The sequence below is a fragment of the Coregonus clupeaformis genome, unplaced genomic scaffold (genome assembly GCF_020615455.1).
Source record: "Coregonus clupeaformis isolate EN_2021a unplaced genomic scaffold, ASM2061545v1 scaf0104, whole genome shotgun sequence".
NCBI lineage: Eukaryota > Metazoa > Chordata > Actinopteri > Salmoniformes > Salmonidae > Coregonus > Coregonus clupeaformis.
This window is the reverse complement of record NW_025533559.1, coordinates 110,551-182,639: the sequence shown is the minus strand read 5'-3', so window position 1 is coordinate 182,639 and position 72,089 is coordinate 110,551. Positions and strand designations below refer to the sequence as shown.

The window sequence follows — 72,089 nt, the reverse complement described above, 5'->3', positions numbered from 1 at the left end:
ACTATTTTTACCAGAAGGTGAATTCCAGACCTTTCTAGAACTATGCAGCATTACTAGTTATTGTTTATTGCCATCTCATGAAAATAAAATACTTTTGGGTATGTCTATTTAGGCGGAAATCTACATTTTGCCATAACGTTCAAGAGTTAAAGATGGCTTTCCCTCAAAGACTTATGAGGACACAAATGGGTCACTCTCACTAAAGTCCCTTTAAAATCGTGTTTGTGTGTGGTCTGTGGAGTGGTGTCCTGGTTCTTTCCGAGTCTTATAACAGCATGGTATACTTTCTTATCTGGGCCTCCTCAGCCACCCTGGGACTGATAGCCCACATCACATGGTCGCGTCGGACTACCGCCTAAATAGACACGCTTTTAATTGATCCGATTTGGTATTTTAATTAAGAGCACAAAGGGGCCGGATGTTGTGCACCGACACCATTTGGTCAGGGAGATCTAGCCCAAGGCTCTTGAGGACTTCACCCGCCCTGACCGGCCGGCCACAGATTGATTTATAATCCCTCCTCAAGGGTAGTCTGCCTCTCTTCTACTTGCTATCCGTCTCACTTTCTGTCTCTCTCTCTCTCTCTCTCTCTCTCGCTCTCTCTCTTTTTATGTTTCTCTCTTTCTCTCGCTCGCTCGCTATAACCACTTCTCTCTCTCCCCTCTTTCTCTTTAACTCCCTCTTTCTCTTCCTATCTATCACCTTCTTCCTCTCCTCTTCCTTTTCTCCCTGTCCCTTTTCTTCTCCCCCCACCTTGCCGCCGCATCCCTCTCAGAATTCAAACCAATGACTAAACAGATCATCCTACTTCTAATAGACAACAGATACATTGAATGTGTGGTGAGTTTGGACATTGATACTCACTGCACTGTTAATAAAATAGCACCCCTTTTTACTATCATATTGAACGAATGCCATGCTAATAAAGAAAGAAAGAGGTATACAGGCTCCACAACAACCCATATGAATGGGGCTGGGCTGGAGGATATTTTTAGAGCGGTCAAGTGGTTTTTTCTCCCTGGAAACCAGGCTGCTGCTGCTTCACTGATTGGGTACTTGACCTCAGTCAAGCCAAGCCGTGGACCAAGGCAAGGAGACCTAACTAACTAACTAACTCCTGGAAGGCTTATCTCTATGGAGGTTATTTTCCAGGCAGAGATGTTGTAATGTTGTAAGCACCCCCTCCATTTTAGAGTAACCTGAGTCGTGTGCATTCGGCACCAAACGGAAGAAAACAGACTTAAACACCTGGGCTTGTCCAATGAGAAATGCTTGTTTTTATTTTGTGTTGCAAAATGTTTTCCGTCGTGTGTCACAATGAAAAGGACCAATGGTGGGGATGTTCATGACAGTATGATCAACTCAGCATTATTCAAGTTCATGGGGATGATTCCCTCTCATGACTTGTTGTCTTTTACTTGTGCCTGATTGGTCAGCTTGGAAACACATTTCTTCCCCTACCCCTGTGCTCGAAGATCAGCGGTTGAGAGACACCCATATTCAGGACAGTGCATGTGTGCATGTGATGCTTTTGGCTCTCACAGAGGGATGGAACACCACACACACATTCAATCTGTATGGGTATTTCCATTTGAAAAAGGTTACTCATAAATTTGATCTGAGACCTCACTTGCTGCAGTTTCAGATGAAAAAAATCAAATACATTTAGAGTAGGCTACTGTATATTACATTTAATATCAGACAGACCCATTTTTAACATCGTAGTTGCTTTGCCCAGGGGAAGAGAGAGAGAAAAGGTGAATCAACATGGGTGTCTCTCTAATGAAAATGTGTTAAAATGTGTCACTATCAATCAATCAATCACATTTATTTATAAAGGCCTTTTTACACCAGCCTAAAACCCCAAACAGCAAGCAATGCAGATGTAGAAGCACGGTGGCTAGGAAAAACTCCCTAGAAAGGCAGGAACCTAGGAAGAAACCTAGAGAGGAACCAGGCTCTGAGGGAGTTTTTTAAGTTCTACTTGCTCTATGAGAGTTGGAGGTTGTGCTTTTGTGGGGGAGCTCATTCCTGCTCAGCCCTGTTAGCTATGTCTGGTTGCCAGTTCTTCATGGTATGAGGAATGGAGGAGGGAAGTGTTTGTGGCGGGAGCCCAGAAGGTCGGACGGAGTGTGATGTCTAAATCACCGTCTGAGTCCAAGCTACGTCACATGTGTGAGCCGCTGGACCCACACCACATCTCACTCACTTCACAATGGAGTGATGCTAGCGAGAGGAAAACGCAAACTTGCTAGGGGGAAAACTCAAAGGTGAGTCGACTCTGTTCACACAAATACAAATTCATAAAAAGTTAGATGTTCCTTCTACACTCACACATATACACACTCTCTATCTCCAGAGGCAATTGACTTGAATATTCCAGTCCAGTCGCACACACACCATAACATCTGTCACCGGCCATGGTGTCTGACACTTAATTGGGCACACATTTGAAAATGCACCATGTTCATTATACAAATGTCAGGGGATGGAGGGAGGGTGGAATGGAGGAGTGGGAGAGCTGAGTAGAGCTGGTGGACTGCTAATGAGATCTCATCCAGGCGAAAGGCTCCTTAGTCAGACCTCACATCCAGTGTGTGTGGGTGTGTGTAATGCTAGCCGCCTAGAGAGAACACACTCACCTCACATAAACCATTGTGTATATGGTATATCACAAATGTATGAGTGATGGACATATTATCCCCCCATTATATGTAAACAGTAGGGTTGTGAACAGTAAGGAGAAAACAGGGAAGTGAAATGGAGAGGTAATACCTGAGCTTGTCCTATAAGAACACAGATTTTCATATTCTGTTGAAAAAAGGTTCGCTACAGTTAACCCTACTGAACACGACCCGAGTTTTGATTTGGGACGATTTAACTAGATCTTGGTCATTAGGAGCCATCACTATCCACGCTGGTCCGATGAGCCACTACTCGCTCCAACATTTCCTATGGAAATCCGCCCGAAACCTACTTCCCAGCCAAACCTACGTCCCATGAAACATGTCTAGAACATCAATATTGTATATGCTGAGAACATGGTAACCACATTCTGGGTATGTTCTGTTTGACAATAAGGGAATGTTCTCCTAACTCTAACACCAAAACATGCTAAAAAGGTTCTCAGAAGGTTTTTGCTAACAGATAGAATGTTCCCCTAGCTAATGGAAAACTGGACACTCAAACATTAGGGGAACATTACGTGTAACATTACAAAAACGTTTTCACTTCCTAGAATTGTTAGCTGGGATCCTGTTTATAAGGGGATTGTAATTGTGATCCGTAGGCATGAACAGGAAGTGAGAGCTCTTGTCTGATTCCTGTGAGGGAGACAGGGGAGCCAATGTGTGTCTAAAAGCAATGCCTCCTGGGTATGTGATGTAGGCAAACCTAGCCCTATGCCATGACACAATGAGGGCACAATGTTATGCCAGGTGCTATGCCAGTCAGGTGTAGGAGCTGGGAGGGTCTGTTAGTGTTGATCTAATGCTGAGTCAGATATCTCTGATGGAAGAAACCAGTATCTCAATGGTCTACCTATCGTCATTGCAGCTACTGTAAATAAATGTTTACGGAGAATACTTGAATGAGTGTCACGACTTCCTCCGAAGCTGCCTCTCCTGGTTCGGGCAGGCTTCGGCGTTCGTCGTCACCGGTCTTTTGTTTTGTCTTGTTTATTACACACACCTGGTTCATATCCCCTCATCAGTACTAAGTAAGTGTTCCCTCTGTCCCCTTGTCCTTGTGTGTGGTTGTTAATTGTGAGGAGAGTGTAGCTCGGTTGAGCTCCATGTATTTTGTATTGCCTGGGTATTATTTCCCTGTGTGCCTGTTGGTTCCAGTGCGCCTGTTTTGCGCACTGGACTGTTTGACGCATTTCTGCGTAACTGTATTCCGGAATAAATTCTATATTCTGTGATTTACCCTCCTGCGCCTGACTCCTTCAAATCACCCATCACATGGAGTCCTCAGGAGAGGAGCGCATGCCTGGAGTCGTAGCATGGGTCCAGGAGCATTCGACGATGATAGCCAGCTTGGGAGAAGCGATGGATCGGGTTCTCCAGGTCGTCCAACACCCTCGTCTCCTGCCTCTCGGGTTAAGCCCTGGAGTGGGCCAACGCGGTCTGGAATAAAGGAGGAGCCACATTGGACAACTACAGGGAGTTTGCTCGCCTCTTTCGGGCTGTCTTCAATCACCCACATGATGGTCGAGAGGCGGGCGAGCGGCTGGTCCACCTGAGGCAGGGGACGAGAACCGCGCAGGACTTCGCCCTAGAGTTCCGGACTCTAGCAGCTGGGTCCGGGTGGAACAAGCGGGCCCTCATCGACCACTTCCGGTGCCATCTACGGGAGGATGTCCAAAGGGAGCTAGCCTGCCGGGACACCATGTTGTCCTTCACTCAACTGGTGGACATGGCCTTTATTGGCTTTGCCAACTACTATCAGAGGTTTATCCGGGGATTTGGCAAGGTCGCAGCTCCCATCACATCTCTGTTGAAGGGTGGGCCGTCCCGGCTCCGCTGGTCTGCTGAGGCTGACAGGGCCTTCAGTAACCTGAGGGGTCTGTTCACCTCAGCCCCGGTACTGGCGCACCCCGATCCATCACTACCTTTCGTAGTGGAGGTGGATACGTCCGAGGTAGTGATAGGCACGGTCCTATCTCAACGCTCGGGCATGCCACCCAAGCTCCGCCCCTGTGCCTTCTTCTCCAAGAAGCTCAGCCCGGCGGAGCAAAACTATGACGTTGGTGATCGGGAGCTGTTGGCTGTTGTCCGAGCCCTGACCGTGTGGAGGCACTGGCTCGAAGGGGCGAAACACCCTTTCCTTGTCTGGACGGACCACCGTAACCTGGAGTACATCTGGGCAGCGAGGAAGCTGAACCCTCGCCAGGCCAGGTGGGCCTTTTCTTCACCCGGTTTGATTTTACACTATCGTACATCCTGGGTACGAAGAACGTGAAGGCAGACGCACTGTCACGGCTGTACGACACAGAGGAGAGGCCCAGAGACAACACACCATACTCCTGGCCTCCTGCATTGTGGTGCCGGTAGTACCCGGGATGTATGATAGTGTAAAGTCAAACCGGGTGAAGAATAGGGCCCACCTGGCCTGGCGAGGGTTCTGCCTCCTCACTTCCTGGATGCAAACTGGAAACCACATATCCTGAGGCTGCATTTATTGTAGCCGGGGATTTTAACAAAGCAAATTTGAGGACTAGGCTGCCGAAGTCCTATCAACATATCGACTGTTGTACTTGCGCTGCTAATATCCTCGACCATTGCTATTCGAACTTCCGAGATGGTTATAAGGCCCTCCCCCGCCCTCCTTTCGGCAAATCTGACCACGACTCCATTTTGTTCCTCCCTTCCTATAGGCAGAAACTCAAACAGGAAATACCCGTGCTAAGAAATATTCAACGCTGGTCTGACCAATCGGAATCCACGCTTCAAGATTATTTTGATCACGTGGACTGGGATATGTTCCGGGTAGCTTCCGAAAATAATTTAGACGAATATACTGAAATGGTGACTGAGTTTATCAGGAAGTGTATAGGAATGTTGTGCCCACTGTGACTATTAAAACCTACCCTAACCAGAAACGGTGGATAGATGGCAGCATGCGCGCCAATCTGAAAGCGCGAACCATGCATTCAACCATGGCAATGTGACTGGGAATATGGCAGAATACAAAACAGTGTAGCTACTCACTCCGCAAGGCAATTAAACTGGCAAAACATCAGTATAGAGACAAAGTGGAGTCGCAATTCAACGGCTCAGACACGAGACGTATGTGGCAGTGTCTACAGACAATCACAGACTACAAAAGGAAAACCAGCCACATCGCCGACACCGACGTCTCGCTTCCAGACAAGCTAAACACCTTCTTCGCCCGCTTTGAGGATAACACAGTGCCACTGACGAGGCCCACTACCAAGGACTGTGGCCTCTCCTTCTCCGTGGCCGATGTGATTAAGACATTTAAGCATGTTAACTTCCGCAAGGCTGCCGGCCCAGACGGCATCCCTAGCCGTGTCCTCAGTGCATGCGCAGACCAGCTGGCTGGTGTGTTTATGGACACATTCAATCTCTCCCTTTCCCAGTCTGCAGTTCCCACATGCTTCAAGATGGCCACCATTGTTCATGTACCCAAGAAAGCAAAGGTAACTGAACTAAATGACTATCGCCCTGTAGCACTCACCTCTGTCATCGTGAAGTGCTTTGAGAGACTAGTCAAGGATCATATCACCTCTACCTTACCTGTCACCCTAGACCCACTTCAATTTGCTTACCGCCCCAATAGATCCACAGACGATGCAATCGCCATCACACTGCACACTGCCCTATCCCATCTGGACAATAGGAATACCTATGTAAGAATGCTGTTCATTGACTATAGCTCAGCATTCAACACCATAGTACCCTCCAAGCTCATCATCAAACTCGAGGCCCTGGGTCTGAACCCCTCCATGGGCAACTGGGTCCTGCACTTCCTGACGGGCCGCCCCCAGGTGGTGAAGGTAGGAAACAACATCTCCACTTCGCTGATCCTCAACACTGGGGCCCCACAAGGGTGCATGCTCAGCCCCCTCCTGTACTCCCTGTTCACCCATGACTGCGTGGCCAAGCACGCCTCCAACTCAATCATCAAGTTTGCAGATGACACAACATTTACATTACATTTACATTTACATTTTAGTCATTTAGCAGACGCTCTTATCCAGAGCGACTTACAGGAGCAATTAGGGTTAAGTGCCTTGCTCAAGGGCACATCGACAGATTTTTCACCTAGTCGGCTCTGGGATTAGAACCAGCGACCTTTCGGTTACTGGCACAACGCTCTTAACCACCAAGCTACCTGCCTCCCCGCAACAGTAGTAGGCTTGATTACCAACAATGACGAGACCGCTTACAGGGAGGAGGTGAGGGCTCTGGGAGTGTGGTGCCAGGAAAATAACCTCTCACTCAACGTCAACAAAACAAAGGGACCGCAGTGGAGAAGGTGGAAAGCTTCAAGTTCCTTGGTGTACATATCACCAACAAACTGAAATGGTCCACCCACGCAGACAGTGTGGTGAAGAAGGTGCAACAGAGCCTCTTCAACCTCAGGAGGCTGAAGAAATTCGGCTTGGCACCTAAAACCCTCACAGACTTCTACATATGCACAATTGAGAGCATCCTGTCGGGCTGTATAACCACCTGGTACAGCAACTGCACCGCCCGCAATCGCAGGGCTCTCCAGAGGGTTGTGCAGTCTGCTGAACGCATTATCAGGGGCAAACTACCCGCCCTCCAAGACACATACAGCACCCGATGTCACAGGAAGGCCAAAAAGATCATCAAGGACATCAACCACCCGAGCCACTGCCTGTTCACCCCGCTAACATCCAGAAGCTGAGGTCAGTACAGGTGTATCAAAGCTGGGACTGAGAGAATAAAAAACAGTTTCTATCTCAAGGCCATCAGACTGTTAAATAGCCATCACTAGCACATTAGAGGCTGCTGCTGCCTATTGAAATCACTGTCCACTTTAAGTAATGGAACACTAGTCACTTTAATTATTTTTTACAGTCACTTTAATAATTTTTACATATCTTGCACTACTCATCTCATATGTACATACTGCATTCTATTCTATAATATTCTACTGTATCTTAGTCCATGCCGCTCTGTCATTGCTTGTCCATATATGTATATTTTCTTAAATTCCATTCCTTACTAGTTTTGTGTGTATTAGGTATATGTTGTGAAATTGTTAGATATTACTTGTTAGATATTACTGCACTGTCGGAGCTAGAAGCACAAGCATTTCGCTACACCCGCTATAACATCTGCTAAACACGTGTATGTGACAAATAACATTTGACTTGATTTGATTTGATGGGCGATGGACGCAGATATAGAGCAGGCGTTACGCACATAGCCATCTCCACCTCAGTGTCCAGCTGGGCTGCAGTACATGCCTGCTCTTGTCCGTGACCGTCTGATCTACTGGGCACACACGTCCCCCTCCTCTGGTCACCCAGGTATCGGTTGTACAGTGCGCTGCCTGACCGGAAAGTACTGGTGGCCTACCTTGGCTAAGGATGTGAGGGTGTATGTCTCCTCCTGCTCGGTGTGCGCCCAGAGTAAGGCACCTAGGCACCTCCCAGCGGGTAAGTTACAGCCTTTACCAGTTCCACAACGGCCATGGTCCCACCTGAGTATTGATTTCCTTACTGATCTTCCCCTCTCTCAAGGGAACACCACCATCCTGGTCGTTGTGGACCACTTTTCCAAAGCCTGTCGCCTCTTTCCTCTGCCCGGTCTTCCACGGCCCTGCAGACTTCGGAGGCCCTGTTTACACACGTCTTCCGGCAATACTGGGTACCAGAGGACATAGTGTCTGACCGGGGTCCCCAGTTCACATCCAAGGTCTGGAAGGTGTTCATGGAACGTCTGGGGGTCTCGGTCAGCCTGACCTCTGGTTTCCACCCCAAGTCTAATGGGCAGTTGGAACGGGTGAATCAGGATGTGGTCCTCCTCCCAGAGTGCGAAGAGCCTTGGCGTGACCCTGGACAACACCCTGTCGTTCTCCGCTAACATCAAGGCGGTGACCCGATCCTGTAGGTTCATGCTCTACAACATTCGGAGAGTACGACCCTGCCTTACACAGGAAGCGGCACAGGTCCTAATCCAGGCACTTGTCATCTCCCGTCTGGATTACTGCAACTCGCTGTTGGCTGGGCTCCCTGCCTGTGCCATTAAACCCCTACAACTCATCCAGAATGCCGCAGCCCGTCTGGTGTTCAACCTTCCCAAGTTCTCTCACGTCACCCCGCTCCTCCGCACACTCCACTGGCTTCCAGTTGAAGCTCGCATCTGCTACAAGACCATGGTGCTTGCCTACGGAGCTGTGAGGGGAACGGCACCTCCGTACCTTCAGGCTCTGATCAGTCCCTACACCCAAACGAGGGCACTGCGTTCATCCACCTCTGGCCTGCTGGCTCCCCTACCTCTGCGGAAGCATAGTTCCCGCTCAGCCCAGTCAAAACTGTTCGCTGCTCTGGCACCCCAATGGTGGAACAAGCTCCCTCACGACGCCAGGACAGCGGAGTCACTCACCACCTTCCGGAGACATTTGAAACCCCACCTCTTTAAGGAACACCTGGGATAGGATAAAGTAATCCTTCTGGTGATCGGGTCTTGCTCTCGACCTGGAATCTGCCCCTCCGCCTGCCCTGCTGGAAGCTGAGCCCGCGGTTTGTGGGGCCGTTCAAAGTCCTGAGGAGGATAAACGAGGTTACCTATAGGTTATTACTCCCACCAGATTATCATATTAACCCCTTGTTCCATGTGTCTCTCTCTGTCCACTCCAGGAGTCTGAGGTGCGGGAAGTCCCTCCGCCTCCTCTGGACATCGAGGGGGCCCCGGCATACTCCGTCCGTTCCATCCTGGATTCGAGGCGTCGGGTGGGGGGCCTTCAGTACCTCGTGGAGTGGGAGGGGTACAGTCCGGAGGAGCGGTGCTGGGTCCCAGTGAGGAATATCCTCAATCCTTCCCTGTTGCGGGATTTCCACCGTCGCCATCCAGCTCGCCCTGCTCCGCGTCCTCCTGGCCGTCCCCAAGGCCGGTGTCGGCGTGCTGCTGGAGCTGCGCGTCAAGGGGGGGGTACTGTCACGACTTCCTCTGAAGCTGCCTCCTCTCCTGGTTCGGGCAGGCTTTGGCGTTCTTCGTCACCAGCCTTCTAGCCTCTGCCGCTCCTCATCTCATCATTCTATTTGTTTTGTCTTGTTTATTACACACACCTGGTTCATATCCCCTCATCAGTACTTGTATAAGTGTTCTCTCTGCCCCCTTGTCCTTGTGTGTGATTGTTTATTGTGAGGAGAGTGTAGCTCGGTTGAGCTCCGTGTATTTTGTATTGCCGGGGTATTTTTTCCCTGTGTGCCTGTTGGTTCCAGTGTGCCTGTTTTGCACACTGGACTGTTTGACGCATTTCTGCGTAACTCTGTATTCCGGAATAAATTCTGTATTCTTTGATTTACCCTCCTGCGCCTGACTCCTTCAAATCACCCATCACAATGAGCCTTTGGTACAGGGGTAAATGGTGACTTAAAACATTATTTTTGGAGAAAAAAAAAACATTGTAATCAAGTCAATAGTGTGATGTGTATAATAGGACAACGGTTTGAATTTTAGTATGTTTCATTGTTTTTATTGTTTCTATTTTCCCCTCAGTTTGGAGGAGAACCATCCTACTCATCCCTGGAGGAGCCGCCTCTGCTTTGGTATCCAATTAAAATACATTTGTACTCCAATGCTTGCTTGGGGGGTTTCATGTGCATGGAGTATGAGTAGGAGTATGAGGCTCCCCTAGGTCTGGCACTATGTTGGAGAATAGAAAGTGTCCCCTCTAGCCACAGAACCCTGCAGAATGTCACATGGACCAGCCAATGATGCAGGACACCCTGCCACGGATATCTGAAATGAAAGCAGATAGAGAAGAGGACAGGAGATCAGAAAAAGAAGTGATAGAAAGTGGGGGATGATATCAGAAACTTCTTTACTCTATGACTCATTCTGTTTGTAGGAGCTTTTTCACATCCCCAAAATGCTCTCTTTATTCTGAAATCTATAGGGACAAGCGTTCACAAAAAAAACATTGTTCTGTATATTTCAGAATAGTCCAGGTGCACAATGCTGTTTTGTGAAAAATATGTAATTTAGTCTGAATATGGCATTTCGGTAGGACAATCACAGTTAAAAAATGTGGTTGAATGTTTGTTCCAGGTCAGTAAACTTGCAATCTACAGTAGGTGACGCAATATCATTCACTACAGTATGAATGCTTTTCCTATGTGTGTATGCCAGATTGGAGTGTGTTGTTTGTTTTAAGAGCTGTCAGATGTTTTTGACAAGTGAGAATGGTTTGGGGAAGCCTGGGTCATGTTCATTGGCGCATTTGACGGAAAACATTTTGCAACAGAAAACAAAAATGAGTGTTTCATATTGAACAAGTCCGGGTAGTCCCTCCCTGTTTCAGTCAGTTTTCTTCCATTTGGTGCCTAATTAACACAACCCTGGTGCCCTGTTTGGGCTTCCTCCTCGAGTAAAAGCAGATGGTAGCTGGTCAGCTAGACAAGTCGACTCTCTCACACATCCATGTATTCAGCAGTCATTGTACACAGGTATTATCCCCATGTACTTTGTGGGTTCCTGGCTGAGCTAGCTCAAATATAGCCTAGTTAAGCCAGACTGAATGCTGCGCGTTCAAGTGGGCGCCGTTTCAGTCTGGTTTAACCAGCATATGGTAGGTCAAATGGCCTTCTTTCGCCACACTCCCCCGGCAGCAGACAGAGTGGGTGGAAGCTATTTCCCAACAGCGAACAGGTGCCATCAGGTGGCATAAGGTGTCCTTCCAAAAGGTGAGGAATAGAAAAGAGGGGGGGGAGGCAGCTGGAGCTCATCCTAGATATGCTGTTACTAGGACAAATGCTCTCAGAGAACATGTCAGCAGCAGACCTGGGTTCAAATACGTTTAGAAATCTTTCAAATGCTTCAAATATTTGCTCTAGCCTGCCAGGTTAGCCAAGTGGGCTTTATCACTCCTGTCATTTTAATCAAGTCAGTATAATATATATAAGAGAGAAAGTGAGCGAGAGAGAGAGAGAGAGAGAGAGAGAGAGAGGAGGCTGGTGGGAGGAGCTATAGGAGGACGGGCTCATTGTAATGGCTGGCATGGAATAAACGGGGTCAAACGTGGTGGATGTGTTGATACCGTTCCATTTGAGCCCATCCTCCTTATAGCTCTTCCCACCAGCCTCCTCTGGTGTGTGTGTGTGTGTGTTTTCAAAAATACAAATGTGTTTTTCTTGATTTGAGAACAGCGTCTTCTAGTTACATGGAAGGATTCTGTGTTATGATATGTGAGATGCTCCATTATGAGCAGAGGTAAAAGACCCAGAATGTTCTGCGGTTTAACCCAGGGACACACAAAGCCAATGGGAAGGCAGCTTTCTTGTGGGGCTGCCCACTAATATTTATCCTGTCTTTGGTCTCCATGGTGATAGTGGTTGCCCGCTGTGAATGAGAAAAACTGTACACAGAGGAGTCTGTGATCATAATGGAGCAGTTTAGAATCATAGTTAGGGAAGAGTATGTGATTTGAATGGCTTTTACAAGAGATATATTTTTTTGATTAATCTGTTTCAGTACAAACCGCATATCAATCAGACAAGACTGACATGAGTTGTTGTTGTGATGGCATTCATGTTGAGATTCACGGAAATACAGTGCAATACCCCAAGATTTTCCCTGAACGATTCATCCAAGGATGGACGAGATGGCCAACCTCTCATGGAGTGAGACACATGTCACCAACACTGTAAAAAGTGGAATCTAAGCAAGCCTAAATATCTAATAGAGGGATAATTCACTTTTTATTTTAACCAAGCTAAATTATCTAACGTCATTGGCATATAACTTTATTTTAACGTAAAAAAGGCTTAATACAAGTAATTTATCTTATTTCAAGAAATGTACCTTAATAAAATGATTAAGGGGAAGCTTAGTATTACCAGGACGTGGACTCCGACCATGTGCTGACCAACTGGCAAGTGTCTTCACCGACATTTTCAACATGTCCCTGACTGAGTCTGTAATACCAACATGTTTCAAGCAGACCACCATAGTCCCCGTGCCCAAGGACACTAAGATAACCTGTCTAAATGACTACCGACCCGTAGCACTGATGTCTGTAGCCATGAAGTGCTTTGAAAGGCTGGTCATGGCTCACATCAACACCATTATCCCAGAAACCCTAGACCTACTCCAATTTTCATACTGCCCCAACAGATCCACAGATGATGCAATCTCTATTGCACTCCACACTGCCCTTTCCCACCTGGACAATAGGAACACCTACGTGAGAATGATATTCATTGACTACAGCTCAGCGTTCAACACCATAGTGCCCTCAAAGCTCATCACTAAGCTAAGGATCCTGGGACTAAACACCTCCCTCTGCAACTGGATCCTGGACTTCCTGACGGGCCGCCCCCAGGTGGTAAGGGTAGGTAACAACACATCTGCCACACTGATCCTCAACACGTGGGCCCCTCAGGGGTGTGTGCTCAGTCCCCTCCTGTACTCCCTGTTCACCCATGACTGCATGGCCAGGCACGACTCCAACACCATCATTAAGTTTGCCGACAACACAACAGTGGTAGGCCTGATCACCGACAACGATGAGACAGCCTATAGGGAGGAGGTCAGAGACCTGGCCATGTGGTGCCAGGATAACAACCTCTCCCTCAACGTGACCAAGACAAAGGAGATGATTGTGGACTACAGGAAAAAAAAGAGGACTGAGCACGCCCCCATTCTCATCGATGGGGCTAAAGTGGAACAGGTTGAGAGCTTCAAGTTCCTTGGTGTCCACATCACCAACGAACTATCATGGTCCAAACACACCAAGACAGTCGTGAATAGGGCACAACAAAGCCTATTCCCCCTCAGGAGACTGAAAAGATTTGGCATGGGTCCTCAGATCCTCAAAAAGTTCTACAGCTGCACCATCGAGAGCATCCTGACTGGTCGCATCAACGCCTGGTATGGCAACTGCTCGGCCTCCGACCGCAAGGCACTACAGAGGGTAGTGCGTACGGCCCAGTACATCACTGGGGCCAAGCTTCCTGCCATCCAGAACCTCTATACCAGGCAGTGTCAGAGGAAGGCCCTCAAAATTGTCAAAGACTCCAGCCACCCTAGTCATAGACTGTTCTCTCTGCTACCGCACGGCAAGCGGTACCGGAGCGCCAAGTCTAGGTCCAAAAGGCTACTCAACAGCTTCTACCCCCAAGTCATAAGATTCCTGAACAGCTAATCATGGCTACCCAGACTATTTGCACTGCCCCCCCACCCCCACCCCATCTTTTTACAGTTCTGCTACTCTGTTAATTATTCATGCATAGTCACTTTAACTCTAACCACATGTACATATTACCTCAACTAGCCTGTGCCCCCGCACATTGACTCTGCACCGGTACCCCCCTGTATATAGCCTCCCTACTGTTATTTTATTTTACTTCTGCTCTTTTTTTCTCAACACTTTTTTGTTGTTGTTGTTTTCTTTACTTTTTTATTAAGAAATAAATGCATTGTTGGTTAAGGGCTGTAAGTAAGAATTTCATGGTAATGTCTACACCTGTTGTATTCGGCGCATGTGGCAAATAAAATTTGATTTGATTGGATTTGATTTGATTTTGCCCACAACTTGGAACTTGTGTCTGGGACCAGACTCGTCTCATAGACTAGAGGTAACATAGTAAAAGCAAATCCGAGACACTCAAAATAGTATGATATGTTATGTTTGGTATGGTTACATAAGACAGAACGTTACTTAAGGCAAAAACAAAAGGAGGTTGGAGTGGGCATATAACGCTAACATCAAGCAACCCAAAGATTTACAACTGCTAATTTGCAACTACTTACTACTTTTTAGCTACTTTGCAACTACTGTACTTAGCATGTTAGCTAACCCTCCCCCTAACCCTAACCTTAACCCTTTTAGCTAACCCTTCCACTAACCCTAACACCAACCTTAACCCCTAATCCTAACCCTAACCCCTAGCCTAGCTAACGTTAGCCAGCTAGATAACGTTAGCGTTAGCTATCTAGCCACCCCTAGCTAACGTTAGACACAACTAATTGAAATTCGTAACATATTGTATAAATTGCAATTCATTACATATCATATGAAATAGAGATGGACATCCACAAATTAATGTATACCATACGAAACATAACACGTCAAACTAAATGGAGTATCTCAATTTACGTACAGCATAATACGAAATGCTCTGAGACCACGTTGCTGGGACGGCAAAATCGTGGGATGAGAAGGCTAAAATCGTACAGTCTTTGCAGGCCTTAAGTCATTGATATTGCTTTGTAGTATACCCATCAGGCCCCAAGTTTAATTTGGTTTGTGTGTGTGCAAACCAAAGCAATTAAATTAAGACACATCTTGGTGGATGAAAAACATGTCACAGCTCAAAACAACAGCACTGAAGCAACAAGATTCTCATTAGGTTTTCACTGTGTTTTCCTCTGCGTACACAACAGCCGACTCAGGGGACTTTGGATTTGCATGGATTTACCGATTTCCAAGATGTCAGAATCAAAGAACTGCAAAGATCCCAAGATTCTCTAAGGTTTTGCAAGTTTTCCATTGTGAGGATGACCTAACGGACTTGGCACAAACTTGTTGAATCAACGTTGTTTCAACTGAATTTGTCAACGTATTATGACGTGGCATCTGCTCGGAAAATACATTGGATTTGAAAAAAGTCATTCAAAAAAACTGTTGTTTTGAGGGTGAAATTTCAACTACAGGATTATGTCTGTGACCATTACCAACGTGACTATTACCAATGTGCTATCATGAGAATGATAGTTGAGAGATCTCCACTTAAAAACGAAATAGATTCACTGTTGCTATCGAAGTCATTCCAAAGGGTAGGTTTAACAGAGCAAATGAAATGTGACCATACTTTAGCACTCGAATACTGTATCATCAATGATGCTACTGAGGCCTATATAGCATTTGCAAAGTCATCAACAGCTATTGTTTCAATTCAACCCAGAATTAAAAATAGACAATAAAATAGGCCTATGGTTTCAAGCTCTGGTTGATTTCAAATGTAATGATATTTAGTGATAGTGTTTGGTTGTCAACGTAACCAAATATCAACATTTGAAGGAGATGTATCTTCTGCTTGGATAGTTCCATCTGTGCCACTGACTTATTCTGGCTTTAATTCCAGTTTTCTACAAATTAATAATTGAAATGTTGGATTAATGTCTCCATCTCAACAATAAACCTAAGTTTAAAAAAATAGGACTACATGAAATCAAACGCTATTTAAAGTGCATTTAAAGTTTGATTTGATTTAATCGTATTCTTTGACTTTGACTTTTGGTTGAGATGGAGACGTGAATCCAACATATCAATAATTAATTTGAAGAGAAACTGGAATTAAAGCCATACAAAATTAGTAGATAAATCTCCTTCAAATGTTAATATTTGGTTGCATTGAAAACCAAACACAATTCAATATAACTTTTGGATATACCCCCACTGGGCACACCACGTCTTTTCAACGTGGAAATGTGGGTAATACAGTGCATTCGGAAAGTATTGTTCTACATTTTGTTACGTTTCAGCCTTATTCTAAAATGGATTATATTAGATTTGTTCCTCATCACTCTACACACAATACCCCATAATGACGAAGCAAAAACAGGTTTTTAGATTATTTTGTAAATTTATTACAAATCAAAAATGGAAATATTACATTTACATAAGTATTCAGACCCTTTACTCAGTACTTTGTTGAAGCACCTTTGGCAGCGATTACAGCCTCGAGTGTTCATGGGTATGACGCTACAAGCTTGGCACACCTGTATTTGGGGAGTTTCTCCCATTCTTCTCTGCAGATCCTCTCAAGCTCTGTCAGGTTGTATGGTGAACCATCACCCCAGTCTGAGTCCTGAGCGCTCTGGAGCAGGTGTTCATCGAGGATCTCTCTTGACTTTGCTCTGTTCAGCTATCCCTCGATCCTGACTAGTCTCCCAGTCCCTTCCGCTGAAAAACATCCCCACAGCATGATGCTGCCACTACCATTGCTCAGTTTAGCCGGGCAGAAGAGTCTTAGTGGTTCTAAACTTCTTCCATTTAAGAATGATGGAGGCCACTGTGTTTTTGGGGACCTTCAATACTGCAGACATGTTTTGGAACCCTTCCCCAGATCTGTGCCTTGACACAATCCTGTCTCGGAGCTCAATAGACAATTCCTTCGACCTTATGGCTTGGTTTTGCTCTGACAGGCATTGTCAACTGTGGGACCTTATATAGACAGGTGCGTGCCTTTCTAAATGATGTTCAATGAATGGACTCCAAGGATGATCAATGGAAACAGGATGCACCTGAGCTCAATTTCGAGTCTCATAGCAAAGGGTCTGAATACTTATGTAAATAAGGTATTTCTGTATTTTATTTTTAATACATTTGCAAAAATATCAAACTGTTTTTGCTTTGTCATTATGGGGTATTGTGTCACGAGTTACAAAGCCAGAACCCAGAAGCAGACCAGGACAAGGTAAGTTGAAACGAAGGTGAGTGTTTATTTACAAATTCAAGAGTGATGCTGAATAATCCAGGGAACAGAGCGGGCGGCGTTGATTAGTTGTTGGGGGTGCAGTGGTTGATCCAATCATGGCTCGGCAGCCGCCGACCACCAGGCAGAGGTTGGATGAAGGTTCCGGACGAGTGACTGCAGATGGAACAAAACGGAGGTAAGTAAACAACAAACCAACAAGGTGCAAAACAACAAAACTAACGCTAGAAGCTCTAAGACTGATACTCTGGTAAACCTACTGTTCATGGCTAACGATCCGGCAGGGGAATGGATGTTAGGCCAGAGCCTAAGAAGGGTGATGATCAGGACCAGGTGTGCAGATTGCTGATGGGATGCAGGTGCGGAAATCAAGAGAGCTCCCCGGAGCGTTCCAGAACCCTCGGGAAACTGGAGATCACGAGCAGAAAAACTAGTCCACAGACAGGACCCAACTCAGACTGCCGGGATCGTTACAGTACCCCCCCTCCGGCCGAAACGCCACCGGGCGGACTCCCCGGAGCGCCAGGATGGAGGCGGTAGAAGTCACGGATGAGGTCAGCATCTAGGATCTGTCGCCGCGGAATCCAACTCCTCTCTTCAGGACCATACCCCTCCCAGTCCACGAGATACTGGAAACCCCGGACCCGCCGTCTGGAATCCATGATGCGTCGCACCGTGTAGGCAGGACCACCTCCGACCATCCGAGGAGGAGGAGGAGGAGGCGGAGGAGGCAACAGAGGACTGAGGAAAACAGGCTTGAGGCAGGAGACATGAAAGGTGGGATGGACTCTGAGCGTCCTCGGGAGTTTGAGTCGAACTGCCACCGGATTGATCACCTTCTCCACCACAAACGGACCAATGAACTTCGGTAACAACTTCCTAGACTCAGTCCGTAAAGGAAGATCCCGTGTGGCCAACCAGACCCTATCTCCGATGGTATAGGTGGGAGCGGGGATCCGCCGACGATTCGCCTGGAGCTGATACCGGTCCGAAACTCTAAGGAGTGCCTTTCTGGCCCGATGCCAGGTCCGGTGGCAACGACGAATATGGGCCTGAACAGAAGGCACTGAGAGCTCCTTCTCCTGAGAAGGGAACAAGGGAGGTTGGTAGCCATACAGGCACTGGAAGGGAGACATCCCAGTGGCAGATGTAGGGAGAGTATTGTGGGCATACTCAACCCAAGGCAACTGAGAGACCCAGGAGGTGGGGTTGGAAGAGGCCAGGCAGCGTAGCGTGGATTCCATCTTCTGGTTGGCTCTCTCCGCCTGACCATTAGATTGGGGGTGAAAACCAGATGTGAGACTGACTGTAGCTCCAATGGCCAAACAGAAGGACTTCCAGACAGCAGAGGTAAACTGAGGGCCACGGTCGGAAACGATATCACTGGGCAAACCGTGGACCCTGAAAACCTCCCTAACCAGGATCTCGGACGTCTCCGAGGCAGAGGGAAGCTTGGCAATTGGCACAAAGTGGGCGAACTTGCTGAATCTGTCCACGATAAGTCAGAACGACCGTGTTCCCCTCAGAAGCGGGCAACCCAGTGACAAAGTCCAGGGCCAGATGCGACCATGGTCGCCGGGGAATAGGAAGGGGGTGAAGTAGTCCAGAGCTGGGCCGATTGGTACTCTTATTCTGCGCACACACTGGACAGGCAGCAACATAACCCCGAGTATCCTCGGCCATGGCAGGCCACCAAAAACGTCTGCGAAGAAACGCCATCGTCCGAGCCACGCCAGGGTGACAAGCCATCTTGCTGGCGTGGGACCATTTGAGGACCGCAGGACGAACCGACTCAGGCACAAACAACCGACCGGGTGGACCGTTACGGGACCGGGCTGCGTCCGAAGGGCCGCCATCACCTCCTCCTCAATCTTCCACCTAACAGCTCCCACGACGCAGTTCCGGGGGGAGAATTGTCTCGGTCTTGGACCCACTCTCCTCCGTCTTGGAGAACATCCGAGACAAGGCGTCCGCCTTGCCGTTCTTAGATCCAGGTCGAAACGTCAGGGAAAAATTGAATCGTCCGAAAAACAACGACCACCTGGCCTGACGGGAGTTGAGACGTCTAGCCGATTGCACGTAAGCAAGATTCTTGTGGTCAGTCCAGACAATAAACGGTTGCTCCGCCCCCTCCAACCAGTGGCGCCACTCCTCCAAGGCAAGTTTCACCGCGAGAAGCTCCCGGTTACCCACATCGTAATTCCTCTCCGCAGGCGAAAGGCGACGAGAGTAGTAGGCGCAGGGATGGAGTTTACTGTCCGTGGAGCATCGCTGCGACAGGATGGCGCCAACTCCCACATCAGACGCGTCCACTTCAACGACGAACTGACGGGCCGTGTCCGGTTGAGAGAGAATCGGTGCGTTGGTGAATCGCCTCTTCAAATCCAGAAACGCTCGATCCGCCTCCGGATTCCACTTGAAGCTCCTGATACTGGAAGTCAAGGCAGTTAACGGAGCGGCCACACGGCTGTAATCCCGGATGAATCTGCGGTAGAAATTCGCAAACCCCAAAAATCTCTGGAGCTGCAATCTCGTACCGGGCTGGGCCCATTCCAGAACCGCTCTAACCTTCTCCTGGTCCATCCTAATCTCTCCCCTGGAGATGATGTACCCGAGAAAGGATGTCGTGTGGGCGTGAAACTCGCACTTCTCGGCCTTCACGAACAGGCGATTCTCCAACAATCGCTGCAGAACCTGCCGGACATGCTGGACGTGGTCGGAAGGTTCCTTCGAGAAGATCAGAATGTCATCCAGATAAACAAACACAAAGAGACCGATCATATCTCTCAGGACGTCGTTCACCATACTCTGGAATACCGCTGGAGCATTGGTCAATCCAAACGGCATCACCTGATACTCGAAGTGACCCATCGGTGTATTGAAACCCGTCAACCACTCGTCTCCCTCTCTGATCCGGACCATGTGATACGCATTGCGTAGGTCTAGCTTGGTGAACACCGTAGCACCCTGTAAGGAGTCGAAGGCAGAACTCATCAAGGGCAGGGGATACTTGTTCTTGACCGTGATGTCATTCAACCCCCGATAATCAATACACGGTCGAAGAGAGCCATCCTTCTTACCCACAAAGAAGAATCCTGCCCCCAGGGGTGATGACGAGGGACGAACGAGACCAGCAGCTAGGGACTCCTTGATGTAGGTCTCCAAAGCCTCACGTTCAGGGCGGGAGATACTGTATAACCTTCCCTTGGGGTAGACAGCTCCAGGGAACAGGTTGATGGCACAATCATATGGTCGGTGGGGAGGGAGTGACAGAGCCTTCTGCTTACTGAACACTTCCCCCAAATCGTGATATGTCTCGGGAACCAGGGACAAATCTGGGGGTTTAGCCTCAATCACCTGACTGGGAACCGAATGGGGACAGGCAGTCTTGAGACAGTTAGCATGACAATCAAGGCTCCAACTCGTTACCTTGCCCGTCACCCAATCGAACGTGGGATTGTGTTCCTTCAGCCAGGGGTATCCAAGGACCAGAGGAACATGGGAAGACGGCAGAATGAAGAATGAAATCATCTCCGAATGATTCCCCGACAACAGCATCTTAACCGGTTCAGTCCTCATCGTGATACGTGCCAGACTACTGCCGTTCAGAGTGGTCGCTTCAATGGCTTCCGGCAATTGCTCCTTGGAAAGCCCCAGCTGTTCCACCAACTCGGCATCAAGAAAGCTTCCATCGGCACCTGAATCGATAAAAGCGTTAATCGCTAAGCTCTGATTCCTGTTCACAAGGGTAGCCGGAAACGGGGTCTGACAGAGGTATTGAGAGGTCGAAACTGGCTCGCTAAAAGTCCTCCCAACTTTAGCGAGCCGCGCAGTTTGACGACCGCCGGGAACAGGTGGCGAGGTAATGTCCCGAACCACCACAGTAGAGGCAACAGTTAGTCCTACGTCTGAGTTGGCGTTCCTCCTTGGTTAACCCGTGCCGCCCTACTTGCATTGGTTCCGAATCGGGAGACAGGACCTCTCCACTAATCCTGTGTGGTGGACGATGATCGACGTATTCTGGTCCAATCCCGACCCGACTGGAACCTGAGAAGCTGATCGATTGGACGGACCCCATTGCTTCTCCCTCCTTCGCTCTCGGACTCGATTATCCACCCGAATAGACAAGGCTACCAAGCTGTCCAGGTCACTAGGCTCCGGATAGGAGATCAACTCATCCTTGAGCTGCTCCGACAGACCCTGGTAAAAGGCCGCTTGCAGAGACTCCTCATTCCACCCACTCTCCACAGCCAACGTCTTGAACTCGATCACGAAGTCGGCCACGCTGCGAGTTCCTTGGCGAAGTGAAAACAGGCGCCTAGCTGCGTCCCTCCCTCGGACGGAATGGTCGAAGAGCTTCCTCATCTCGGCCGTGAACCCCTGGTATGAAGCCATGCAGGGGTCTTGTCGTTCCCAAACGGCTGAAGCCCACTCCAGCGCTCGACCACGCAGCAACTCAATCACAAAGGCTATCCTAGCCTTGTCTGTGGCATAAGAGTAGGGCTGTAGATCGAACACTAACCCACACTGCATAAGGAAAGAACGGCATCTTCCCAGCTCCCCCTCATATTTATCCGGCGTCGGAACCTTGGGCTCACGGAAGGACACCGCTCCAGACGCGGCAGGCGAGATGGGTGAAACCGGTAGTGGATCCTCCACCGGAAACTTGCGCTGGTTCTGGACCTCCGTCAGACCGGTAGAAAGGTTCCGAACTGCCAACGCGATCTCCTGTAGCTCCGTGCTATGATGGCCCAACATCTTCTCCTGATGGGTAATGGCATGGCGAACAGAGTCCAGGTCCGCTGGGTTCATTACTGGCCGGATCGTTCTGTCACGAGTTACAAAGCCAGAACCCAGAAGCAGACCAGGACAAGGTAAGTTGAAACGAAGGTGAGTGTTTATTTACAAATTCAAGAGTGATGCTGAATAATCCAGGGAACAGAGCGGGCGGCGTTGATTAGTTGTTGGGGGTGCAGTGGTTGATCCAATCATGGCTCGGCAGCCGCCGACCACCAGGCAGAGGTTGGATGAAGGTTCCGGACGAGTGACTGCAGATGGAACAAAACGGAGGTAAGTAAACAACAAACCAACAAGGTGCAAAACAACAAAACTAACGCTAGAAGCTCTAAGACTGATACTCTGGTAAACCTACTGTTCATGGCTAACGATCCGGCAGGGAATGGATGTTAGGCCAGAGCCTAAGAAGGGTGATGATCAGGACCAGGTGTGCAGATTGCTGATGGGATGCAGGTGCGGAAATCAAGAGAGCTCCCCGGAGCGTTCCAGAACCCTCGGGAAACTGGAGATCACGAGCAGAAAAACTAGTCCACAGACAGGACCCGACTCAGACTGCCGGGATCGTTACATATTGTGTGTAGATTGATGAGGAAAATGTTTTATTTTGTTAATTTTAGAATAAGGCTGTAAAGCAACAAAATGTGGAAAAAGGGAAGGGGTCTGAATACTTTCAGAATGCACTGTATTTGGTTGAGACGTTGATCAATGAGATTTCAACCTTTATTCACCCACTCATAAAGACAGCCAGAAGTTTGCTGAAATTCCTGATGCCTTTCCACTACGCTTTCAACAATCTACATTTACATTTTAGTCATTTAGCAGACGCTCTTATCCAGAGCGACTTACAGGAGCAATTAGGGTAAAGTGCCTTGCTCAAGGGCACATCGACAGATTTTTTCACCTAGTCGGCTTGGGGATTAGAACCAGCAACCTTTCGGTTACTGGCACAACCATCTTAACAACTAAGCTACCAGCACAACGAAATTCCATTGGAAAAACAATGTTATCACAGTGCTTAATCTAATGGCATAACCAAATGACCTGGATTACAATTGAGATTAGGCTACATTTAAAGTACATAGTGCAAGTGATTAATGCTGCTCGAGAATCAGCACAGATTATTATAGCAATTGTGAAGATATCCACAGAACTGCGACATTTGCATGCTATCTTGAACGTGCATGCTTTATAAGATTACATAAGAAGACATTTATAGTTAGGCTACAGTAGGCTAACGTCAAAATGTAGCCATGGATGTGTTACTCATTCGAAGGTTGAATAAATACTGTTAGGCCTAGTTTATAAATTAGCCTTAACTTTAGGCTATTTACTGTATTACAAAAGTAATATTGAATTGTGTTTGGTTGACAACTCAACCAAATATCAACATTTAAAGGATATCTAAGGCTTGGATAGTTTCATCTGAGCCCCTGGCTTAATCCTATTCTTTAACTTTTATTTTTGATTTAGTTGGAGACGTGAATCCAACATATCATTTGTTAACTTGTTTACAAGTTTTTAGTCAAGTTAATAGGCTATTTATTGTCCCACTGGGCACAAACTGGTTGTATCAACGTTGTTTCAATGTCAATTGTGACCTGGTATCTACGTGGAAAATACTTCAACTGTTGTTTTGAGTGTGAAATTTCAACCACAGGATTATGTAATCATTGTAACCTATTTATAACATACACTGCATGACCAAAAGTATGTGGACACCTGCTCGTCAAACATCTCTTTCCAAAGTCATGGGCATTAATATGGAGTTGGTCCCCCCTTTGCTGCTATAACAGCCTCCACTCTTCTGGGAAGGCTTTCCACTAGATGTTGGAACATTACTGCAGGGACTTGCTTCCATTCAGCCACAAGCATTAGTGAGGTCGGGCACTGATGTTCGGCGATTAGGCCTGGCTCGCAGTCGGGGTTCCAATTCCTCCCAAAGGTGTTCGATGAGGTTGAGGTCAGGGCTCTTTGCAGGCCAGTCAAGTTCTTCCACACCGATCTCGACAAACCATTTCTGTATGGACCTCGCTTTGTGCATGGGGGCATTGTCATGCTAAAACAGGAAAGGGCCTTCCCCAAACTGTTACCACAAAGTTGGAAGCACAGAATCGTCTAGAATGTCATTGTATGCTGTAGTGTTAAGATTTCCCTTCACTGGAACTAAGGGGCCTAGCCCTAACCATGAAAAACAGCTCCTCCTCCAAGCTTTACAGTTGGCACTATGCATTGGGGCAGGTAGCGTTCTCCTGGCATCCGCCAAACCCAGATTCGTCCGTCGGACTGCAGATGGTGAAGCGTGATTCATCACTGCAGAGAACACGTTTCCACTGCTACAGAGTCCAATGGCGGCGAGCTTTACACAACTCCAGCCGACGCTCAACCACAAATAAAAGTTAAAGAATGGGATTAAGCCAGTGGTTGCCAGATTGAACTATCCAAGCAGTAGATGCATATCCTTTAAATGTTGAAATTTGGTTGTGTTGTCATCCAAACACAACTCAATATTACTTTTGTAATACACAATACCGGTTCCAGGCATAAGCGACATAAGCGCTCACCAGGTGTGTAATTTCTAAATTTGGTTGTGCATCTGCATTTTTTATTTTATGTCAGTCACTGATAGTCACTCGATAAGCCATGTCAGCTAACAATTTTTAGATAGGTATTTAGTCTAGCCAGCTATCTAAACTTGTAGTAATCAAGGCCGAATATCGTCCGGGCACACAGGGCACGTGCCCCCATTGATTTAGTTAGTCATTCTCACTCGGCTGTCATATTAACATGGAATGAGTCATTACAAAATGCAGTAAATTTGCTTTAAAACTGAACAAATGTATCTCCACCCCATGACAAAATGGAAAGAATTGCAGGAAGTTGGCTGTAAAACTGCACATTTTTTCTCTCTATCCCATTGCAATATGAGTAGGATAGCAGAAAACTTGCTTTAAAACTGCAACATTTTCTCTACGCCCCATGACAAAATGTGTAGAATTGCAGGAGATGAACTTTAAAATGTAAATGCTTCTCTCCACCATCAAGAGGGGGACCACTAAAATGTTAAGCCGCGAGGTGGCGGGCCCCCCAACCAAATCTCGCTTAGGGCTGCCAAATGGCTAGAGCAGGCCCTGGTAATACAATAAAGTTAAGGCTGTCTTACAAAATAATGTAACATCCATGTCCACATTTTGAGGTTGCTGTAACTATAAACTGAGTATACAAACCATTAAGAACACCTGCTCTTTCTATGACATAGACTGACCAGGTGAAAGCTATGACCCCTTATTGATGTCACTTGTTAAATACACTTCAGTCAGTGTAGATGAAGGGGAGGAGACAGGTTAAATAATGATTTTTAAGCCTTGAGACAATTGAGATGTGGATTGTGTATGTGTGCCATTCAGAGGGTGAATGGGCAAGACAAAAAATGTAAGTGCCTTTGAACGGGGTGTGGTAGTAAGTGCCAGGCACATGGGTTTGTGACAAGAACTGCAACGCTGCTGGGTTTTTCACGTTCAACAGTTTCCCATGTGTATCAAGAGTGGTCTACCAACCAAAGGACATCCAGCCAACTTTACACAACTGGGAAGCATTGGAGTCAAAATGGGCCAGCATCACTGTGGAAAGCTTTCGACACCTTGTGGACTCCATGCCCCAATGAATTGAGTCTGTTCTGGGGTGGGGTGTAACTAAACATTAGGAAGGTGTTCCTAATGTTTGGTATAATCGGTGTACATTTCTTCTTATGTAATCATATAAAGCATGCATGTTCAAGATAGCATGCATAGGTCTTCGCAGGTCTGTGGAGATCTTCACAATTGCTGTAATAATCTGTGCAGAATCTCAAATGGCATTGATCACTTGCACCATGTGCTTTTAATGTAATCTCAACTGAAATCCAGGCCATTTGGTTCTGCTATTAGATGATGCACAGTGATAACACATTCATCTGTTGTATACTGTAAATATTCCTATTTGAACTTTGCTGTGCTTTTAGATGGTTGAAAGCATAAATTACTGGGAGTTTATATATAAGGAGTGTGCGACTCTCTTTGTTTTTTATAGCTGAAAGCATAGTGATAACACATTGGAAATTCAACTAACTTTTCGCTTTCATTTTTGAGTGGGTGAATATAGGTTATAATTTCATTGATCAACGTCTCAACCAAATATTACCCAATTATCCATGTTGAAATGACATGGTGTGCCCAGTGGGAAGTTTCCCCTATGTACAGATTGAGGATAAACTTCCCCTCCCCCAATCCTAACCTTAACCATTAGTGGTGATAATGCAACCCAAGACAAGCCTCTAGGGCCCTCAAACTCAACTCTGGACCTCGAAGCCAGTTCCACTGCGTTTTTTCATTGTTCCCCTCTATTCAGGGACTGATTTAGACCTGGGACACCAGATGGGTGCAATTAATTATCAGGTAGAACAGAAAACCAGCAGGCTCCGGACCTCATAGGGTAAGAGTTGAATACCCCTGCTAAGAGAAACTTCACCCTACTCCGGCTAGCAGCCACTAATCAGCTGACGTAGAGGTCCCCTTTGTACAATTACGTTTAATTGACAAAATGTAACCATAAACTTCAGCAGTTCAAGGGGGAAATCCGGCTGATTGGTGGGTTTACAATTCATATATTGAAGGCTACCTTCTGTAAGACAACATGCACAAACCATCATGATTGCGGATAAAGTAACTTTCTCGGACTCTAACGCACAGGTGTCAGACTCATTCCATGGAGGGCCGAGTGTCCGCGGGTTTTTGCTCCTCCTTTGTACCTGATTGATGAATTACGGCCACTAATTAGTAATGAACTCCCAACACCTGGTTGTCAAGGGCTTAATTGAAAGGAAAAATCTAAATCCTGCAGACACTAGGACCTCCATGGAACGAGTTTGACACCCCTGCTTTAACTCTTTCCATCTGTCTGTCAATGCGTTTCTGAACAACCCCACCTGTCTCCTATACTGCTCACAGGAAGTTGGGAGAAAGTAGTCTAGGAACCATGGAAACAGGAATACCTTCCATGAACGTTGGCGGAACATTGAGGCAACGTTGTGGGAACGTTATCCACGGCACTTAATTGCTCAGATAGGAGGGATATCCTCCCGAACCACAGGGGTGGACTTATGTCGAGCGCGGCGTAAATCTTTCAGTGATAAGGTCCAGAATGCCTTGCAGAAGGGGACTGATTTAGTAGTTTTTTGCTCATCTCCTGTTTAGAAACGTGTTGTTGTTGGACATACTACATCAAATAAAATCCAATCAAATAAAATCTTATTTGCCACATGCACCGAATACAACAGGTGTAGACATTACCGTGAAATGCTTACTTACAGCCCTTAACCAACAATGCATGTATTTCTTAATAAAAAAGTAAAGTATAACAACAACAACAAAAAAGTGTTGAGAAAAAAAGAGCAGAAGTAAAATAAAATAACAGTAGGGAGGCTATATACAGGGGGGTACCGGTGCAGAGTCAATGTGCGGGGGCACCGGCTAGTTGAGGTAGTTGAGGTAATATGTACATGTGGTTTGAGTTAAAGTGACTATGCATAAATAATTAACAGAGTAGCAGCAGCGTAACAAGATGGGGTGGGGGTGGGGGGGCAGTGCAAATAGTCTGGGTAGCCATGATTAGCTGTTCAGGAGTCTTATGGCTTGGGGGTAGAAGCTGTTGAGAAGCCTTTTGGACCTAGACTTGGCGCTCCGGTACCGCTTGCCGTGTGGTAGCAGAGAGAACAGTCTATGACTAGGGGGGCTGGAGTCTTTGACAATTTTGAGGGCCTTCCTCTGACACCGCCTGGTATAGACGTCCTGGATGGCAGGAAGCTTGGCCCCAGTGATGTACTGTGCCGTACACACTACCCTCTGTAGTGCCTTGTGGTGTAGAACTTTTTGAGGATCTGAGGACCCATGCCAAATCTTTTCAGTCTCCTGAGGGGGAATAGGCTTTGTCGTGCCCTCTTCACGACTGTCTTGGTGTGTTTGGATCATGATAGTTCATTGCTGTTGTGGACACCAAGGAACTTGAAGCTCTCAACCTGTTCCACTACAGTCCGATGAGAATGGGGGCGTGCTCAGTCCTTATTTTTTTCCAGAAGTCCACAATCTTCTCCTTTGTCTTGGTCACGTTGAGGGAGAGGTTGTTATCCTGGCACCACATGGCCAGGTCTCTGACCTCCTCCCTATATGCTGTCTCATCATTGTTGGTGATCAGGTCTACCACTGTTGTGTCGTCGGCAAACTTAATGATGGTGTTGGAGTCGTGCCTGGCCATGCAGTCATGGGCGAACAGGGAGTACAGGAGGGGACTGAGCACACACCCCTGAGGGGCCCCCATGTTGAGGATCAGTGTGGCAGATGTGTTGTTACCTACCCTTACCACCTGGGGGCGGCCCGTCAGGAAGTCCAGGATCCAGTTGCAGAGGGAGGTGTTTAGTCCCAGGATCCTTAGCTTAGTGATGAGCTTTGAGGGCACTATGGTGTTGAACGCTGAGCTGTAGTCAATGAATAGCATTCTCACGTAGGTGTTCCTCTTGTCCAGGTGGGAAAGGGCATTGTGGAGTGCAATAGAGATTGCATTATCTGTGGATCTGTTGGGGCGGTGTGCAAATTGGAGTGGGGTCTAGGGTTTCTGGGATAATGGTGTTGATGTGAGCCATGACCAGCCTTTCAAAACACTTCATGGCTACAGAAGTCAGTGCTATGGGTCAGTAGTCATTTAGGCAGGTTATCTTAGTGTCCTTGGGCACGGGGACTATGGTGGTCTGCTTGAAACATGTTGGTATTACAGACTCAGTCAGGGACATGTTGAAAATGTCGGTGAAGACACTTGCCAGTTGGTCAGCACATGCTCAGAGTACACGTCCTGGTAATCCGTCTGGCCCTGCGGCCTTGTGAATGTTGACCTGCTTAAAAGTCTTACTCACATCGGCTACGGAGAGCGTGATCACATAGTCATCCGGAACAGCTGGTGCTCTCATGCATGCTTCAGTGTTGCTTGCCTCGAAGCGATCATAGAAGTGGTTTAGCTCTTCTGGTAGGCTTGTGTCACTGGGCAGCTCGCGGCTGTGCTTCCCTTTAAGTCTGTAATAGTTTTCAAGCCCTGCCACATCCGACGAGCGTCAGAGCCGGTGTAGTACGATTCAATCTTAGTCCTGTATTGACTCTTTGCCTGTTTGATGGTTCGTCGGAGGGCATAGCGGGATTTCTTATAAGCGTCCGGGTTAGAGTCCCGCTCCTTGAAAGCAGCAGCTCTACCCTTTAGCTCAGTGCGGATGTTGCCTGTAATCCATGGCTTCTGGTTGGGGTATGTACGTATGGTCACTGTGGGGACGACGTCATCGATGCACTTATTGATGAAGCCAGTGACTGAAGTGGTGTACTCCTCAATGCTATCTGAAGAATCCCGGAACATGTTCCAGTCTGTGCTAGCAAAACAGTCCTGTAGCGTAGCATTCTTAGGTCGTAAACGATTGTCGGACATCTTGACTCATTCAGTGTGACAGGGTCTAAGTCTGCCAATTAAGTACCACTACGTGCGGTCGTAGGCTCCAACAAAGTTCTGTCAGTCAGAATTGTTTTGCCTTTATCGGGTAGTGTGGTTGGTGTTACGAGCTGATCATGGTGACTGACCAATAGGAAAACTGAGTATGCACACAATAATAAGATTATTGTGAAGTCAGTTTAATATAATAGTTTGATTTAAACGTTTATATGCTTTGCAAGAATAACAATTTCCCTAATAATCTTGTTTAGCCTACATGACACATCAAAAATCAGGCTACCTGATGGGATTTGATAAATGGACAAAATAACCAATCAAAATAAGAGTTCTAGTACAGCGACCATGTTATTTTGGGGAAGCGTATTTGATTCTGAGTTCGGACATATAAAGTTTGTATGTGAAAACTATTTCTAAGACGCATACTTTTAGCTTTTCCGAACTTACTTCACTCGCGCATAAGCATAGACGGAGGCTTGCACTGCTGGTGTTGGCACATGTGCAGATCAAATACACTGCTGCAGTTGACCTTGGCTAACGTTGCCTCACAAGCCAATTGCAGAATGTGACGACAAAACTGAAGCAAATCGTACAATCTGGCCAGGTTGATATCAAGATTTTAATTTGGTAACATTGCACTTGTGACATGTTATAATCGTAAAAGACTGAATCCAACGTACAGTGTGGGAAGGTCTTTAGTTTAGGTTTCTTAATGAACCAGAAAATCAACAGTTATTTCTGGTTATTAATCAAAGTTAGGTGGCTAACTCATTGATCCTGCTCTGTAGTATACTCCTCTAGTCTCTCTCACTAGCAGTTCCATATCATACTTTCAAATGATTTGATTATGTTAAATCTCGTTGGAATGTTGAAATCTAAATGTAGAGTTAGAAAAATGTATTTAAGTGTCATCCACAATCATACAATAATACAAAATACAGATTTTTTAAACCATTGTGGACCAGTCAAATTGAGTTTTGAGACACTAAAAACAATCATGGTCAAGCATGGTACAGGCGTCATCTATTCTACATTATATCATCTATTCACATGTACGCATGAACAAATAAAAACTAAACAAAAACAACAATTAGGCACTTAAAAAGAAACGTCTCCATTGGATGATAAGATGGCAGGCTTTGGGGCAGGCATTTACATTATTGTTACCTGAGAAAATGTCAGTTTACTATTTTCATCAAGACCATTAAAATTCTCATTTTGTCTGGACAGCTGACCAAAAATATCATCCCTAATTTCGTTCTATAACCAGGCGGATCGCTCAAGATTGACTTCGAAATTGGACGTCTGTCCATGTCCTGAGGACGTTGGGAAATGCCTTCAAAACTGTTCACTAGGGGCAACAGTGAGTGCTATTCTCATCAAGCAGGCTTGGATTTTGCTAGGGCATTGTGGATGAGGGTGGTGGATGGGCGTAATCCCATGATTTTAGATCCAAAGGTTGAGTGTTCTATCTCAGTGGTAAACACTAAAAAGAAATTGTTTTAACCCTATCCCAAACCTTAATCCTTAACTTAACCATTTGGAATGAATGCCTAAACTTATTTTTTTAACCCTATCAAAAACCTTAACCCTTAACTTTGAAGTTTGGAGAAATGGAAGATGCTGAGCAGGAGGAGTAAACCCAGGGTGTCAAAAACACTTCAAATGTTGACATTTGGAGCAACTTTGAAATGTGACATTTGTAGAAATGTGGATAAACATCAGAATCAAAGATCAGAGTCAAATTGGTAAAACTGAGATCTTGTTGGTATAACCCACAGTAAAGCAAGGCATGAGCTTCAGTTTCAATGGAACCATCATTACAAAAAGTAAGTTTATCTAAGGGAGTGTTTGTGTATCGACCAGTCTCAATAGCAAGAGGGGCCACGTCACATCTACATTTTGCAAAAGAGCTTCAATATTGCTTGGATAAAACAGTACGTACATAGGGTTCTGTCCCTAAAGTGCATTTAAAAAGGCAGTAGGTGCGCAGTTTGTTACTTTCAGGTTTGTTTATCAGTTGGTACCACTTTAGTTCATTGCTCTCTAAAAGTGCTGATTCAGAAGCATTGCGGTCATTTCTAGAATATACTGTATCAGTGAGCTAAGTCATACGGATGCAGTTAATAAAGGCTTTGACATGGTATAGAACATGTTTCTTTGCTGTAGCTACATCGCAAGCCCATAGAAATAAACGTTGGCATGCTGCAAAATCACTGTCATTTAAAAAATATATATATATGCATAGCCACTAGTTTTCCAGCCCATATCGCTTTGAATAGCAGCATTTCGCATGTATTTACCCACACTAAGGTCAGATCTGCAGGTATGGTTAAAAACATCATTAACACAAGTAGAAATTATATGCCCCATACTCCTGCAGCATAAGTAATAATAGGTAGCGCCAATGAATCAAACATTTAAATGTTAGGTCACCCATGGCAATGATGGCACCAAGGGCACGGTTTGTATGGTTAGCTATGTATTTAAGAGACATATTGTAATCCAAAAATGCATTGATAATCAACCCCAGATACTTGTACTCACTGACAACATCTAATTTGGCAGGACCACAGGAGAAAATATAAGGGGTTCTAGGCACTGCTGACTTCTTATTCTGTACCACCTTAGTTTTGTCTACATGGATATTCAGTTTCCATTGTTCACATCAGTTAAAAACAATATTTAACATTTCTTGAAGCTCATCTTCAGTTTCAGTGATCAATACAATGTCATCTGCATATAAAATAACAGACACTCATTTGTTGTTTAGACAGACACCTTTTCCAAGAGCTTTGAATGCCAGGGTGAGATCATTAACATGCAGAACAGAAAAGGTGATAAAATGCAACCCTGTTTCACACCGATGTCTAATGTCTAAATAGATTATTTAGTCCCCTGTAGCTCAGTTGGTAGAGCATGGCGCTTGCAACGCCAGGGTTGTGGGTTTGTTTCCCACGGGGGGCCAGTATGAAAATGTATGCACTCACTAACTGTAAGTCGCTCTGAATAAGAGCGTCTGCTAAATGACTTAAATGTAAAAAGAACATTCTGTAGTGTTTTATATACAGTGAGGGAAAAAAGTATTTGATCCCCTGCTGATTTTGTACGTTTGCCCACTGACAAAGAAATTATCAATCTATAATTTTAATGGTAGGTTTATTTGAACAGTGAGAGACAGAATAACAACAAAGAAATCCAGAAAAACGCATGTCAAAAATGTTATAAATTGATTTGCATTTTAATGAGGGAAATAAGTATTTGACCCCCTCTCAATCAGAAAGATTTCTGGCTCCCAGGTGTCTTTTATACAGGTAACGAGCTGAGATTAGGACACACTCTTAAAGGGAGTGCTCCTAATCTCAGTTTGTTACCTGTATAAAAGACACCTGTCCACAGAAGCAATCAATCAATCAGATTCCAAACTCTCCACCATGGCCAAGACCAAAGAGCTCTTTAAGGATGTCAGGGACAAGATTGTAGACCTACACAAGGCTGCAATGGGCTACAAGACCATCGCCAAGCAGCTTGGTGAGAAGGTGACAACAGTTGGTGCGATTATTCGCAAATGGAAGAAACACAAAATAACTGTCAATCTCCCTCGGCCTGTGGCTCCATGCAAGATCTCACCTCGTGGAGTTGCAATGATCATGAGAATGGTGAGGAATCAGCCCAGAACTACACGGGAGGATCTTGTCAATGATCTCAAGGCAGCTGGGACCATAGTCACCAAGAAAACAATTGGTAACACACTATGCCGTGAAGGACTGAAATCCTGCAGCGCCCGCAAGGTCCCCTTGCTCAAGAAAGCACATATACATGCCCGTTTGAAGTTTGTCAATGAACATCTGAATGATTCAGAGGAGAACTGGGTGAAAGTGTTGTGGTCAGATGAGACCAAAATGGAGCTCTTTGGCATCAACTCAACTGGCCGTGTTTGGAAGAGGAGGAATGCTGCCTATGACCCCAAGAACACCATCCCCACCGTCAAACATGGAGGTGGATACATTATGCTTTGGGGGTGTTTTTCTGCTAAGGGGACAGGACAACTTCACCGCATCAAAGGGACGATGGACGGGGCCATGTACCATCAAATCTTGGGTGAGAACCTCCTTCCCTCAGCCAGGGCATTGAAAATGGGTCGTGGATGGGTATTCCAGCATGACAATGACCCAAAACACACGGCCAAGGCAACAAAGGAGTTGCTCAAGAAGAGCACATTAAGGTCCTGGAGTGGCCTAGCCAGTCTCCAGACCTTAATCCCATAGAAAATCTGTGGAGGGAGCTGAAGGTTCAAGTTGCCAAACGTCAGCCTCGAAACCTTAATTACTTGGAGAAGATCTGCAAACAGGAGGGGGACAAAATCCCTCCTTATATGTATGCAAACCTGGTGGCCAACTACAAGAAACATCTGACCTCTGTGATTGCCAACAAGGGTTTTGCCACCAAGTACTAAGTCATGTTTTGCAGAGGGGTCAAATACTTATTTCCCTCATTCAAATGCAAATCAATTTATAACATTTTTTACATGCGTTTTTCTGGATTTTTTTTTGTTATTCTATCTCTCACTGTTCAAATAAACCTACTATTAAAATTATAGACTGATCATTTCTTTGTCAGTGGGCAAACGTACAAAATCAGCAGGGGAACAAAGCATTATTTCAATTGATAACATTTCCAATTTCATGTCCACTGTATCAGCAACCAACACCATTAAAGCTGCACTATGCAAAAATCGCTCTGCCATTTCCTGGTTGCAAAAATTTTAATAGTTAGCCCAATTTCAGTTTATGTGACAAAACAAGTACATATAGTGTAGAGAACCAATGTACCATCTAAACCGCTGTGAAATATATTTTCCATAACCAGAAATGTTGTATTTTCAGCTGTTTGAAGCTGGTGTACAAAACTGAAAGTAAAAGATGCAAAAACTAAACTTAAGAACAGTAAGCATTGAAATAGCGCACATAGAACAGATCTACTGCTTCTTAGACTTGCTTTCAATGAGACTGACAGATCTATAACTCACATTTCAATGTGAATTTGGTCGGTCGCCCCAAAAGTTACATATTGCAGCTTTAAGTTTTTGTAACCAGATGCTCAGACCCCTATTTCTACATGACTATACAGCCCCCCCTACAGTGCTGCTGACCTCTATCATCACACACAGTTGAATCACATCATGGTCCATCGGTTACAGAGCAAACAAAGTGATTGTTCCGTCTTCCCCTCTGTCCCCCAGCCCACCTGCGACCGACCCATAGGCCACAATCCTGTTATCATGCGTTTGTTTTTTAAGCAAATGAACCCAAGAAGAGAAAAATCTGAAGTGCTGATAAGTCATTGTTTGATTGGGGGGTTCTTCCAGTCTTATCCAATGCTCTGATCTCCACTGCCCTGAATGGTACTTTGTGTACTGTATCCGGTGGGACCATTCATTCAATAGGGGAGATTCAATCTTCACAATGACAAGGTTCCATTTAGATACTGTAGGGAAAATATTTGGAGTTTGCTTATGTCAAATTCTATTAAATTTTTTGAATGAAATTGTTGTTTTGTGTTGTTGTTTTGTGGTAGGCTACTGGATTCTTTACTATACTCGCAGAGAGAGTAGATTGGATTTGACGTTATTTCAAAAACTAGACACAATTGAAGACCTGTACATTGAAACCATATCTGCATCCCGAATGGAACCCTATTCCCCACGTTGTGCACTATTTTAGTAATACAAAAGTAGTGCACTAGGGAATAGGGTGCCATATGGGACGCATTCCATGAGTTAGCAGCTGTTCTTCACTGTAATTGTCTGATCTTCGGAAAACCTCTTCAACCCCTATTGGCCTGTATCCCTCAGACTTGGGCCTCTCCTCCCATTACCGGGAACTAACCAACACAGAGTAGGTAGGCGCTTCCGTGATCTAGGCAACCGGCCATGCGTTGGGCAGGTGTGTGACAGGATACGAGCTGGCTTTTTTGAATGAACATGTTTGTTAGTCCAGTTTACATGAAGCTGATATATCTGAAATAACTTTCCTGTTTCACTCTATTTGATGTATATAACTCGTTCCTACAGGTCTAAACATAATTTACACAAATTAAGGACCTCAATCAAAACCCAGTGCCTATATGCAAAATACCAGCCAGGACTCCACACACATCCATACACAAACAGGTCCACACACACTGTCCCTCTGGAGTCTTTATGTGGATGGAAGGATGGTCATCGTTTGGACAGGAATATCTCTCTCTTTCTCTCTGCATATGATTACCAAACAAACACGGGGACGCAGACACAGTTAAAACGAAAGTTATAAAAATCAATGTTTGACGTCAAACTGGTTTAATCATTGCTGTTCAACGTAATTTGTCAACATATTGTGCAGTGGAACCTATGTGGAAAATGTATTTGATTTGAAAAAAAGGCATCAACGTAAACTGTTGTATTGAGGGTGGAATTTCAACCACAGGATTAAGTCATCATTGTAAGCCATTTTTTACATGACAAACTTCACAAACCTTGTATAAAATGTGGAATTTGTACCTTTCAAACAACGTCAGATCTTCAACATTATGTCCACTATCAGAAAATAAAATTCTCTGGGCAGCACCTCCTACTGAATAGTTGATCTATCTACAGCTATTAATTTGGTCTCCCATCCAGGGTTTTAACCAAGCCCAACTCTGTTTAGCTTTGATATTTGTCACTGACTACTCCCAATGTGCATTCGTGAGAATGCTTATTGAGAGATCTCTTAATAACTAAATATATTCACTGTTGCTATTGAAGGCATCCCAAAGGGTTGTTTAACAGAGCAAATTAAATGATTTCTAATTGAATCTTCAAGTTAATCATTAATATGTTGGATTCATGACCACCTCAACCAAAATCTAAGTTAAAGAACAGGAATAAATCAAATAAAAACATTTTTAAAGTGCATTTAAAGTTTGATTAGATTAGATTTAGTCCTACACTTTAACTTAGATTTTTGGTTGAGATGGAGACCTGAATCCAACATATAAATTATTAATTTGTAGACAAACTGGATATTGAATTGTGTTTGGTTGTCAACGCAACCAAATATCAACATTTTACATTTTAGTCATTTAGCAGAACACAATTCAATATTACTTTTGTAAAACAGCCTTAACTTTAGCCTATTTACTATCTTACAAACTTATGTAATATTATTTATTCAACCTTAAAATGAGTAACACATCCATGGCCACAATTTGAGGTTAGCCTACAGTATCTACAAATGTCCTATGTAATCATAGAAAGTGTGCAAAAATCGCAGGTCTGTGGAGATCTTCACAATTGCTATAATAATCTGCGCAGAATCTCAAACAGCATTGATAATTTGCACTATCATTTTAATGCTATCTCAAGGGTGATGAGAGAAGCTGGGCAGGGAGGGGTTAATAGAGCAGGGAGACGATGGATGGAGACAATAGGCAGGTCAATGGCTTGCAAAGCCTGGCTTTAGGGTTGCTGAGAAGCACTTTCGCACTGCATGCTCTCTCTCCACTGACTGTAGCATCATCAGCTTACTGCTTTCTCACACTGTACTAGTCCATTCCCTGCAGATGTCATTCCACTGCATGCACAACAGGTGGCACAAAAATAACACAGTGGTGGGAACGTACTTTAGGTTTAGACATTTGTGCGCAATTTATTTCCTGTCTATAATGTTGAAATGGATTGAATGTTGTGGATTTTAATGCTTTGTTATTTTGTTAAAGGGGAATTTCACCTCTTTTTAACCTTATATTCATTATCTCCACTCCAGCACCATACCAGTGTCTACATAGGGGTGGCATGTGGCCTAGTGGTTAAGAGAGTTGGGCCAGTAACAGAAAGGTCGCTGGTTTGAATCCCCAACGTGGAAACATCTGCCTTTCTGCCCTTGAGCAAGGCAATTATCCCCCAACAACTAGTAAGCAGGGTTCTACCTTTAGACATTTCAATGTGAACACTGGCGCTAGGGCTGCAGAATCAAGTGCACCTATTGTCAACAGCACTAAACGAAGAAAAAAAAAAAATGTTGTTTTTTACAGAAATGTTGGTGATAGACTAAGAATGTCTTGTAGATCGACCGGTTGGTGACCACTGGTCTATGCATGTTCGTCTGAGGATACTGAGCTCTTCATTCTACATGATAAAGATGTCAAACACCAGATAGGTGCACTATAAATGTGGTTTTACAGGGTCAGCCATAATATGGCGCCCCTAGAGAAAATTAGGGTTATGTGCCTGGCAGACAGATTTTTCACCTTGTCGGCATGGGTATTCAAACCAGTGACCTTTCGGTTACTTTTTCTAGTATAATTCAACAACGAAAATTGGATGTTAATCTGCCAATTCTATTTGTCACATGCGCCAAATACAACAGATGTAAACCTTACCGTGAAATGCTTGCTTACAAGCTCTTAACCAACAATGCAGTTCAACAAAAAATTTAATGTTTCACAATAACGAGGCTATACACAGGAGGTACGGTACCGAGTCAATGTGCGGGGGTACAGGTTAGTCGAGGTAATTTGTACATTTAGGTAGGGGTAAAGTGACTATGCATAGATAATAAACAGCGAGTAGCAGCAGTGTAAAAACAAAGGGGGCGGGGTGGGGTGGGTGTCAATGTAAATAGTCCGGGTGGCCATTTGATTAATTGTTCAGCAGTCTTATAGCTTGGGGGTAGAAGCTGTTAAGGAGCCTTTTGGACCTAGACTTGGCACTCCAGTACCACTTTCCATGCGGTAGCAGAGAGAACAGTCTATGACTTGGGTGACTGGAGTCTTTGACAATTTTTTGGGCCTTCCTCTGACACCGCCTAGTATATAGGTCCTGGATGGCAGGAAGCTTGGCCCCAGTGATGTACTGGGCCGTACGCACTACCCTCTGTAGCGCCTTACGGTCGGACGCCGAGCAGTTGCCATACCAGGCGGTGATGCAACTGGTCAGGATGCTCTCGATTGTGCAGCTGTAGATCTTTTCAGTCTCCTGAGGGGGAAAAGGTGTTGTCGTGCCCTCTTCGCGACTGTCTTGGTGTGTTTGGACCATGATAGTTCGTTGGTGATGTGGACACCAAGGAACTTGAAACTCTCGACCCGCTCCACTACAGCCCTGTCGATGTGAATGGGGTCGTGTTCGGCCCTCCTTTTCCTGTAGTCCACGATCAGCTCCTTTGTCTTGCTCACGTTGAGGGAGAGGTTGTTGTCCTGGCACCACACTGCCAGGTCTCTGACCTCCTCCCTATAGGCTATTTTATCGTTGTTGGTGATCAGGCCTGCCACTGTTGTGTCGTCAGCAAACTTGATGGTGTTGGAGTCATGCTTGGCCACGCAGTTGTGGGTGAACAGGGAGTACAGGAGGGACTAAGCACACACCCCTGAGGGGCCCCAGTGTTGAGAATCAGCGTGGCAGATGTGTTGTTGCCTACCCTTACCACCTGGGGGCAGCCCGTCAGGAAGCCCAGGATCCAGTTGCAGAGGGAGGTGTTTAGTTCCAGGGTCTTTTGTGGGCACTATGGTGTTGAACACTGAGCTGTAGTCAATGAACAGCATTCTCACATAGGTGTTCCTTTTGTCCAGGTGGGAAAGGGCAATGTGGAGTGCGATTGAGATTGCGTCATCTGTGGATCTGTTGGGGCGGTATGCGAATTGGAGTGGGTGTAGGGTTTCCTGGATGATGGTGTTGATGTGAGCCATCACCAGCCTTTCAAAGCACTTCATGGCTACCGACGTGAGTGCTACGGGGCTGTAGTCATTTAGGCTGGTTACCATCGCTTTCTTGGGCACAAGGACTATGGTGGTCTGCTTGAAACATGTAGGTATTACAGACTCGGTCAGGGAGAGGTTGAAAATGTCAGTGAAGACACTTTCTAGTTGATCCGTGCATGCTCCGAGTTCACAGCAAAACAGAGTTTTTGCTACATACCGTAAGTGCTCTCTTGAAAACTTGACATGCACAATTGTTTGGGATTGTAATAAGTTGACTGGAACAAACTACATTCAGTGAACTATGCCTTTAAGATAGTTCTAGCCATTTAGCTGCATCCCTGCGAGTATGAAAGCATGTAGCAGTCCTCATGAGTAGGCAGCACTGAGGCAAAGACTAGACAGTGTTGGGTAGACTTCAGAGAGCATTTCTCATTACCTTATCAAATAGTAAATAACTTACCTTTAGGGCACCCTCGCAAGCTCTTGGCATGTGCATTTTAAAAAAGTCAGTGCCTTAGTGTTAAAAAGTGAGAAATGTGGCATTTCTATTTAAAGAAAAGGTTAGGACCCCAGTCAAAAACTAATATCTAGAGAACATGGTCATAACTATTTTGTAGTGCATGTCACTTGACTAAAGAGCTAGGGGGCATCATAGAATGCTGAGTCTAGCTCAGGCCCATGCAGCCAGCTCGGCAGTTGCTGTCTAGACACAGTGGCAGCTCAATAATGAATCTGTCTGCTGCTGTTGGAGTCCTATAGAAAACTACATTAGGATGTAATGGACCCAGATCGATTGCGAGAGATTAAAGTAGAGGTGACAGACCTATAAGAGTGTTTGAGGGCTGGATCAATGAACAAGCCAGATTCTTAAAACAAGATTTGGTAGTTTGTCATGTCAAAGGGCTTACAGAAGTTAGACGTTACATGGAACTTCTGCCACCCAAAAGGGGTTCCTATATAGAGAATCTTCAAAATACCAACTCATTGAATCCAGTGAGCCAGTTCAGTATCAACCAAGAAACCACCTTTAAAACAGTCATCCAAGGAGGACACAAGATATAATTTATTGTACATTGTTATTCAGTCACATTAATTCAGAAGAGCTAACAAAAACTAACATTGCCATTTATACAAAATATAAACTACAAGGGGGAATATCAATGTATCAGCCTTTCCCACGTTACAGTACAGTCATTTTGTTATGACCAACCCAGGCATTGAAAGGGAGATATGCCAGTTATACCCTCCTTGAAAAAGACGCATACAGACTCAAGTCCAGTGACAAACTTATTCTCTTCACATACAACACATTCTGGTACATTGCCAATAACACAAACTAAAAGCACCAAATCGTGAAAACCCCATTTAAAATATTTTAATTAATAGAGGTTTGAATTTCTTGAATAATCTCCTATGCACAACCTTCACTTTGGGCACATACAAAACAGATTATTTCCTAGGTATAATTAAAAACTACGATTAGAACTTCTGTACACCAAAGTGGTCCACAGTTTGAGAGACGTGACATGTCAACCACCTACATCCTCTAGGCCTACATCCCCCAGCATTCCACAGACTGATAACCAGGATGTTTTGGTGGAGTTGATATCGAAACGCAGGTCTTGAGGGATGGCGGAGTATAGTGCTGGAGCAGGAAGCCATGTTTAAGAGCGCCGTTCCTTTGATTCTTCATATGTGATTCAAAAAGGGGGGTGATGGTGGCAGCTTCCTCTCCAGCTGACGTTACACACCCCACCCCTTCGGAGAAAAAACGGCAGCACTAGGATTTTCTTTTTTTGGGCGAATGAGTGGGTGTGAAGAAATCTTGGAGTCCATCTTTGCTGCTGGATGTAAGTATTGTGGTCTCTGTTCAGTGCGGTTGAGGGGAGTGGTGGTGGTTGTAGTAATAGGGCAGTGGCTCAAGGTTTCAACAGTAGCGGTGCAGGAGGGAGGTCGCCATGACGATGGGGAGCAGGACAGAGAAGGGGCCAGACTGCAGTGACACGCCCGCTCCGGTAGGGGGGGTGGAGTTGGCCGAGCTGCTGTACACGTGTGTGGCCATGGTGGTGGAGTTGACGCTGGAGCCTGTACTGGTCACGTTAACCCCTGTGGATTCTGTGGTGTTTTGGGAGACCACCTGCAGGCAACCAGGAAGAGGGTTGGTTAAGCGGAAACTCAAACGTAATCTTACAGAATTGAGACAGTTCCTCATTGCTACATGACCAAGCACATTTCAGCCAAAGCGGACATCTTCAATATGATGTAATATCTAGGAGGACTTGTGTTGACATGTTACATTTTTGGTGAGAAAAGGCTGGCTATGAAAAACTAGCAAAAATATTTAAATAGGTTGAACACCAGCTATAATGGCATGGGTATTCTAGGCCCAGCCTGTAAAGCAATGGATTGCGATGTAGATTTTACAATGAAATGGCCTTTAAGGTTTGGGGAGATTATCCCAGCTAGCACATTTGGTTCCTTGGACGTTATGGGAATGCATATTTTTGGCTTCACATTTGTGTCCTGTCCAGTAGAAAGTGAACTTATTTTGTTTATGTTCTGAGAACAAGTGAAAATGGCCTGTTCTGGGAACATTTATTTTCAGGTTGTAGTGAGGTTCTGAGAACGCTCTGAGAATGGAATTTACAGGTTTTTGAATAACTTCTTTAACTTTCACTGAATGTTTCACTGCTAGCTTATTTTTGGTTTAAAAAAATGTTTTACTCAAAGCACAGATAGGACACATGAAAAGTCTACTTCCTTAGGCATTGATCCTGCAAACACTTTTTTGGTGACACGGCCTCAGTGAGATTCAAACCTATATTATTCTGTTCTCTATCCATGAAATTAGTTAATGCCACCACCAGGATGGAGCTAGCATTCCATTTATTTGTTTTTACACACAAAGCTGTTCATTTAAATATATTCAAACAAACCCCATTTCAAATGAAACAAGCACTCATTAAGATCAGGTGTGGCCAGTTAGTGTGAGCGGCAAACGCCTGAACAAACTTCACATGATAGCAGTTAGTTGTGGATGCTGAGAACGGAATGTATACGTTTTTTAATAACATTCTTAGAACGTTCTGAATGTTACTAATGTTGGTTTTTATGGAAAGGAATCTTAATGTTCTCAGAACAATTAAGAACATGACATTAAATAGAACCTTGAGGAAACATTATGCTGAAGTACTGAAATTCCAACAAAAGAAAGTTGTTTCTTAATGTTCTCTTAACATTGACAACATTCTCAATGTCCAAACAGTTGGAGAACGCTCCTAGAACATTACCAAAATTGAAATTAATGTAACCCTGTTTGAACTTTCAGGAAACGTTCTGTTAAATAAAATACCAAGAAAATATTGTTGTCAAGTTCCTTAAATGTGCTGAGAATGTTCCAAAGCCAAGCAACTATACTGCACAATGCCCAAAAAGTTGTGGGAAGGTTGTATGCTAAATAACCATAGGTCAACAATGCTCTCACCAAGCTCAGAAACACAGTTCTCAGAAGTTGTGCTAGCTGGGTACTGATTGAACACCTTTGTAGTCCAATTTTTCATGTCAAATCCCACAGAAAAACACTAGATTAGACCAAATATCAGTAGCCTATCCGAGCAAAGCACATTTCCAAGGAATGTTCTTCCAACAGGTAGCATGTTGCAAAATAGCAAATAAAACGCAATGCACCTTTAATTTACAGACATACACTGGAAATAATTAGGAAATGTTTTGGGTTTTTTAATTGCTACTTATAACTAGCCTATTTGGGTCACAACCAGTTATCACAATAGCCAGTATCACCATACAGAGAATGATAGTCCAAATGCAGACACGCAAACCGTTTTAAGTTTATTTTGGCGCGCTGCACTGAAATAAACTTTAACCCTTGGAAAGACTCAGGTGTACGGTGGGTTTAAATCATTCATTCAGCTAAGTGTTTTTATAACAAAGTGAGTCAAGAAAGAAACGTGCATCACAATCATTAGGATAATTGCCGAAAGACACCGAGATTATATGATGTATATGTTTAGGTCTATAGATCAGAAGTAATTAATACCCGAATGGGCTATTAGGCTACTTTAAGTCCTGTCTACCCAAGCCATATAAAACCATTTAAAAGACAATGTATTATAAGCTATCGAATCAATAGCCTACCACAGAAATAATGCAAGCAAATGAAAAGCGAATTACTTAAGAAATTTTTTTATACTTTTTTTCAAGGAAAAGGCTTAATATGAATAATAAATGTATTTGTCATACCTGTGTCGATAAACATATGGTGAATACAATCACTCCGAGATGAACAACCGTCATTTTTGACATCTTGATGATGATCTGGCCAGAACTTCATGCACAGCCACAGTCCCTCTGAAAATGTGATTACTAAAATAGTCGGACCTACGTTTTTATACAAGCATCATGACTGACGTGTGACGTGGAAACATTGGTCACATACCCATACAACCTGGAAACAAAATAACCATTTAGCCTACTGTAAAAGCATGTGATACACATATTTGTTTTTATATTGAACATATGCGTCGTTAAAATCCAAATGGATTGTATATATTTTATACATTTATTTTAATAGATGATTTAATTAGAGTATGTGTCATCAGTGGGAAGGCAACATTCCGAAGCATTCATGGGACTACAACTAAACAAAAAAATACTATGGAACAGGTCCCATTCTATGGTGCCATTGGATGGAAAGGTCTGCTACACGGGCAACTTCACTTCAGGTATTACCAGGTTTTAACATCCAAATGAAGCCATATGCAACATGTTGCTTGGCCAGGGCCACATTCAGTTGTCAAATCTTGTCGAATGTTGCAGATAGAAATTCCAGGAATAGAGCTGATTATTTTCCTTATTCTACATGTCAGAGGCATGTTTGTTGTAGCCTACATCGTATATTTCTATCTGAACGTTCCAAAACCTTGCGTCAGACTGAACGCGCCATTACTTTTGACCAACAGCGACATCACCTGGCTACAGTTGGTAATTAACCTCTTTATGGTCCTATGTCAATTATATTGCTGACCAGACCGCTCGCGCGCGTGCATATTGGTTTTGTCCAACCACACCGACCAGACGCGATCAGGACACGCAGGTTGAAATATCAAAACGAACTCTGAACCAACTATATTAATTTTGGGACAGGTCGAAAAGCATTAAACATTTATGTCAATTTAGCTAGCTAGCTTAGTGGGACTATCATTTGTTTTTTAACAGGAAATGACCCAACACACCTCCAGGCTGTGTAAGGGCTATTTTACCAAGAAGGAGAGTGATGGAGTGTTGCATCAGATGACCTGGCCTCCACAATCCCCCGACTTCAACCCAATTGAGATGGTTTGGGATGAGTCGGACGGCAGAGTGAAGGAAAAGCAGCCAACAAGTGCTCAGCATATGTGGGAAAAGCATTCCAGGTGAAGCTGGTTGAGAGAATGCCAATAGTGTGCAAAGCTGTCATCAAGGCAAAGGGTGGCTATTTGAAGAATCTCAAATATAAAATATATTTTGATTTGTTTAACACTTTTTAGGTTATTACATGATTCCATATGTGTTATTTCATAGTTTTGATGTCTTCACTATTATTCTACAATGTAGAAAATAGTAATAATAAACTTTTGACTGGTACTGTATTTGTAAATTTATTTTGCAACGCTCGCGACGTGAGCGGTGTGGTCAGCATGCACAGGCTACTTGCGTCTTTGGTTTTTGAGGACGTTTTTTTTGTTTACCATTGTACGGACAGGTTCCTATGACCCATAGAGTAATCTCTACATTTTCTGTCCGAGCCTTATATGTATACAAATCTAATCGGTCAAATACACATGGGTTTCATCGGCAGAGGTGGCCTAACTGGTTGCATCACCGCCTGGTATGGCAACTGCTCGGCCTCCGACCGCAAGGCACTACAGAGGGTAGTGCGTACGGCCCAGTACATCACTGGGGCCAAGCTTCCTGCCATCCAGGACCTCTATACCAGGCGGTGTCAGAGGAAGGCCCTCAAAATTGTCAAAGACTCCAGCCACCCTAGTCATAGACTGTTCTCTCTGCTACCGCACGGCAAGCGGTACCGGAGCGCCAAGTCTAGGTCCAAAGGCTTCTCAACAGCTTCTACCCCCAACCCCAAGACTCCTGAACAGCTAATCATTGCTACCCAGACTATTTGCCCTCTTTTACGCTGCTGCTACTCTGTTTATTATTTATGCATAGTCACTTTAACTCTACCCACATGTACATATTACCTCAATTACCTCGACTAGCCGGTGCCCCCGCACATTGACTCTGCACCGGTACCCCCCTGTATATAGCCTCCCTACTGTTATTTTATTTTACTGCTGCTCTTTAGTTATTTGCTTTTAATTTTTTTACTTAACACTTAAAAAAAAAAAAAAAAATGCATTGTTGGTTAAGGGCTTGTAAGTAAGCATTTCACTGTAATGTCTACACCTGTTGTATTCGGCGCATGTGGCAAATAAAATTTGATTTGATTTGATTTGATTAACGCCATAGGCTAAACAACCATCCAAAAGGTGAGCCTGCCTCAACAGAAAATAGGGTAATGTCGCCCTCTGATGGCGAGTCATAGAATCGCAAAATCAAAGACATCTTATATCTGCCCATTGCAAACTAATGGGGAAAACCTGTTTGTACTGCACCAACGTTCTCAATCATCTTCTAAATTGGCAGGGACAATACACTATAATCATCCGTCTATGGACAGTAATGCAAATAATGATACATTAAGGGTACACCAACTTGGCCTTCTTATGATTGGATCCAGATGTGGGGATGTAACTTTAGGCCTATAAATACCGTCCCGAGTCCCTGCCATTTGGGTAAGTGGATTTCAGAGGGAATAGTGAGGGTCTGGTGCCCTCCAGAGAGAACCCAAGGGGACAGCGTTCCTTTCGCTGCCTGTGCTCCCTGCAGAGGCACCAGATGTGCTCTGAGACGGGAAGAGAAGGGGGCCTTTTGGAAGGCATCAGATAAGCCCCGTTCCCAAAGCCCAGGCGGATCTCGTATCACCAGCGGCCAGCAGGTCTACGAGGGGAGCGCAACCTGAGCCAGCGTACCGGGATCGGGTTTCTGTTTACATGAGCTGTGGTCCCTGGGTTCCTCGAAACAGAGCAGGGCAGAGGGGGCCGAGGGGAAATGGAATAGCGGTTGTGAAACACCCCTCTTCCTGTCTTGTCCTGTCTGTCTGTCTAAGGTCCATATAGTCACAGAGGGAGGAGAGGGAATATGATAAATAAAGATCAGAGAGAGAGAGATAGAGAAAAAGAGGAGAGAGAGAGGGAAATCAGTAATCAGAAACACAGAGTTGTGAGAGACATAACATAACATTGGCCTACTACCTCTCTGAATCTACCCTTTACATCAGCAGAAAACAAGGAGTCCAATTCCACTGCCAGTATTTGGCGGTTCAAATTCATATACTAGTCACAGACTTCTGAGACTAATCTTGCGCATTCTCTCTCTCTCTCGCTCGCTCTCTCTCTCTCTCTGTCTTGCTCTCTTTCACACACACACTCACTCACAAACACACAGGCGCACACACTGTCTGCAAAGGTAAATCCTGCCCTCAAGCTCATAGTTTAGGCCTGGCTCTCAGGGCATTGTGGAACTAGACTTGAGGTATGGGTGCTCAGCTGCCCTCCATTAAAATGACTCACTTCTCAGTGGCATAGGCCTGTGTGGTGTCACCTAAATGAGGCCCTAGCAGGTCCAACTGTGCCATCCAAATAATATAGTGTTAAACATGAATTGAATATGGATTTCAGCAGAGCAGAATGATAAGGCACATCAAGTCAGTGTGTGGTATCACTGACAGTAAAGTGGGTTGTAGGCTACTTTCCTCTGTTATGTATGCTGCTATGTGTCCTCTCTCTCTTTGATCAAACAGATGTCATTTGAGAAAGTCCCAAACATTCTACCGTGGTATCGTTTACCCACGCGGGGTTTTCATCTCTTTATTTAAAGATTGGAATATAACAGACAGTGTTGGTAGTGCGTTCTCCGCAGATAAAACACAGTCCTCGCATTCCTAATGAAATGTATCTGTTGAGGGGTGGGCGCCCGGTGTTGGGTTACAGCGCGGTAGCCCCTCCCTGCTCTCCGGGACAGAGAGAGGGGATTGTTCGTCGGCGGCGGTACCGCGGTAGCAGCAGGCCACAGCGCCCCACACGCATGCTCAGTGGCGAGTCAATGGAAGGAGCCCTCAGATGACGGATGCAAACGTCTGGGCATGACAGCCGATGTCACGGAGAGTGACAGCTTTCGCTCTCTGCTGCCGCACCTCGACTAGCCCCGAGTGACGCCCGCCAAAGAAGTGACACGGAGCCAGTCAGAACTATGCCAGAGATGGAGAAAGGGAGACCACCGGAAAATAAACGTAGTAGGAAACCTGCGCACCCCGTCAAGAGGGAGATCAATCAAGAGATGAAGGTGAGGGAAAATGTGTGTTTTGGCTACTCTTCTTTTACTGGTGTTCCGATTGTGAATTCTTTCAAGGGCAGTTTGGGACTATTGAGACAGTGGGGGAGAGCGCCGTGCGTACAAATCACAGTTGTAGAGGCACCGAAGCGACCCAAACTTTGATTTGTTTCATTGAAATGATTAGCGAACCTCCCTTTAAAGTTGTTAATAATTTAATGCCGTTATATTATTGAATACTGACGAAATAAAAGTGATAAAACAATTGTGTAACATTAGTCCCATATTGGTGAAATAAGAGCTACAGCTATATTAGATTACCTGTCCTTGCCATAATAAACCAACTGTCGGGAAATATACTTTTCCGGGAGGATAGAAAAGTGTGTGTTTAATTAAAGTGTCAATCTTATGTTATCCAATAGGCTATTTGATATCGTGTCCACTGAATGGTAGCCCTTCTTTAGTGACGCCATGTCAGTCCAGCAGTGGCCGCGCGCAGCAATGTCCAGTGGTGTTCCAGATGTGCGTCACCACCAGACGGCAAGAACACATAACTTCTTTCCCGCTTCGGCTGCGCGCGCACTTGTTATAGTAGGATAGTCTATTACAATATAACATATTTTTTTAAGGCATTCGAAAGAACATATTGAGTCACACTGGTCACTTGAGACTATCAGCTTAGGGCATTTGAGACTTGTGAGTAAAAGGTAAGAAATATCAATGAGCTCCCCCTCAATAGGACAGAAAACCCCTAAAGGAGTTTGGGTTTTTATTCTGGTCTTTTCGTGAGAGAAGAGATTTGCTATTTTTGCATAAGTGGTTTGGATTGTAGCTTTGATATGCAGGGAGGGGTGTAGAATTACAACTTAACTAATTTTAATCAAAACATGCGAAATGCTATCGGTGCTTGATGTAAGTCAACCTGGCCTGGATCTGGGCTGGATCTGGGGGTCGGCCCTGGGTTGTTGCCTTTGGCTGGGGCTCTCTCTGTGGTTTGGGATATGGCTTGTCACTCTCACAAAGCAGATGTTTGTCTGAACTGCCAAGAAGAAACAAAAACAACATTGTGGGAAGCAAAGCATGGGGAGGGGAAAGAAAAAACGCCTGTCTCTGCCTAATGAGAAAATAGTGAGACAAAATGACACATAAATGTAATATAGGAGGACTTGCCCTGATGTAATCATTGATGTAGACTGGGCTAGTCCCATGGCAGGCAGCACACACAGACTACTACTTTGTGATTCTCAGACATGTACTGGATCTACAATATAGGCCTTGGGTTACGTGTGGTAATGAACTGGGACTGTTGGGCTTGAAGGCCAGTGGTATAAGGGTCGGGTTATGAAATAGAGAAGGGGAAAGACAGACAGACATACAGACAGACAGACAGACAGACGGACGGACGGACGGACGGACGGACGGACGGACGGACGGACGGATGGACAGAAAGTCATTCAGTTAGAAAGTCAGTCAGACAGACAGACAGACAGACAGACAGACAGAAAGTCAGACAGAGAACCAGAGTGACCGACATACTTAGAGACAGACAGACACAGTGGTTTCTGGGGCTGTCTGTCTGCGGGCTGCTCCAGTCCGGTCCAGTGTTGTGTCAGCTAAAGGATCTATTTCAACACCACAGTCGGACCCACTCCCTCCACGTCAGACTGTAGCACAGCACGGACACCAGATACTTGACTTGAATCATCGTTAGGCATATTTAGCTGGATTTGATACCTCTGTGTGCACACACGTGCTCACACACATACTTGAACGCAGACACACCACACACAGACAGACAGACACACATACACACAGAGCTCAATTTCTTTGAGGCCCTGGTGCGGAGCAGAGGTCAGTCAGTGTGAGGATAGCAGGGGGAAATAATGTGTAGTCAGTACTACAGCCCTAGTACAACACTACCACAGGCAGGCTGTCCGTGCTGGAAAAGGCTGAAACCCGAGAGGGAGTGCAGTGTCGGTTATCAGGACTGGAAGGTGCCGGGCGGAGGGGGCCAGGGAGAGGCAGAGAGAGGAGAGGGCAGGGGAGGGGAGTGAGGGGACACACAGAGAGGGACTGGAGAGTGCTGGATGCTCGGGAGAGTTGATGGGAGAGGAGCGGGTCATTTCCGAGAACCGTGGGACCTAGCGGCGGTGTAGGATGTCCCGCTCGGATTTCTGCCCATTCCAGATCGGATTTCTGCTCCAATCCCTGCTCGCTCCCAAAGCCACAGAGGCGGAGAGGTGGACGGATGAAGAGAGAGAGCGAGACTGAGAGAGAGACCTTTGTGTTGTTTTTTAAAAACCTGGTCGTAGTAATAAAAAAGAAGCCAGGACATTCACTTCTCAACCCATCTGCTAAGAACACATTTTTAATTTTTCTCCGTCTCTCTTTTTTCCCTCAATTAAAAGAGATAAACAAACAATGATTCATAGATTTCACAATAGTATTAGGTTGAAAAACTTTTCCGTCTCCGATTTAGCAAGAGTAAACAAACTGGAATACATAATGGAAAAAGAGTCATACTGTACGCCTCTGTGTTCCCCTCTTCATTTAATCCAGGCAGGGCTGGTCTGGAAGTCAAAGGAATCCAGCACATTCATTCGGGAGTGGAAGCTCTGGTTACATTTAAAGAGTGGGATAAAAAAGTTCCACTCACAAACCTCTGATGTAATGTCACTCACAACTGAAGTTCACATTGGCTTAGCATTAGCATGCAGGGTTTTGGTTGTCCTGTCTCCCGCCATGTCCCCTGACTGACATAACCTATAATGTTGCTCAGTGATTTATTTTCCCTTTCTCCCTGTAGACGTTTGCAGAGAGCACCATGAATGAGCTCCTAGGCTGGTACGGCTATGACAAGGTGGAGCTCAGGGACACCGAGGCCACCGAGATCCGGAACTACCCCAACCGAGAGAGACGCCAGCAGCATGTCTCCGTCCTTAAAGGTGAGAAAAGGCGAGGGTCCTGTTCAGTAGGGCACATCGTAGCAAAACGTTTTGCAACGGAGAGTGGAAATCTGTGTTTTAATTGAACAAGTTCAGGTAGTGCCTTACCGTTTCAAAATGAATTCTGCCTACTGAACACAACCCAAGGTCATTAGTTCAGGTAGTATCTCCCCGTTTCACTCCCTTTCAAAACATTTCTGCCAACTGAACAGGGCCCAGGTATCTGTACAACACAGGTAACATAGTTAACAGAGGTCAGACAGAATTCAGGGATAACCCAATAACAGAGCATACAGGTTGTTCAATCCAGACATAGTATCACTTTAAACATTTGCTAGACATACTTGCAACTTAATTCACCCTACTTATGTTTCACTTCTTATCACCACAGTAAACCTGTATGGCTGGATTTTTCTCTTTCAAAAATGTTCAGTGCCATTGTTTTGTCAACGTCCTTTGGGCTGCATATAAATGATTTGTGTATTTAGAGTGATATAAGTGCCACCAAAACTTTAAAATGATTGAATGCAGATTACATTTATTTTATATCACTCCATACCTATGTTAGAACATAAATTGACTCTAAAGTGACCATACATATCCTCTGCCTTCCAGAAAACTCAGTGCCGAAGCCCAAGAGCTTGAACAGTAAAGTCAGCCCCTCTGCACTGGCCATGAAGAGTGGAGAGAGAGAATCATCCACTTTCTCTTCCTCTCCCAGCTCCTCCTCTTTGACCAGCCCTAAGGAGCACAAGAGTGCTCCCGTAATTGTCCCCCTTATAAAGCCATCTGCAGGTAGGGCAAACATCACACATGCACACACACACGCAAGCACTTTGTGTGACCAACTGGGTTAGAACCCGGGTCTCCTGCACGTCACAAAAGTGTGTTAGCCTGCCGAGGTAAAGCCTAGTCTTCAGGTCACAGGCAAGGTTCCTCATCACACAGGCGTGGTTCACCAAACCACGTCTGTTACATTCACACCCCATCATCATTATCATCATCCCATCTTCATCTTCATCTTCATCATCATCATCATCATCATCATCATCATCATCATCATCATCATCTACCACATGTAGCCTACAGTTATTTTATACAGCTGTTGATTAAACACTCACATGCTCCTAACATGCTCATCTTCTTCATCATCATCATCATCATCATCAATTACACTTCACATGTTGATGTTGATTCCTCTCTCCTTTGTCTCTGTCCGCAGTGGAAGACGTGCAGAATGTGCAGATAGTGTGTGTGTGGTGTCAGAAGGAGGGGGTGAAGCGCTACTCCCTCTGTATGGGCACCGAGCTGAAGAGCTTCTGTAGTGAGAAGTGCTTCGCCGCCTGCCGACGGGCCTACTTCAAACGCAACAAGGTGAGGGATTCAACCTTGATTCAACTAGGAGTCAATGGACAATTTTATATCTGACAAAACTGCTGCAGTTTAGATGGAAATAGAAATGAGCATGCACACACAGACACAGACACACACACACTTTAATGGTGAGAAGAGATTTCTGGCAGGTAAACAAACCCTCGAAAATGGAATACCCCTGTTTTCCTCAGTGAGGTCATCATACCGTCGTATTGATAAAAAAATGGTTAATATATGAATGTTGTCTGATGTTAGCAAGTTATTGATTTCATGAACCTTATTTCTAAGGCTACATATATTAATATGGGCTATTTTCAGCCCTGTCCTGGGTAGCTTGTGTGTGGGTGCATGCATGTGTGAGGGGGTGTTCTCCAAGCACACAAACACACACAACATACACACAAGCTACCCAGGAAAGGGCTGAAAATAGCCCATATTAATATATGTAGCCTTAGAAATAATGTTCATGAAATCAATAACTTGCTAACATCAGATAACATTCATATATTAACCATTTCTGAGAGTCACTTGGAAAATTAATTTGATGATACAGCAATAGCAATACAAAGATATAACATCTACAGTTTAGAAGAGACAGAAATGCTTATGATGGAGGTGTTGCTTTATATATTCAGAGCCATATCACTGTAATGCTTAGAGAATATATTTTGTCAAGTGTTATTGAAGTGTTGTGGTTGCAGGTTCACTTGGCACATCTAAAGCCTTTTCTGTTGCTATAGGCCACCAAGTGCTTACACTCAGTATCTAAATAATATGTGTGAAATGCTTGATAGTATATGTGATGTAAACAGAGAGGTCTACTTTCTTGGGGACCTGAATATTGACTTGTTTTCATTAAGCGGTCCACTCAAGAGGAAGCGTCTCACTGTAACCAGTGCCTGTAATCTGGTTCAGGTTATTAATCAAGCTACCAGGGTGTTTACAAACACTACAGGAACAAGATCATCCACATGTATTGATCACATTTTTACTAATACTGTAGAACGTTGTTCTAAAGCTGTATCCGTACCCATTGGATGCAGTGATCACAATATAGTGGCTATATCCAGGAAAGCCAAAGTTCCAAAAGTTGTATCAGAGATCATACAAAAGATAATGCTGTGACTCTTATGTGGATGATGTTAAAAATATTTGTTGGTCTGATGTGATTAATAATGTCACAAAAGGAGTGGCTAATAAGTCTGGCTGCACATCTGACTGGCTGACTTACTGCAAATTGAGAAATTATGTGACTAAACTCAACAAAAAGAAGAAGAAACTGTATTAAGAAGCCAAGATCAGTAATATAAAGAATGATGGAAAAAAACGTTGGAGTACTTTATATGAAATTATGGGCAGAAAGACAAATTCAACTCCATCTTTCATCAAATCTGATGGCTTATTCATCACAAAACCATTTGATGTTGCATATTATATTAATGATTACTTCATTGGCAAAGTGGGCAAACTTAGGCAGGAAATGCTAACAACGAACAGTGAGCCATTGTACTCATGCATAAAAAAAAACAAATAATCAAAGAAAATCTTTGGAAGTTTGAATTTTGTAAAGTTAGTGTGAGAGAGGTGGAGAAATGATTGTTATTGTTCAATAATGACAAACCTCCTGGCATTGACAACTTAGATGGAAAGCTACTGAGGATGGTAGCTGACTCTATAGCTACTCCTATCTGTCTTATCTTTAATCTGAGCCTAGAGGAATATCTTTGTCCTCAGGCTTGGGGGGAAGCCAAAGTCATTCCGCTACCCTAGAGTGGTAAAGCCTTAGAGTAGTAAAGATTGTGGGAGCTGTACTGTTAGATTTCAGTGCTGCCTTTGATATTATTGACCATAACCTGTTATTGAGAAAACGTATGTGTTATGGCTTTTCAACCTCTGCCGTATCGTGGATTCAGAGTTATCTGTCTAATAGAACTCAGAGGGGTTTCTTTAATGGAAGCTTCTCCAATGTCAAACATGTAAAGTGTGGTGTACCGCAAGGCAGCTCTCTAGGCTCTCTACTATTTTCTATTTTTACCAATGACCTGCCACTGGCATTAAACAAAGCATGTGTGTCCATGTATGCTGATGATTCAATCATATACTCATCAACAACCACAGCTAATGAAGTCACTGAACCCCTTAACAAAGAGTTGTAGTCTGTTTTGGAATGGGTGGTAAACTGGTGCTGAACATCTCTAAACTAAGAGCATAGTATTTGGTACAAATCATTCCCTAAGTTCTAGACCTCAACTGAATCTGGCAATGAATGGTGTGGCTGTTGAACAAGTTGAGGAGACTAAATTACTTGGTGTTACCTTAGATTGTAAACTGTCATGGTCAAAACATATAGATTAAATGATTGTGAAGATGGGGAGAGGACTGTCCGTAATAAAATAAATGCTCTGCTTTTTTGACACCACACTCCAAAAAGCAAGTCCTGCAGGCTCTAGTTTTGTCTTATCTTGGTTATTGTCCAGTCGTGTGGTCGAGTGCTGCAAAGTAAGACCTAGTTAAGCTGAGCAACACGTCTTGCTCTTCGTTGAAATCACAGGGCTAATATAAATACTATAGCTCTGACACACACACTTACCCCCACCAGACATGCCACCAGGGATCTTTTCAGTCCCCAAATCCAGAACAAATTCAAGAAAGCGTACAGTATTATATAGAGCCATTATTGCATGGAACGCCGTCCCATCTCATATTGCTCAAATGAACAGAAAACCTGGTTTAAAAAAACTGATGAAGCAACACCTCACGGCACAACGCCTCTCCCCTATTTGACCTATATCGTTTGTGTGTATGTATTGATATGTAGGCTATGTGTGTTTTTTTTTAAATTGATGTAGTCTGTCCTTGAGCTGTTCTTGTCTATTAATGTTCTGTATTATGTCATGTTTCATGTTTTGTGTGGACCCCCAGGAAGAGTAGCTGTTGCTTTCGCAACAGCTAATGGGGATCCTAATAGAGTACAAAAAAAAATACACACATACACAAACACACACACATGCTGGGTTCTAATAGACAGGCCAGTGTTTGGAGGGTGGGAAGGGGTCAAAGTTCGCAGAGGACACTTAGGGCTCTATTCAATCTGTATCGCTGAAACATTACAGATTGGGTGAAAAAAATATAAAGGTCATTTTCGTATGCAGCATTTACCGGGAATGCAGTCTAGGCTAACGCGGGAACATATCCTTTAAATTTCAATCACGCTGTAACGCTGAACTTGTGCGATACGGATTCAATAAAGCCCTTAGTATCAGTTTCGCCTTAATGGAGAAAGGGCCTGTCATCACGCGGCTTGGGTAGGGAGGACAGGGAAGCAGTGCCCATACACAAATCCTCTCCCATACACATTACCACCATTTTTCACCCTCCATCCAAGACATGGATATCCCCTCTTAGAGGCGCGGGGGTGTCAGGCAAGGCTATCCCCTTTCAACATTTCTGTTGTTAATGTGGCGCTAGGTTTTATTCATACAACAACAGACAGGGGGGAAAGAGGGAGTTGTCTGCTGCCTACCTGCCAGGCTGCAACAAACCCTCTATGTTTTTGGGTGGTGGAGGTGGGGATGGAACCGTGGCCATTGGCTTGTCCCTGCTTGTCTCACTAAGGAAGAAGGGCAGGGGCCCTGGGGGCAAGGTGTCCACTTTCAGCGCATACCTTACCTGCAGCTGCCTCATGTTTCGTAACTCAACACAACTTAGTGGGTCACAGAGAAGGGGGGTGCTCACCGCTCGCAGATCCACACAGGATCAGCTTACATGAATCGGGAGGAATTTCCTATATTAATAAAGCCGGACCATTGACAATAATAGAAGGGTTTGTCATCTATTTTATCTTACCAAGATTTTCCAAAACATTCCCTTTGTTTCAGAGACCTCAAAGCCCACAGGTCAGTGTACTCTGTTACTTTGAACCCCTATGACGAGGCGAATCGTGCAGTGGTTATTTTGGGATTGGTTATGTAAGTTTGCTTTAATGACCAAGAGAGCCATCCATGATGACTTAAAGCAAATGTTACCTCATCAACGCTTGGTGCTTAAATCCCATAGTGGTTCAACTGAATCCAGGCTGTACTCTGAAAAAGCTTTAACTCAATCCTGGGACGTGTTCATTAGGGCACACAATGTCTTAAAACATTTTGCAAAGGAGATTTAAAAAAAAAAAAGTTTCTTATTGGACAAATCCAGGTAGTCCCTCCCTGTTTCAGTCCGTTTTTGGTTTGTTTGGTGCCTAATGAACATGACCGTTTGATCGTTTGTTATAAGTGTATAATGATGTGGCTTTGACCACGTCCGTCAGGCCCGGGATGAGGATCTCAATGGAAGTGAGCGATCCCCCCAACACACCCATGCTGACGACTCACCCCGACTGGTGCTGAAGATGAACAGCGGTGGGGCCAGAGTAAGAACAGAACATAATCCACTTAATGGAAATACTAAAGTTACTCAAATATTTTTGCTCAAAGACTAGCAATGCAGTCATGCATGTTGTACAGCTACTTCAAAACACTAAGGGGCAGTTTCCAGGACACAGATTAATTATTTTTAGTCTAGGAGTAGGCTTAATCTGGGAATGACTGGGAAACTGCCCCTTAAATTGATAGTTCAGCTATTTTCCATATATAGATATTTGTTTCCTTAAAGTAGGCTATGGACAAGGAGATGCTGCAACCCACATTAGCATTTTGTGACCAATTCCCCATGCAAATTAATCTCCCCTGTTTAGAATGTATTACGTTTAATGCCCAAAGCATAAAAAAATAACACAATTAATTTAATATGATTTGGCCATGAAATGTAACACCTGCTAAATCGGGGAGATTGCCTTACGTGGGGAATTCATCCCAAATGTTGAAGTCACTCATTGTCCATTATAAAACTGCTCTATTCAAATAATGTTATACATTCCACATTCAAATCATTGGTTTTCCCTTTTCACGTGGCACTATAGTAATTCTCCACAGTCACTCTCGCCCGTACCGCAGGTGTGCAACTGGTGCAAACACGTCCGCCACACCAAAGAGTACCTGGACTTTGGCGCAGGTGCGGAGCGGCTCCAGTTCTGCAGCACCAAGTGCTTGAACCAGTACAAGATGGACGTGTTCTACAGAGAGGCCAGGGCGGCTCTCACCAGCTCCAGCCCAGGCCCAGGAAGACCCACCCAGGATGGGAGAACTGAGTCCATCGGAGGGGGTCAGAACCAGAAACTCCTGACCCCCGAATCGTGGAACAACGGCGCGGGGGTCATGCGGGGGAGTACCAGATCACCCAAAGGGCCCATGCCGATCTACAGCACAGCGGCGTCAAGGACTGTGTCTCCATCTGAGGCATCGTCCTCGTCCTCCAAGGTCCCCGTCTCGGGGCTGAGACACCTGGAGAGGCATGTCCTGCCACCGCTGCCAACCCCGGAGGTGGCAAGCCACCACCCCATCCCCCCTCCTCCTCCTCGCCCCCCCATGGAGCACCACCAGCACCACCAGGCAATGCCTCAGATCCCGCTGCCTTTCATCCAGCCCCCCCTCCATGCCCAGGGCCTGACGAGCCCCCTCGCCAACCCCCACAGGGGCCACCCTGGCCCCCCTTCCAGCCCCATCCACCGGTCCACCCCTCACTCCCCCCACCACCCCCACCTCCAGCCCCCCTCAGCCTCCTCCATGAACCCACCAAGAATGCACCCCTACCCGGGGGCCTACTTCCCCGGCCTGCACTCCCCCCCTATGATGGGGCCTCGTGGCCCTGTGCCCATGCCCCATATGATGAACTTCGGGAGATGGCCATCCCTAGGCCCCTTCTTCCCTCAGCCCACGGTTCTGGTGCCCTACCCCATTATTGTACCCATCCCTATCCCCATCCCCATCCCTATCCCCATACCAATACCCACTAAGCCTTCCCCCTCAGACCCCCTAGGGATCCCCCCTAGTGGGGTTATCCAGCCCGTGCCAGAGGGAATGGAGAGGGGGTGCTCCAGTGGTGTCAAACTGCCCTCTCCCAGGAGCTCTGTGCCAAACAGATTAGGTAGAACCACCAACCAGGGTCTCCCCTTGCCCTCAGAACACCCCAAAAGGGATATCACAGATTGGGTTAAATCAGAGAGGCAGGCTCCGTCGCCCATGTCGTCCCCCCACAGTGCAGCATCCTCCCCCAGGGCATTCTACGATGCTTCCCCCTCTTCCACCTCAGTGATTGAGGCACTGTCAGACTTTAAGCTGGGCCAGCAGCAGCAGCAGCCAGAGAGACAGCTCATTCAGAGAGTGCTTCAGAGGACCCCAGTCAAGCTGGAGCCCAACCCCCACGGAATGGTGGACCTGTCGGGTCCGTGGGAGCCCGGAGCAGGGAAAAGCACCAGGGTAGTGGATACCAGAGTGGACCACCGCAACCACCACCATAGCATTATCAAACCCACCCCTCCACCACCCCAGTCCCCCCCTCCCCCGCACGACACTTCCTACCCCCAAAGCCCAAACACACGACACCCCTCGCACACTCCACCAGCGACCAGAGGGGGATGCAGCAGCCCTCCCTGTGAGACCGCCACCTCCTTCCCCCTGACGTCCCCGGACATCCCTAACCGAACGACTACGTCATCATCGCACGACCCTGTTCCCAGCCCAGACTCCTCCCAGTCCCAGAGAGAGGCCCCGCTCCTTGGCCCTGACTCTGTCCTCAGCGAGCTGGTGGCGGTCAAAGAGAACAGCTACTCCAATGGCCAGGTTCAGGGGAGGGACCAGGGCCAGGTCCCTCCCCTCCCCACTAGCCAATCAGAGGAGCCCTCGGCCGGTGGCGACCCTAAGGACCCCCACATCTCCGATGAGGACCATGCCTACGCCCTGCCCACCCCCACCCCTACACCCACCAGGACGGGCAGTGTCCCCGCCACCACCCACACCACACTCCTCCTGCCCAAGCTCAGGGACAAGGGCGCCCTGCGGAGCCCACCGAGTGTGGCTGGGCCTGGGGACATGGAGCCTGCTCTGAAGAGACGGTGCCTCCGCATCCGAGATCAGAACAAGTAGAAGAGGAGGTGGGTGTTGCTTGTTACACAGGCTTTAGGGGCACTGTAACGTATGTTTTCTTTGGGGGTGGGGGGGGGGGTTAGGATACCTAGAGGAATCTGAATGAGAAAGACGTAATACAGGTGAAGATTAGATGAAGGAACTTCCATATAGATTAAATAACCTTAGAAGAAGGTATACAATTAACTGTTTATATCTATCACAAACAATCAAAGACACACACACTCGCGTGCCCTGTCAAATCCCCATATGAAACAGTCCAACATCCAAACAAAGCGTTGTCACTGTAACAGGCCCTGCATGGTGAGGTGATCTCTTTTCAAAGTGACTCTCACTGTCTCTCTTCTCTGTTCCTTCCCTTAGCCTAGCTGTAATCCTAGAGCTGTGGGGAGTGCCAGGTTACTGGGATTCTCTCTCTTTGGCGCCATTCTGTTTAGTGGCCATACGCATATTGTGTAACAGCATGCGTGCGTGTGTGCTTTTGGGAATATCCCATTGGCTCCATTGCACCAGGCAAGCTCAATCAAACACTGTTGATTCAAATACATTTTGAGAACTCAGCTAGCACATTTGGTTCCAAAGCCATACATTTCCTGACCGGTAAAACTGAACGTTTTTTAAACGTTCTGAGAAAATTTCACCTGTTCTGTGTACATGTTTAGGTTGCAGGGAGGTTCTGATCAGAACCTTTATTGTAGCACAGTGTCAGTGAGATTCGAACCTATGTTCTTCTCTTCCTTTATTCATGGTATTAGTCCACTGCACCACCAGGATGGAGCTAACATGCAATGTTTTCTTTTTACTCATACAAAGCTGTTCATTTTAGTCTGTTCAAACAAACCCCATTTCAACTGAAACAAGCACTCATTAACCCTAACAGTCCAAAGACCCCAGCAAAAATCGGCTTTTCATTTATCTGACCTTCATTTATCTGATTGTCCAGCATTTATATTTAGCCTCACAATGAATTGTTTTACCATTTTATTTTCAGGACAACCAGGGCTACAAGTAGAACACAAAACTATTTATCATAAACAGTTGCATTCATGAGTTTTATTGACAAATGACACAAAAACACAAGGTCCGCCAAAGCAAAAACCTGATAGAGATTAATTTATATGAATGCTGTAAGTACAGAAATGTTTTGCTCAGTGGGAAATGAGTATCCTACTAGTCAGTGACAACTGTGTGGAGTTTGTGACAGAAACTATGGGAGCTTATTACAGTATTATAGACAATATATCCTGGGATTTCCTATTATCTTCTATGTTACCTTCTAACGACTCTTGTGTAGCTTGTGAGTGTCATAGAGCAACACGTTACATGTTTGTGAGAGTCTCAGCTTTTCATGGATAGGTTGTAATAGTTTGTAGCTCAAACCATTCAGACTCTACAGACATTTTTGTAAAAAGACCCAACCCGAGCCCGTTCGGGATCCGCCCTTGTCTCACAAACACTGCTCTAGCTCAGCCCCCATTATTCACAGTGTCCGAGGGTGAGGTCGATTGATCAAGGTTGATCACCCAAAGGATTGGGTACTGCCAAAGGTCCACACTTTGTGATATTCCTTTCTCCCATGAACCACCACTCCTCCATTCCAGCCCTCTTTCTGGCGTTACCTTGGAGACAGCGGCGATCGGCAGACTCGAAGGCGCTGTGAATATGAGAGCCTGTGTGTGTGTGTGTGTGTACTATGAATATGAGAGCCAGCCCACAGTGATAGAGCTCTGGGGCTTCATTAGAAAACTGAGCAGCAGAACTGGAACGATCTGGTTACGTGTGTCACAACGACACTGACATGCAATACTGGCCCTGGCGCCGTCGCTCGGTCTCACTCCCATGTAGGAGTTTAGTGGTGTGCAATCATCTCTTCTAGTCTCATTTAGTAGCATTTATTGGCATTCTCTTCTCTCCTCATCTCCCCAATTCTTTCTTCTCCTCTCCTCTACACTCCCGTCCTGTACTCTTCTCCTCCTCTCCCCTTTTCTCTCCTCTCCTCCCTTCCCCTCCCCTCCCCTCTCTCTTCTCTGTTTCTCTACTATCTCTCCTTCCTCTTTTCCTTTCCTCTCCTCTCCTATTCCCTTCTCTCACTTCACAGCTTCTTCCTGCCAACCAGATGTTCTATGGAAGACATAAACTACATTACAGTAACAACCCTAATGACCAATCAGATTGGAATCCTCCTTACTTTCGACAAATCAGAACGGTCTCCAGTTTCTCCTTTTCTGATTGTTCATTCAAATGGTCCTTTTGCCACCCAGAGCTGTGCGATTATATGCTTATGTTTCCGTTTTTGATTTCCAGTTACCTCTACTTCCTCCCTTCTCCCCTCCCATATCGAAAACCTCAAAAGGTCAAGGGTCATCTTAATAACTGTGTCTGAAAGTGAAAAAGATGGCTATTGGCAGAGAGCGACACATAACCCCATAACTGTTTATTATATATTCCCAAAAGCCATGTGCCAGAAGTATTAAACAATCCTCTTTCGCAGAAGTCCCGGCTTCACCCTTTGTCATTTGTTATGGTTTCGCGTGGGTCCCCTTAGTAACCAATACATATGAAAATCACAGCATGTTGCTGGCGTTGTGCAGGTGGATTTATTGCTTGGTGTTCTGTGTAAGTGGAGCCGGTGTGTATGTGTTTGTGTGTGTGTGTTTTTGGTTTTACTATCTTTGTGGGGACCAGAAGTCCTCACAAGGATAGTAAAATAAGGAACATTTGGACAAGTGGGGACATTTCGCCAGTCCCCACAAGGAAAAATACTATTTTAGGCTTAATGGTTAGGTTTAGGGTTAGGGTTGCAATTAGGGTTAGGGTTACAATTAGGGTTAGGGGCTAGGGTTAGGAGCAGTGCTTAATTTGAGTCGGAACCTATTTGGCCGGATCCTGTACATCTCGTGGCATGAAAAATGATTGTCTCTCACAGAACTAGAATGAGATTCACTTTCTATGATCTCTCTCCCGCTCTCCTGTCTGATAGTCATGAGCCTGCAACTCTCATCTCTCCAGCATTGCACTTCATCATTTATTTCCTTATAGGGTTCTGGAGCAGCTGTAGCACGCCTCATAAATTGAAATACATTTGCCAACGTTATAGAGTTACTGCTGTCTGTTCAGAAATAAATGAAATAATTCAGAATAGCCTACTACACCACAGTAGCGGTGCATGGGTAAAATCTCTGGGGAAGCCCACCCCCAGAAAAGCCATGTGACAAACTATGTGATGTGATAATTGCATTTTTTGCTCTATAACCTGTTAATTCATATGCCTTGCAATTGTGATATATAGGCCTAAAGGCCGAGACAATAAGAAGACACAGTGGCAGAATAAATTCAACAACATTTGTTGTATCACTGGATAGCAACCTCTGTCCAGTGATGTCCACAAAGCATATTGTATGTACAGTAACAGACAGTTACATGACCTACAGCATGGTCAAGTCAAGTTCATGTTTCCGACATTTTTGGACCACTAAACAATTATTGATTTAGAGCCACAGTGTCATGTTTGTCTATGTCGTCCAAGTATGACCAAGGCGCAACGTGTCCAAGAAACATGACTTTATTAATCAAAGTAACCAAATACAAAACAAAAGACGACTCAAATGAAGTCCACGGTACAACAGACCGAAAACGGAACAAAAACCCACAAAAACACAGTGCAACCACAACAGTTTAAATATGGCTCCCAATCAGAGATAACGAGCCGACAGCTGTCACTCGTTACCTCCGATTGGGAGTCACATGAATAATCAAGAACCACCACACCATAGAAATGAACACCTAGAAACCAACATAGAAATACACCCAAAAGAAAATGAACAACCCTGGCTCAATAATCAAAGTCCATGGAGCCAGAGTGTCACAGTACCCCCCCCTAAAGGTGCGAACTCCGGGCGCACCAGCATACAGTCTAGGGGAGGGTCTGGGTGGGCGTCTGTCCATGGTGGCGGCTCTGGCACTGGTCGTGGTCCCCACCCCACCATAGTCACTACCCGCTTACGTAGCCTCCTCCAAATGACCACCCCCAACTAAACCCCCACAGGATTAAGGGGCAGCACTGGACTAAGAGGCATCACCGGACTCAGGGGCAGCACCGGACTAAGGGGCAGCACCGGGCTAAGGGGCAGCACCGGGCTAAGGGGCAGCACCGGACTAAGGGGCAGCACCGGGCTAAGGGGCAGCACCGGACTAAGGGGCAGCACCGGACTAAGGGGCAGCTCCGGACTGAATGGCGGATCCTGGCTGGTTGGCTCTGGCTGATCCTGGCTGGCTGGCGGATCCGGGCTGGACGGCTCTGGCGGATCCCGGCTGGACGGCTCTGGCGGATCCTTGCTGGACGGCTCTGGCGGATCCTGGCTGGACGGCTCTGGCGGATCCTGGCTGGACGGCTCTGGCGGATCCTGGCTGGACGGCTCTGGCGGATCCTGGCTAGACGGCTCTGGCGGATCCTGGCTAGACGGCTCTGGCGGATCCTGGCAGGACGGCTCTGGCGGATCCTGGCTGGACGGCTCTGGCGGATCCTGGCTGGACGGCTCTGGCGGATCCTGGCTGGACGGCTCATGGCTGGCTGACGGATCTGGCTGCTCATGGCTGGCTGACGGATCTGGCTGCTCGCGGCTGGCTGACGGATCTGGCTGCTCATGGCTGGCTGACGGATCTGGCTGCTCGCGGCTGGCTGACGGGTCTGGCTGCTCGTGGCTGGCTGACGGATCTGGCTGCTCATGGCTGGCTGACGGATCTGGCTGCTCATGGCTGGCTGACGGGTCTGGCTGCTCATGGCTGGCTGACGGATCTGGCTGCTCATGGCTGGCTGACGGATCTGGCTGCTCATGGCTGGCTGACGGATCTGGCTGCTCATGGCTGGTTGACGGATCTGGCTGCTCATGGCTGGCTGATGGTGCTGGCTGGGCGGCTGGCGGTGGAGGCGGACCCCAGCCTCGGATTGCGGTCATCACCTCCAGCAGGGCGGCTCCCATCTGCAGGAGCTGCTCTTGCTGGCCCCGAACCTGGGCTTCCAGTCTAGTATGGGCTGCGTCGGCTCCTGCTGATTCCATAGCTGGTGTATGATTCTGTCTGGCGGAAGGCTCTGGCTGATCCTGTCTGGCGGAAGGCTCTGGCTGATCCTGTCTGGCGGAAGGCTCTGGCTGATCCTGTCTGGCGGAAGGCTCTGGCTGATCCTGTCTGGCGGAAGGCTCTGGCTGATCCTGTCTGGCGGAAGGCTCTGGCTGATCCTGTCTGGCGGAGAGCTCTAGCGGCTCCCGGTCTGGCGGACGGCTCTGAAGGCTCATGGCAGACGGGGCGGCTTTGCAGGCTCAGTACAGACGGGCAGTTCCTGCGGCGCTTGGCAGACGGACAGTTCAGACGGCGTTGGGCAGACGGGCAGTTCAGGCGCCGTTGGGCAGACGGGCAGTTCAGACGGCGTTGGGCAGACGGACAGTTCAGGCCCCGTTGGGCAGACAGGCAGTTCAGGCGCCGTTGGGCAGACGGGCAGTTCAAGCGCCGTTGGGCAGACGGGCAGTTCAGGCGCCCGTTGGGCAGACGGCAGACTCTGGCCGTCTGAGGCGCACCGTAGGCCTGGTGCGTGGTGCCGGAACTGGAGGTACCGGGCTGAGGACACGCATCTCAGGGCTAGTGCGGGGAGAAGGAACAGGCCGGACCGGGCTGGCGACGCGCACCGTAGGTTTGGTGCGAGTGGCAGGAACAGGCCGGGTCGGGCTGGCGACGCGCACCGTAGACTTGGTGCGGGTGGCAGGAACAGGCCGAACCGGGCTGGCGACGCGCACCGTAGGTTTGGTGCGAGTGGCAGGAACAGGCCGGGTCGGGCTGGCGACGCGCACCGTAGGTTTGGTGCGAGTGGCAGGAACAGGCCGGGCTGGGCTGGCGACGCACACCGTAGGTTCTGTGCGTGGAGCAGGAACAGGCCGGGCTGGGCTGGCGACGCACACCGTAGGTTCTGTGCGTGGAGCAGGAACAGGCCGGGCTGGGCTGGCGACGCACACCGTAGGTTCTGTGCGTGGAGCAGGAACAGGCCGGGCTGGGCTGGCGACGCACACCGTAGGTTCTGTGCGTGGAGCAGGAACAGGCCGGGCTGGGCTGGCGACGCACACCGTAGGTTCTGTGCGTGGAGCAGGACCAGGCCGGGCTGGGCTGGCGACGCACACCGTAGGTTCTGTGCGTGGAGCAGGAACAGGCCGGGCTGGACTGGCGACGCACACCGTGGGCTTGATGCGTGGAGTAGGAACAGGCCGGTCCGTACTGGGAACACACACCACTGGCTTTAACTGGGGATCAGGAACGGGCCGGACCGGACTGGTAACACACCTCAGTCTCTCACGCCGTGCCGCAACAACTTCCCTTCCTCTACTCGCCAATGGCTCCCGTAATCCGATAGCCTTCTCTCCACGTCTCCCTGTGGCAGCCTCCTGCTGCCCAGCCGCCTAAGCCATGTGCCCCCCAAAATTTTTTTTGGGGGTTGCCTCTCGCCCTTCCGACGATGGCCCTGCTGATGCCGTTGCTCCTCTCCTGCCAGGTTCTCCCCCTTCATCGCCCTCCGGTACCGGACGGCCTCCTCCTGCGTAATATGTCCCCAGCCGAGGAGGACATCCACCAGCGTTCTCTCCATACCTGGCGCTTCCTCCCCAAGAAATTCTTGGGTAGTACTCTCGGGCTTCCAGCCTTGCCTCCGTGCTGCCTCCTCATATCGCCGCCTCTCGGCTCTAGCTGCCTCCCGCTCTTCACGAGGACGGCGATATTCTCCCGGTTGATCCCAAGGCCCCTTACCATCCAGAATCTCCTCCCATGTCCATGAATCCTTTATGGGAGTCCATAAATCCTGTGTAGGTAGGTCCTGTTGCCGCTTGACACGCTGCTTGGTCTTTTTGTGGTGGGTTTTTCTGTCATGTTTGTCTATGTCGTCCAAGTATGACCAAGGCGCAACGTGTCCAAGAAACATGACTTTATTAATCAAAGTAACCAAATACAAAACAAAAGACGACTCAAATGAAGTCCACGGTACAACAGACCGAAAACGGAACAAAAACCCACAAAAACACAGTGCAACCACAACAGTTTAAATATGGCTCCCAATCAGAGATAACGAGCCGACAGCTGTCACTCGTTACCTCCGATTGGGAGTCACATGAATAATCAAGAACCACCACACCATAGAAATGAACACCTAGAAACCAACATAGAAATACACCCAAAAGAAAATGAACAACCCTGGCTCAATAATCAAAGTCCATGGAGCCAGAGTGTCACACACAGAGAGTTACCGCAAGTCGCAAAGAAAACAGGAGCTGCCTCCACTATTCCAGCACCATTTCAACTTCAACATTTCAACATCATCAAATCACCTCTTCTTAGTCTAATACAGTGAAAACTAAAAGATACCAAAAACAATTTAGTCCAATCAACATAAGCTAAATATGATGTTGCTACAGTGGTTTGCGAAAGTATTCACCCCCCTTGGCATTTTTCCTGTTTTGTTTCCTTACAACCTGGAATTGAAATAGATTTTTTGGGTGTTTGTATCATTTGATTTACACAACATGCCTACCACTTTGAAGATGCAAAATATTTCTTCTTGTGAAACAAACAAGAAATAAGACAAAAAAAAAACAGAAACCTTGAGCGTGCATATCTATTCACCCCCCAAAGTCAATACTTTGTAGAGCCACCTTTTGCAGCAATTACAGCTGCAAGTTTCTTGGGGTATGTCTCTATAAGCTTGGCACATCTAGCCACTGGGATTTTTGCCCATTCTTCAAGGCAAATCTGCTCCAGCTCCTTCAAGTTGGATGGGTTCCACTGGTGTACAGCAATCTTTAAGTCATACCACAGATTCTCAATTGGATTCAGGTCTGGGCTTTGACTAGGCCATTCAAAGACATTTAAATGTTTCCCCTTAAACCCCTCGAGTGTTGCTTTAGCAGTATGCTTAGGGTCATTGTCCTGCTGGGAGGTGAACCTCTGTCCCAGTCTCAAATCTCTGGAAGACTGAAACAGGTTTCCCTCAAGAATTGCCCTGTATTTAGCGCCATCCATCATTCCTTCAATTCTGACCAGTTTCCCAGTCCCTGCCGATGAAAAACATCCCCACAGCATGATGCTGCCACCACCATGCTTCACTGTGGGGATGGTGTTCTCGGGGTGGTGAGAGGTGTTGGGTTTGCGCCAGACATAGCGTTTTCCTTGATGGCCAGAAAGCTCATATTTTAGTCTCATCTGACCAGAGTACCTTCTTCCATATGTTTGGGGAGTCTCCCACATGCCTTTTGGCAAACACCAAATGTGTTTGCTTATTCTTTTCTTTAATAATGGCTTTTTTTCTGGCCACTCTTCCGTAAAGCCCAGCTCTGTGGAGTGTACGGCTTAAAGTGGTCCTATGGACAGATACTCCAATCTCCGCTGTGGAGCTTTGCAGCTCCTTCAGGGTTATCTTTGGTCTCTTTGTTGCCTCTCTGATTAATTCCCTCCTTGCCTGGTCTGTGAGTTTTGGTGGGTGGCCCTCTCTTGGCAGGTTTGTAGTGGTGCCATATTCTTTCCATTTTTTTATAATGGATTTAATGGTGCTCCGTGGGATGTTCAAAGCGTCTTATATTTTTTTATAACCCAACCCTGATCCGTACTTCTCCACAACTTTGTCCCTGACCTGTTTGGAGAGCTCCTTGGTTTTCATGGTGCCGCTTGCTTGGTGGTGCCCCTTGCTTAGTGGTGTTGCAGACTCTGGGGCCTTTCAGAACAGGTGTATATATACTGAGATCATATGACAGATCATGTGACACTTTATTTGACTAATTATGTGACTTCTGAAGGTAATTGGTTGCACCAGATCTTATTTAGGGGCTTCATAGCAAAGGGGGTGAATAAATATCCACGCACCACTTTTACGTTTTTATCTTTTAGAATTTTTTGAAACAAGTAATTTTTTTCATTTCACTTCACCAATTTGGACTATTTTGTGTATGTCCATTACATGAAAATCCATTTAAATTACAGGTTGTAATGTAACAAAATAGGAAAAACGGCAAGGGGGATGAATACTTTTGCAAGGCATTGTATGTGTGTGCGTGTGTATACAGTATGTGTGTATGCTGAGGGTGTGTATGATAACGTGTGTGTGTGTGTGTGTTTGTGTGTGTGTGTGTGTGTGTGTGCATATGTCGCGAGTGCTTTTGTGTAATGGGAGCCGGTCTGCGTTCATAGTCGACTGACTTCAGCTTAGCACCTCTCAGTGCAGAGGTTAATATGGCTGTCCAGTTACATTGTGTTCGCTGCTAAAAGTTTCTTAAAAAAACGTTTAGCAGCGAACAAAATCAACAGGCCAACTGGAGGATTTTAGGATTTCACCTCAGGAAATAGCCCGGTTTCGTCTCAGTTTTCCCTGCCTTTATTTGGCCTATTTTATTGCCACGTGTAACTAGATCCCTCCACATGGGTATTTGCAGAGCGTTTGAAACTTAAACGGAGAGGGACAAAGGGAATAGAGAGTTAGAGAGTACAGAGCCATGGCTTCTTGTGTGTGTGTGTGAGTGTGTGTGCATCCGTCTGTGCATGTGTGTATGTGTGTGTGTGTGCGAGTGTGTGTTCAGCACAGATGTTCTTGGTTTGATAATGCCCTATGCAACAGTTATCTGGGTGTTGACATATCTAAAAGCCTCATTCTCACAGTGTTTATGTTGAGTGGGTGGATTAAGGAAGGGAGGATTGACAGAACAGGAGGGCAGCTCTAAGACTATGGTATAGATGTAAATGGCCCTACAATTAAAATCTCTTTCTCTCTCTCTCATCCCCCTTTCTCTCTCTCTCTGCCTCTCTCTTTTTCTTTCTGTCTCTCTTTCACTCTCTCCGTGTCTCTTTCTTTCTCCCGCTCTCTCTCTTTCTCCCTCTCTCTCTCTCTGTATGTGATGAACAGGCTCACTGTTTTACACTGTACAGCGATACCAGATCCAGTGCCCCGCCCTCTTGTGGACATCATCAGAACCAATGCCCTCGCTCCAACCCATTCCTCAGCCAATCAGTCGGCCACCAGGGAGATTGGCCCCACCCTTCTTCAGACCACGAGGTGCCAATCAAGGAAGCAGTCCAATGGGGGAAGCAGCCCAAGATGTGGACTTCCAGTACATTCACAGCATCTTCGGACTTCCGCAGAGCAGAGATACCTCCTTCTCTGACCACTGCCATACTCCATGAGCCTATCAGAGCCCACTGCTCAATCCTAGTCAGTGGCTCTAACACTAGACGGTGGGCTACTAGGCTCCAATCATCAGCCTTGTGTGGTCCTCTCAGATGGAGCCTGAACCTGATCTCTTTCCTGGGGAAACGGTTTGTTTTCTCTGCCCAGCTCCACACAAAGAGCCACATTGTTCCTCTCCCCCATATCCCACGCTAACTCCCCTACTCGGGTTTTGGGTTACCTGGCCGACGGGGGCTCAGGCTTCAGGAGGAGTGTCTTTTTTTGGTTGGTCTGACTGAGGGCCAGGAATATGTGTGTAGCCCCCTCTCCTTCTTTCCTCTCCTCCTCTCCACCCTGTACCCCCTGCCCAATTGCAGTATACAGTACACACACTATTCCTGAAGTGCAACTTCTTACACCAATTGCTTGTTAACTTCCTCTTTCCCTCCTATATCCTCTCACAAGGGATGAGGGTACACAAGCTCAGTTTAAGACTTTATCCTCCGGTATTTTTCTGAACTGTTTTAAGGAGGGATGGAATCTCCTGGAGCAATGAAAAATAGGAAATTATGAACTGTAAACAATGTAATATGATAACGAAAGAGAGAGGGTGCAAGTCCCATACAGTCAGGTCCATAAGTATTTAGACAGTAACACAATTTTGTCTCTGTACCACACCAAAATGGATTTGAAAGGAAACAATCAAAATGTGCCTTTCATCTTTAATTTAAGGGTTTTGTCAAAATTATTATATGAACCGTGTAGGAATTACAACCATTGTTATACATCGCCCCCCCACCAATTTTAGGGGCTCAAAAGTAATTGGACAAACTAACAATCCTAAATTAAATTGTGAGTTTTAATACTTGGTTGCAAATCCTTTGCAGTCAATGACTGCCTGAAGTCTGGAACCCATAGACATCACCTGATGCTGGGTTTCTTCCCTGGTGATGCTCTGCCAGGCCTTTACTGTAGCTGTCTTCAGTTCCTGCTTGTTCTTGGGGTGTTTTGCCTTCAGTTTTGCCTTCAGCAAGTGAAATGCATGCTCAGTTGGATTCAGTTCAGGTGATTGACTTGGCGATAGCAGAACATTCCACTTCTTTGCCTTAAAAAAGTATTGGGTTGCTTTCGCAGTATGCGTCGGGTCATTATCCATCTACATTGTGAAGCGCCGTCCAATGAGTTTTTAAGCATTTGGCTGAATCTGAGCAGATAATATAGCCCTGAACACTTCAGAATTCATCCTGCTGCTTTTGTCAGCAGTCACATCAATAAATACAATGGAACCAGTTCCATTGGCAGCCATACATGCCCACGCCATAACACTACCTCCACCATGCTTCACAGATGAGGTGGTATGCTTCGGATCATGAGCAGTTCCTTCCCTTCTCTTTACTCTTCTCTTCCCATCATTCTGGTACAAGTTGATCTTTGTCTCATCTGTCCATTGGATGTTGTTGCAGAACTGTACAGGCTTTTTTAGATGTTTTTTGGCAAACTCTAATCTGGTCTTCCTGTTTTTGAGGCTTACATCTTGTGGTAAACCTTCTGTATTTGCTCTGGTGAAGTCTTCTCTTGATTGTTGACTTTGACACAGATGCTCCTACCTCCTGGAGGGTGTTCTTGATCTGGCCAACTGTTGTGATGTGGTTTTTCTTCACCAGGGAAATAATTATTCTGTCATCCATCACAGTTGTTTTCCGTGGTCTTCTGGGCCTTTTTGTGTTCCTGAGCTCACCAGTGTGTTCTTTCTTTTTAAGAATGTAGCAAATAGTTGATTTGGCCACACCTAATGTTTTTGCTATCTCTCTGATGGGTTTGTTTGGATTTTTCAGTCTAATGATGGCTTGCTTCACTGGCAGTGACAGCTCTTTGGACTTCATATTGAGGGTTAACAGCAACAGATGCCAAATGCAAATGCCACACTTGAAATCAACTCTAGACATTTTATCTGCTTACTTGTAAATTAACTAATGAGGGAATAACACACACCTGGCCATGGAACAGCTGAGCACCCAATTGTCCAATTACTTTTGGTCGCTTAAAAAGGGGGGGACCACATATAACAAGTGCTCTAATTCCTACACCGTTCACCCGATTTGGCTATAAATACCCTCAAATTAAAACTGAAAGTATGCACTTTGAGCTCATATTCATTGTTTAATTTCAACTCCAATATGCTGTGGTAGACAGCTAAAATAATAATAACTTTGTCAATGTCCAAATATTTATGGACCTGACTGTATATCGATCTACTGATATAGCTGAGATGGTAAGGGAAGTTGTGACTTGCCTGAGACCTGAAGGCTTGGCTCAAAGGGCTAACACAGTCTTGTGACACGGAGGAGACCTGGGTTTCAAACCGTCACACATGCAGTGATTTATAACACTGACTTGGTCATGGGACTTGGGCTGTGTTAACAGAGGCAGACCATTTATGATCTTTTTACCACCAATTGGTCTTTTGACCAATCAAATCAGATATTTTGTATATATATCAGAATTGGGCTGCCTGTGTAAATGCTGCCATAGAAGTAGATATTTTGAGTCTCCAAACCACTCACTCTGTTGATGCTCCTTACCTTACTCAGATAATGTGCAGTGGGCCCCTTTTGGTGGGTTTGGAACAACAGGGTAGGTAGTCATGTTACCAGCAATGGTATTATTTTGAACTGTCAAAGGCTGCAAAATGCAGCTATCAGTATTACAGTTTCCCCCTAGCCTGGGGGTTTATAATGATGAGATACTAACTATAAGCCTGGTCCCAGATCTATTTGTTCTGTCTTGCCAACTCTTCTGGTCATTGTCATGCCAAACAGCACAAACAGATCTGGGATCAGCCTAACAAACTATCCAGTGGGAGCATCATCATCTTGAGGCCTTGCCAACACTCATCATCACATTGTGAGAATTCACTTTTAGTTTTTGCTATACAT

General features: G+C 45.9%; 1 protein-coding gene across 1 annotated transcript; it reads left to right on the top strand.

Annotated features, from left to right (window-relative positions):
- Positions 1 to 47,419: 47,419 nt before the first annotated feature.
- LOC121549117 (sine oculis-binding protein homolog) lies at positions 47,420 to 69,940 on the top strand. The gene is made up of 7 exons (XM_045213355.1): positions 47,420 to 47,647; positions 50,442 to 50,580; positions 51,196 to 51,375; positions 51,803 to 51,954; positions 56,261 to 56,362; positions 56,925 to 58,981; positions 68,893 to 69,940. The coding sequence occupies exons 1-6, from the start codon at positions 47,555 to 47,557 to the stop codon at positions 58,971 to 58,973; spliced, it is 2,715 nt and encodes a 904-aa protein (XP_045069290.1). The 5' UTR covers positions 47,420 to 47,554; the 3' UTR covers positions 58,974 to 58,981; positions 68,893 to 69,940.
- The last annotated feature ends 2,149 nt before the right edge of the window (positions 69,941 to 72,089 follow it).

What these genes read in the sequence shown, in the direction of transcription:
- LOC121549117 (XM_045213355.1), top strand. Translation starts at nt 47,555, where the DNA reads ATGCCAGAGATGGAGAAAGGGAGACCACCGGAAAATAAACGTAGTAGG. An exon ending in GCATGTCTCCGTCCTTAAAG is followed by an intron (nt 50,581 to 51,195) that starts GTGAGAAAAGGC and finishes TCTGCCTTCCAG; the next exon opens with AAAACTCAGTGCCGAAGCCC. An exon ending in TGAACAGCGGTGGGGCCAGA is followed by an intron (nt 56,363 to 56,924) that starts GTAAGAACAGAA and finishes AATTCTCCACAG; the next exon opens with TCACTCTCGCCCGTACCGCA.